This window comes from Colletotrichum fioriniae, assembly GCF_027942845.1.
Source record: "Colletotrichum fioriniae strain IMI 355084 chromosome Unknown scaffold_8, whole genome shotgun sequence".
NCBI lineage: Eukaryota > Fungi > Ascomycota > Sordariomycetes > Glomerellales > Glomerellaceae > Colletotrichum > Colletotrichum fioriniae.
The window spans coordinates 610,954-670,230 of record NW_027076844.1 but is presented as its reverse complement, the minus strand read 5'-3'; the positions used below and the strand labels follow the sequence as shown (position 1 = coordinate 670,230).

Sequence of the window (59,277 nt, the reverse complement as noted above, 5' to 3'; positions counted from 1 at the left end):
CAATATTCTGCCTCCTTGCCCGGGTGGCGCATCTTGACTGATGTTTCGAGATTACCATGGTACCAAAGGTTAGAACTTAGAAGCTTGCCCGCCACCCCTGCAGCTCCGGTTGTTTGGATGCATGCGACCATTGCTTCGAGCGTTGCCGAATGGGGGTTAAAAGCTCTCCAACATGCCCACGGTAATGGATTCACCTGGTTCCTCTACACCATGTTGGTGCTGGTAGAAGCCGGGATAATGAGCATTTCGTCCGGTGTTCCTTTCTTTGCGACAGACGATAGCTTCGATTTACCGTGCAGGGGATGTAATGAAGACCAGGATGACAAGCGTGTATGTCCAAGGCAAAATAACTCGGAGGGTGACAGTGGCAAACACACACACACTACTCAAAAAGCGGCCCAAGAGCTAAAGCAGCATAACCAAGTCGGTAAAGTACTGCCGCTTGTGTTTGGCGTCGGTGCTCCTGCCCTGGGAAGGGGGAGGCTCGACGATGCTCACAAATCAAAATCAATGACTCCCAACGAGCAAAAGGGGGACATACCCCTTTGCAGCAAGAGGATAAGGTACGGTAGTCAGGGAGAGCGTTGAGGGTGTAACCTGATGCGGCGGCTCAAGCCATGAGGGGGGCACGGGGGATTGCAACGGGGGCTTTTCCCATAGTAGCGGCAACGCTAATACGCATTTCGTCGTGGTACTATGCTGTTATCGGCGCGCCAGGCGAGTACGTGTATGGTGAATTTGAACGGGTGTATTTGGTGGGTGTGAGTGCGGGTGAGAACGTGGGACAGGAATAATTCCATGACGAGAATCAACGAAGGATGCGATCCGGCTGCTGGGCTGGCTGCCTTTGCAGATGAATGTGGCCTGGTATCTGGTAAGATGAATCATGGACGTGAGCCGAGAGAACCGGGCAGAATGAAGTGTAATGGTCCAGAAATGACTCGGCGTGCCAGTGGGCTCTGGCCTCCGGGTAACCCGCTCCGGGACCGTACTTGTCTATCAGCGCCAGCCCGTAGGGGCGGGCAACGACACCAAGCGAGAGATACGAAAAAAACAAGCCGGAAAGTGGTGTGAGTACGAAGGTATGTATTCGAAGTCTGGGATAAGATGAGAGCGTTCGCTGACAGCCTGGCAGCAATGAGACCTCCAGGCGCCATGTCAACGGCCAAGTGAAGTAAAGTATCATATAGCAGACATGTTATTAATGCCGTTTGCGCCCCCGAAATAACCGGCGGCCCCGGCCATGGTGTTCCTGACCTCGTATAGAGTGACTCCATGACTGCAAACAATATGGTTGGGGAATAGCCTGTGAAAGGTGACTGAGAGCCAACACGTAACCAGAGAACGAGCAGGACTTCAGTGCCGGATGAGGATAAGACGAGGAGACGGTAGCAACCGGCCTGAAGGATGTGAGAAGAACCAAATGCTGATGAGGTAGACCTGTTGTCACTACCTCAGTAGGAGAGCGAGCGAGTACGGGCGACTTGAAGTATTCTCAGCACAGCAACAGGTGCTCCAAAGACCGAGAAGCAGGATGAGACAGACGAAACGTGGCCGACCTGCACACAAGAACAAGCAAAGGTGGAATATCCGCAAAACAAATGTCAATGTGGAGTTTAGTGTCTGATGGTGGATGCATTCACGACTCAGACATTTCATGGGAACAATCAACAGAGTGGGCGGAATAAGATAAGCAACAAGATTGAAGGGGTTGATTTAAACGTCGAAATGTCCAACCACGTTGAGGCTTTTGGATTCCCCGGAGTCGCGGGAATTGGACTGCAATCAAGGCTCAAACATGACGCTGCAGCGCGCATCTCCGACATCGTATTCACCATGGCATGGTGTGTGTGTGTTGTTCTGTGAGTGTGTTGCCTCACTCGAGGCGCATCGATTAGGTATCCATCTATCCATCCATCCCTCACCGATGGAATGAGCGAATGAGTGAGAGCGAGGGCGGGCGGTAAAGCAAAATAGCATGTTCCAAAGTTGGCAGTGTAAATTGGATCCGTGGAGGCGCCCACCCTTGCTTGTGTCTGGTGTTTTAGCGACGAGATCATCGCTGTGGGGGAGAACTTTGTCGCTGTTCCAGCGCTTGGCTTCAGCTGGTGTTGCGCCGGGGGGTTTTGGGGGTACATATCGGAGTTGGGGGGGCTCTTGGGGCAAAGCCTGGAGGTTCTGGATGAGGGGGAGAGGCAGAGATTTTGAGTGAGAGACAGAGACAACTGCTGAAGGCAGCTGAGAGGGTGTCGGGCTACGGCAAGGAATGCAAGCATCATGCCTCTTGGGTAAACATGTCTAGTTTGTGTTGCCAGAGACGGCACAAGCGGCCAGAGAGACCATGTATCCCTCCGTATCACTGTTTTTTATGTTGTTTTTGTGCCATGCCAGATCCACCTATCAGCGAGCATAGAGACGAAAGGAGTCAAGCGCTTGCTGGCCAGTGCTTTCTGGAGCTTGATAGTGGAGAGTGACGACATTCAACATGGGCTCAGGGGATCAGGGGTGTGAAAGGAGCAGGGATAGAGGGGCAGGGGTTTCTTGAAGGTGCATCTTGGGAGTGACAGATCATCCATCACCCATTCGAGTCTCTCTCACTCAAGTCCAAGACCCATATTGCGTAGATGGAGAATAAAAATGAGAGAGTGACTGTGGTCATGGACAAGAAGAAGGATGGAGTTGGCGGCGGTAATAAACATTTGGCTGCCGCCGCGATGCCTGCCGCTTAGACAGCATTGATGGGATTGACAGACTCTCAGTCATCTCGACACGGCGGCGGGAGGAACGCAAGATTGAGATTGACGGACGCCGCGTCTGCTCATCCACTCACACAGCCGCATTGTTGGTTCGTTCTCGGGCACTTCTGTCGGTCCGTCCGCATGCTGCGTTTGATTTGGATGTTCGTCGAGACCCCTGCAAGCTCGATTAACTGCGCGCTGCCCACGACGCCACAACTAGTCTAAGCTACATCAGGCCGAGCTCGGGATGGATGCGCCGGGCGCGCGCGAAGCGGGACTCCTTGGGCTATTCTGTTGTGACCAGGATATCGTGTCGACTTCAGTGCCATTGGTGGGGGGTTCGTGGTTTTGGCACCTCTCTCGCTGATTGCACGTTGGATGGGGATAATTAATCCCCCTGCCGTAGGGCAGTTTGGAGAGTCAGGGAAACCAGGTCCAACATGGCGAGGACGGCGAAGGGTCGGCGAGCATCATATAAGCAGGGCAAAAAGACCCTTTGTCTTTTGGTGCTGACTGCTGAGTACGAAGAATTGGCTTCCGCTTGCACCTAGTTGTCGTTGTGCAAATTGTGTCGTCGTGAGAAAAGGCTTGTTATGCAGTTGGACACAAGTGGCATAGTCGGTATATCTATATCGCTCTCTGTACCTATCTATGTTAGCTCGCGGCCTTCACAAGACAGGCAGGAGGCGCACTTGCTCCTATCCCAATCACAGGGCTCATGGCCGGCCGGCCGACCACTGATCCGGATTGGATGCGAATGCAACGGTAAAGTTGCAACGTCGTTACACACATGCTTGGGTACCATGTGCGTGGTGATGGTCTTTAATATTTCTTCTGGCGTCTCTTATTAGGACAGTGCTCCGTAGAGTATTCGTAGCTTGAGGTGCTATGGGCGGCACGCATCCACGTATCGAGAGGGTTGTGGTTTGTCACTGAGCATGTTCCATCGACCGCCACCAGCATCGAGTTTGTCTCTGGCGGGCCATTCGCAAGCTCGCACGCGGACCGCAACGCACAACATGCGTGAGGATGATCCACTGGGTCATGCTGTTGGGATTCTCAGCTGTCGTGTTCCACTCTGATACTTGGAGAGAAGAGCATTGGCATTGGCACGTCCAATCGGATGAAGGATGGGATGGCCTCTCTTTTTTTTTCTTTTCTTGGATGTAATTGGGATGGAAAACGGTGCGGAAGTAATACGGATGAGTATTGTAAGAGAAACACACAGAGAAAAGAGAGCGCTCAGAGAGCGCCCAGAGAACGTGATCGAGGTGAGCTGAGGTGAGGAGAGATGTATGGACTGTGGACTGTGGACTGTGGAAGCAAGAACCACCCACCCCCGTCCTGGTTCCTTCCTGGTCCTGGTCACAATCAAATGGGGTCGTGTCCTTCCTGCCTGGTCCTGGTTTGACGGCCCCACTCCAGTCACGTCAAATCCACTTTTTCTTTATTTTTCTCTCCTTCCAACTGCAAGTTCCAACCACCCGCCCATTAGATTACTGCGTAGGCTTTCCTTCCCTTTCCAATGTTGCAACTTTCCTGGTGCTGCTGGCAGGTGCTGCCAGTGACTGTTGCTGCTGCCGCTGCTGCTGCGTGCGTCGTTCTTGGCTTTGGGTGGTCGTTGCTCGGCTCGTGCTCGCCTCATTCGTCTTCCACACGGACAGTTGCCATCCCATCATCCCAAGAAATCCACTCCATCACCGTCTTGTCTCTAGCGTCTAATCCTCCTGGCCCCCGCCCCCCCTCGTCCTCCTCGGATTTCCCAATTGTGCCATTCTAAGTTTCTACTGATACTCCCAATTCATGATCTTCCACGGTATCCGTAGCCACCGTGACACGCCCCCCTCCCCCATACCCAATCCCTACCTTTTCTCGCTCTCAGAAAACAACCTGCAGCCGTGACCTGGCTTCTGCCTCTTTACCTGTAACTCCTCTTCCTCGATCCACCGTCTTCTTCGATGTTGGAATCTTCTCTCCTTCTCTCTTCTTCCTTGCCCGTTCTTCTTCAGCCTACGGTGTGCCTGCCTGGCTAGACTCCATTCGTTTCCCTCATCCTTTTTTTTCGTCACTATCGTCAACTTTTTTCTCTCTCTACACTAAGGTATTCCTAGTGTTCCCACCCGTTCTTTGTCCCTGTTGGTGAACTTGGTGAAGCAAGCATCCCCCGGCAAAAGCGCGCGAGAGAGAGAGAGAGAGAAACTCACAAATCTCTGTGTTCGTACAGAGAGGGAACACACCACCACGATCGCTCCACTGCAGCTCTTACCTGCACCCAGTCTCTCGTTTCCCTTCCCGGCCCTTGCTTGCTTGGGTCTTGGGTCTTATTCCTCCAGCTAAAGTACTGTCGCTGCTAGCCTGCTGCATTTGCCCTGCTGCCGATGCCGTTGTAGCTGCAGATACCGGTTAATACCTTACGAATTGCATTCTGCTGCTTCTGCTGCTCGGCACCAACCACCAATTCCACCTCGCTCGCTCGCTTGTTCCACTTTCTTCCCTGCTCTTGCGGCTTGCCTCCTTCCCTTCGCTTCCCTCCTCTTGGCGCCTGCTTCTTTTCTACCCGGGGCTGCCTGACCATCACCACTTCTCCAACATCACCCTCACTTCACCTCTTTCCTCCACACCTTCTCCTCCTTCCCTCCTCCTCACTCTCCTCCCCTCCCCTCCACCATTCGGACCACGAGCACATCACAGCAAGGTCGACAACCTCCTGGACGACAAAGACAGCATCAGCCCCGACTGATTGACAGACCCTGCGCATCCCTTACCCTCAGGCCACACCTTAATCGAGGAAACAAGGACGCTGTTCATTATTAAAAGAGGGAGGACCATAATTATACTCGGACTCTTGCGCACCCGGTCGTCTTGTTGCTCTTGTCTCAAAAGGTCCCCAATTCTTATCCTCAATCGTCGCGCTAGTTGTCTCTAGGGGCAATCATCTCAGTCACTGGTCCATCGGTGCTCGGCTAGGTGCTCTCGGCTGCCAGTAATTATTCGCTGCGTTCACTCTTGGGTTTTCACATCCGAACCCTCTCGCCCTCTTTCCCCATCCACACCTGGCGCCAACAAATCTTGTACCAAACGCCACGGTCCGGCCTACTTGCCTTCCCATTCTCTTCCTCCCACCTCCCGGCCTCAACCTCGTTCGAGTCGGCACCTATTTTGCGGCCTTCACCCTTCCAGTTCCAAGCAACGACAATCGATTCTCGAGATTCGGACCAGCTGCGGACGACAGTCAAGGTTCTTGTTAACGACTCCTGCGGTCTCCCGCTTGCCTGCGTGGTCGTGTAGGACAGGCACAGCATCTTACCTTTGGGAGCACCTTTTAACCTTTCCTCCCACCGCCCACCGATCGATCCAGACGTCAGATGTCAGCCCCGTGACCGTCTGACTCCAGCAAGTGTAAGTCCAGAATCCTAAGAAGCCCAGCCATTGGTCCCGAGGTTATTTTGTGAACCTAAAACCACTTCTTTCCCCTCAATCCCGAACGTCTATACTGACTGAAAATCACTCAGTACAATTGTCTATCGAGACGGATCTATCATGACTTTCACCGAACGAACGACGAGATGCTTGGGCATCTTTGCCTTGGCGCTATCATCATGGGCGACAATGGCACAGGCTGCGCCAGAACCCGAAATTCTTATGCCTCGACAATTGACGCAGAACCTCTGCTCTAGTACGAACACGGCATCCATGAGCGCAAGTACGTAGGAACATCCCCGTGGAGACATGATACGGCAAAGCTACTTGATTTGAGACTTTCAACATCCTCGGCCAGCTCTGCCTTTGCCTTCCCCTACCCTTGCATACAATGGCTAACTCATCTCTGTAATAGATCTCAGCACATGGCAGACGAACGGACTATGCACCGACTTCTGTCGAGACAAGAACTACGCCTTTGCCATTGTCCAGTGGCAGTCCTGCTGGTGCTCTGATGTCGCGCCGGCCGCGTCCAGCGAAGCCGAAGTGAGCGACAAATGCAACGATATCTGTCCCGGCTACGATATCGAGCACTGCGGCTCAAGACCCAACTACTACGGATACCTGACGCTGGCGAAGACTCCTACCAGCACCGCCGGCAGCGGAGGTGACAGCTCGTCGTCGTCCAAGGCAGCAGCCAGCACTACTACACAAGTGAGTACAATCCCCTCAGCCATGTATCGTGAATTGCGTGCGTGATTCTGCGTGATCTACATTCCCTACACGATCCCGAACCTCATCCCCAGACTCCATCGTCTCACCTCCACCACGTGTGATGCCTTGGCTTAATCGTCTGGAAACCAGGCCCCTCCGGCCCCGCCTGCAACAACCGTACAAGTCATCACAACAGTAAAAACTGAGACAATTCAGAACACAGTCACGCCCGATCCGGAAACGACGACTACGTCAACAACATCTGTATGCTCTAAAAAGTCCCAACAACATGCCGTGCCCGTAAACCTGCATTTGACAAATGAGGGGGTGTGTCACTGACACAAGCAAACGCTGACTGAGAATTTAGACCTCGAGTAGCAGCAAACCGAGATCGACAGTTCAAACGGTGACAGCCGACGGAACCGTGAGAACCATCTTCGTCACGCCGACTGCCACGGGCACCGAGGGAGCAACAGGTGCCTCCGAACTGACGCCCGGCAACCAATCATCGTCAAATGGACCTACCACCGGTGCTGTTGTTGGAATCGTGGTCGGTGTCATTGCCGCGGTCGTGGCCATCGCAGGACTGGGACTCTTCTTGTTCTTCAGACGTCGGAGACAACAACAGAACGAGAACGACAAGTACGACGAGCCCAGCCACCGTGGTAGTTCTGCTGGTATGACCGGCTCGCCACGAAACCCCGAAATGGTTGTCACTGTTGATGGAGGACGATGGGATCCCGATGCCTCAAGCGACCATCGCCGAAGCCGCCTTCTCGCTCACGACCCACGCCTAGACCCTCTCCCGAGAGGTCTCTATGTGCATAACAAGAGTGCAGAGAGTATTAACACCCTACGCGACGACCAAGATTACTCCCGCAAAGTTCACCAACCGGTCTTGCGGGCGACCAACCCGGATCCTGACACTTGAAAGTAGATGGAACGATCGGGCGGACCAAGACAACGAGATGCCATGCACTCGTTCACGACGTACACGAATTCGGTCCAGGTACCAATTTTCGGTCTTCGCATTGCGTTTTTGAGATACCAGGACGGCGTTTCCATTCATTTCACGACCCTGCATAGAAGGATTCCGGATAGGGGGGCCCTCGCGGCCACACCAGGCGTGATAAGGTTGATCAGCCAGGATCGACATCCGCCGCAGTACATTATGGGCATCAGGCCACTGAGCACGAACACGAACACATCACATGGGCAACACGAACGCAGAGGACGTTGGCTGCCATAATTTCAATTCTCTACCTCCCCTTTCGACTGGCGATTTGGGAATTGTCCACAGCCCAGAAGCGGACCTCAACATCGGCGGGTTTCGTTGCAAGGCCGAGCCAAGCGATCATAGACGAAGAGCCCTTCTTTCCCGGTACGAGAGTCGGGCTACGATTCTTATGGTATAACGACGGCGGCATTTGTACATACACGAGCGGGCCATGAGCCGGCAGCGAAACGATTTGGACAAGTCGACGACGGATGGACGATGAGATTGGTTACAAATGGTAGCAATTTTGGCACCGTTCCTCTTTCCAATGAGCACAAACTTGTGGGTGACGATGCATCCACGACACGTAATAGAATGTCCCGGGACTGCGGAGGTTGCACGAAGCTGGTCAAGCTGAGCCCAAGATGGAGGCCTCACGTCGAGGTTACAGGCTGTGTAGCCTGTCACTGGATGTCTTGGGCGACCGAACAGCAGACTGTGCACGATGGTCACTGGAGCGAAAGAAAAGTTCTATAGCTAGTTGCGACAATCATAATAACAATCGAACGCGTACAAATGATGCATGTCTTCGCCATATGATGTACAATGAGTATGTGATAATCACGACTGTCGCGTGGAATCAGACGCCGCTGTCTTGGGCGCCCTCCAAGAGTCCTTCTCGCTGGGTCGGACCGGGGCCGGCAAGGAAAAAGGCTCGGGGACTCGTGTGCGTATCGGATACGGGAGTACGGGGGTGGACGTTGCAACGGTGGATGAATCATTGATGGGCACGAATGGGCACAGGGCACAGGGATTCAGACTCTTTACTGCTAGTGATTGTTCGCGTAGAAAGCGTTGCTGTTGGAGGACAAGGTTGGTGGGAGGATTTCTGTTTGTGCGTTGTAAGGAAACCTGAAAACTTCGAGTTGTGTACTCCGTCGTTAGTGTGTTATAGAGAGGCAAGAAGATGGAGGGTCGGAAGAGGTACGGATAGGCCACGGCCGAGGGGGACGGACGGAAGCAGGGCGCTGTCGATCGCAACTTTTTGGATGTGGGGTGGGCTAGGTGCTCTGGAAATTCCATAGCCTTCATGAATAAAATCTCTTGCGTCAATTGTCATGTTGGGTTTTGTTTGTGCGTATGTGTGTTGATGTCATTGGTAATTTGGCGGCAATCAGATTTTGGGCACGATTGGTGTAGTGTAGGTGATTAGATGGTTTACCTAGGTGCTGTTTCATTAGATTTTAGGTGGGTGTTTTGCGGAAAAGCTTAGCGTCTTATTTGAACGCGAGGCGGAGCGGATTTTTCGGGGTGGATATGATCTGATTATCTGGATTCGGGATGTATGGTACCTTATAATGAATGGAGAATGGATGGGTTGTGATTGATTCGGAGATTGTGGGTATACATTTCACATGCCTGAGCTATGCTGACCCCCGACGGAATTGGTGATGGCAAAGTCCGTCCTTCGTCTGCTTTCTTCGTCACAAGCCGCAACTTGTAGAATGGGATGAGACTTGGGCAAGTTGAGTATCTCAATCATATCTGATTGATCCATGTGTTGTTTTTGTGTGGGTTTGCCTTGCTGTCAAGTTGTTAAAGCTTGGTTCCTCAGTACCGTAGATCTTCCCCCTTTTCCTAGTATTTCGGATCGGAGGTTTGAGATGAAGCTCAATCGAGTGCGGACGGACTGGCGTCATGCGCAAAATACATACATAGGTAGTAGCTATGCAGGATTTGGAGCGGATTGGCTGCACTAGGAGCTTTTAGTCTCCTACTGATCGGACGCGTTCCTTGGTGGGATGAGCTTCCAAGAAGAAGAGGCGTCGATAGTGGCACTATTCCTCCCCCTCACCTCCGTGACCCCCTATTTCACGATGAGAAATCGAGTACAATGTGTTTGGACTGCTCCGAGTATTTGATGGCGGCTTTGAGGCGTCCGTGTTTAAGTGGGATAAGCATACTTCCATCGAGCGACCATGGGAGCGAGGGATTGATTGATGGATCGATGGATTGATGGAAGGCTGCATGTTTCGAAACAAAACTACCTAGATGACGGGGGAACGGGGGGAAAGTCATTTGGGGCTGAACAGTAATGAGATTGTTGTTGGAGATGGGGGCGTTTTAGGTTGGTGGTACAAAGTCACCTGAAATTGAGTTTCGGGAGTGAGAGACATTGAAAATGGGCAAGGTAAGAGTGGAAGGGGGAATACATACCGAAGCAAACAAAGGATAATGAACAACAACACATGAATGATGAATGGCAGCCTGCGTTTGTTGTGTGTCTGCACGGATAGTTGGGTACCTCATGTTACCTATGAAGAAGAGACTGGGGAGGTTTGGTGACAGGAAATACGTGGTCGGTTCTCTGTATACGAGTAATACGAACAGATAAAGTTGGTTTGACTCGTAATTTTGATAGAAAGGAGAGCCAATGCCAAAACGAGATAAGCCTGGGACTGAGAACCACGGTAATGTCGACCAGGGCTGTATGGTATACGACGACCACGCCTCAATTGTGGCTGACGAGGTGGGAATAGCCTCTTTCTGATAGGCAAGAACAGAGAGCTTTTTTGAGATGGTAACTTGTATCGGGTTATCCGTACGGCGGATGTGCGGAAAGTGGGATGTCGTCGCGTCTCCAGGAACGAAAAAATGGAACATTGGGGGGGGCGGGCTTGGCACAATGGCATTGACTTTTTCTGCCTCGTCGTCGTGGTCCCGGAGCCGCGGTAATTAATACATAGTATGGAGTGAGGCAGAATTCGCGATGATGATTTTACGTAGCCTGTAAACACGGAGTAGTGGAAAATATGAAGTCTCTTTTTTTCGTGCATCGGGTTTCCCCCCGTTTCTTTGGGAGGCCTGTGACGTCGCATCTGTCAGTCCGTCCGGTGTTCGTCTCATTGCGATGGGCCGTGTGTTTGATCAGCCGCCTGGCGGCGGCGAGAGGGACGGAGAGAGAGAGTTTTGCTGTGCAGGAGACGAGAAGCATTGCTGGGACGAAAAGAATGACGTTGAACGAGTGTGCTCGAGGTTGATCGAGTCCCTGCATCATCAGTGCATGGCGGGCGAAATCCATCGTGCCGCTGTGCGTGCGCACCCGCTGCACATCCCATCCCGCGGAGGTCATATCGGGAATTTAAAGAGCCAGTGAGAGTCGGTCTTGTTGTGCTATTCGCTCAAGCCTTCGAGTCTTAGGTCGCCTAATAAGTAGGGATTGAATCTTTTTTTTTTTTATTTTTTATTTTTTTTAATCTGCTCTCCTTCGTTTCCAAATTCTAAAACGCCGCGCGGGAGGGACAAGATTTGAGGAAGGGGCCCAGGGGAGGGAGCCCGGCTGTTTGGCATTGGATCCCTGTTCATAGCCCGTCGCAGTGCTCCGTACGGGGAGAGAGAAAAAAAAGATTGAAATAAGAGATGGTAATGAGATTGCCCCGTACGAGTGACGCGTTCACATTTGCCCATACGACGTACGGATGGATACTCTGAAAATGTTGAATTCGCTACGTCAAAAGTGTGGCGTAGATGTTACCTTAGGTAAGGCAAACGATGCCAAACGATGCTGCAAATAGATGTCTTCGGTAATCGGCACTGAGCACAGCAAGGCAGTGACGCTCTTTTGCATTGAGCATCCGATGTTGGACAATGGAGTTTTGGTGAGGTGGATTTGAACAATGATGCTGTTCCACACGCGCCACGGACTGCGTACTGCGTACTTGGTACGGCTGAGCAGCCCAAAAGTCGAGACGAAGAGGGCCATGTGAAGGGGAAACCCCTGAAGGGCGGCGCTGCGTTGTCCCGGAGGCGGGAGGGATCTCGCTGCTGACTGGATGCCGCCGTCGTCAGCGGCCCTGTAATCTTAGCGCGTCCGCTCCGTCGTCGACCCTTGGCACTCAGCCACTTGGCCAACGGCCCCGGACTCTTTCCATTGCCTTAGCACCCACACCTTACCTTAGGTAATGCACCTCGAGGTACCCGGAACCCCTGGTCCCTTACCAAGTTACGGAGTAGGTACCTCCCACAGCTGGAGGAAGGAAGCAGGTGCCCGTTGCTTGCTTACCTCCTGAGTCCTGAGTGACGGGTTTGTATGTCTCTCGCCAATTTCCCCCCCTCCTCCAAGTTTGCGCTTTCGTCATTCTTCTTCCCTCCTTCCAAACCCTTCACCACAACGGCCGTCTCCTTGGTGCGCGTCTGTCTACTCTTCTGATTCTACCTTGCTTTTTTTTTTTTCTGTTTCTTGGCCGCGGGAATCCTCCATCGATTGGCCCAACTACCTTCTTCATACCACACTGTATTTTATTCAACGTCACACTCCCGATAACGAAAACCGACACGATACCCCGAACCCAGACCATCGACGAAAAGGAAAACCCCCAGCTGTAATTGCGCGACGGATCGTTAATATTTTTGTGGAATCTGGCAAGAGGAGGATCGACGTGCGACTACATTACTGGGCGCGGACTGGGGAAAGACATCCCCTTTGAACCACTCGACCACGATCCTCTAGCACCCACAGAAACCCACAAACATACTCGTCTCAGAGGGAGAGACACGGCGCGAATTGAAGGGAGAAGGTCACTTTAAACCGGTAGAATTATAACGAGCAAGTTATCCCGGAATAAGACTCCGTCGTCTTAAATTCGAAAACCGACCTTTTTTTCTCTCCTCTTCGAACCCGTTTGCGACCACGCGACCCGCCCCGAACGCAGTCCAGAGCCACGAGGCGACCAAGCTCTGCCAAGACCGGCACCCGCTCTGTTCCTGCAGCGCACCAGTCTTGGCACAACCGTTAAACCCCAACCCACCGCCCTCATCCACACCGACATCGTCATCGTCTGCTCCGTTCCACGCCGCTTGTATTCTTCCCATACCGCGCTGCCGTACTCTCCGGGCCTTCCGTTCCGTACACGATACCCCGTACTCCGGAGGTCATCCTCGGCACGGTGCTGAGTTGTCGTCGCCATGAATTTAACGTGTAATTCAACGCTCGAGGAGCTGAGGAGTATGTCACTCGACCCTGAAAACCCCTAACCCAAATCTCGTGAGCCATTGGCATCGTGCAAGAAAGCTAACACGCCCTCTTCTCTCTCCTAAGTTCTCCCGGGCTCCGAAATCCTCATCGCTGGTCCCCTGACCTTCCACGACCTCGCCCTAATCATCGCCGGCTCCTGCACCATCATCGCAATATGCCTCTCCTTCTACCTCGTCTTCATGCACTCCATCAACTACACCAAGCCTCGCGAGCAGCGTCAGATCATCCGCATTCTCTTCATGGTCCCCGTCTACGCCGCCTCCTCCTTTCTTCAACTCTGGTACTACTGGCACGCGGTCTACTTCCAGCTCATGAGCGACTGCTACGAGGCTTTCGCCATCGCATCCTTCTTCTCGCTCATGTGCCACTACCTCGCCCCAGATGTCCATACCCAGAAGGACTACTTCCGCAATCTCTACCCCATCAAGCCTTGGGTCTGGCCTCTCGATTGGTTTGCAAAGTGCTGTGGAGGACAGCGGGGACCCTGGCGCACGCCCAAAAGCGGCTTGACATGGTTCAACGTCATCTGGATTGGTGTATATCACTACGTCTTTATCCGCGTCGCCATGACTGTCACGGCCGTCGTTACGCAATACTTCCACCGTTACTGCGAGAGCTCCAATAACCCAGTCTTTGCTCACATCTGGGTATGCTCTTCTTCGCCCCCTTAAGCCATGCGGATGCCTTGACTAACAGAAACAGGTCATCTCGATCAACTGTGTGGCTGTCACTATTGCCATGTACTCCGTCATTCAGTTTTACGTCCAGATGAGAGAACCCCTTAAGGAGCACTCACCCTTCCTCAAGGTCCTTGCCATTAAGCTTGTGGTCTTCTTCTCTTTCTGGCAGGTCACCTGCATTTCCCTCGCCACCTCAACGCTCGACCTTGTCCACCCGAACAAAGTCCTCGCCTACCCGGACATCAAAGTCGGCATTCCTGCTCTGCTGCTGTGTTTCGAAATGGCCCTGTTCGCCCTCCTCCATCTCTGGGCTTTCCCTTACGCCCCTTACGTTCCAGGCGCCAAAACCACATACTACCCGTCCGCAGACTCTCGAGATAGCCACGCTCCCCTCCGCGAAAACGTGCACACCGCCCCCGCTGGTGGATGGATGGGTCTCAAGGCTGTCGGAGACGCTCTCAACCTCTGGGATTTTGTCAAGGCCTTTGGTCGTGGTATGCGCTGGCTGCTCTGCGGTGTTAAGCGCCGCCACGAGGACCCCAGCTACAAGACCGCAGCCAGCCTTGATATGGACGACCTCGACAAGGGAGGAGACACGGCGTACCATCCCGCCGGTGTCAAGAGCACCGATCACCTTCCAATCGCAACCGAATTCCGCCGCAGCACATATCTGCAACCCTCCCGACCGCCTCCACGACCCCAGCGCCCTGGTAATGAGAGCGACAGCCTTATCGCCCACGCTCAACCGAACCCTTCGCAGATGTCTCCACCACGCCGTCCCGCGCGCCCGGTGTCCCCCTTGTCGCCCATGTCGCCAATCTCGCCGTACCAGGACCAGAGCTTCCAGCAGCAGACAGGCATGACGCCAGTGCACCCGGCACACTCAGGGCCTAGCAATGGCGAATGGGGGAGAACGGGGCCGGCAGCACCAGCAAATCTGGGTGTCGCAGGTCCCCGCGACTTGACGCAGCAAAGAGTCGGAGAAGCGCTCTGGGGACCACCACAAAGCCCAGCAGCCGCCTCCATCATGCCAGAGAGTCCCGTCCTTGGATCGCCGATGAACGGCGCCTACGGACATCCCGCCCTTCAGCAGCAGGCATACCAAAACCAGGCGTTTGGCAACCAACAACCACCGCATGCCAATCACCCGTACGGAAATCAGACTCACGAGCAACAGCCGGGGCCTGGTCAGGCCTTTTAGGCCGAGCCATGTATATAAGATTATTTTTTTCTTGAACAAAAGTCTACGGATGGCGACAGTTTACACTATATGTTGGATAATAGCCAGCGGTCTAAGAGAAACTGCTGAAACCCTTTCATGACTATGAGGTTGAAGGGTTCGTTTGGCCATTTTTGGGGGGAGGATTTCAAGGTGGCAAGCCATGCATAGGAAAAATCGGCGTTTTTTTTTTTTTGTTTTCCTTAACGAGATACCACATCATTTAGCTAGGTGGGAATGAACACACAGATTTACAAATGCTCTTGAATGGTCCTGACGCTATCAATTTGGTCATTATATCTCTGCCGTGATGCTCGTCGACTAAGGTACTCGTTGTATTGTAAACGTACATCACACGCTTGCCCAATTTTCTCCATGCAAGATCAAAAAGTCGATTTGGTTTGTGACAGAAGCGACAGGAGATACGCTTTCACATTCGCTGTTTGTAAACTAAACACAAGATACACAAAATTTGCCTCGCCTCCAATAAATTTCCCATGATTTGTGTGTCCCCCCCCTCAAGATCAAATCACCCGTCACGCCGAACGGGAAAAAAGGCCAAAGACTCCCAGATATTTCCATGTATACATACATTGTTGTTCCCCCCTTTTCCCATTTCACACATACGCACACATACACAGGTCCGATGACCGGGGGGCCCCCCTCTCTCTCTCTCCTAGATTCCTTGGAACGAACGGCGGGTTGATTGATATCCAGTAAAAAACCAAAACGCCTCGAAAAAAAACTCCAGATAACGCTTTAGACCAGGAGGGGGGAAACAGGCAAAGGCAACGACTGATTCAAGACCAACAGACCAAAACCCTTTTGGCGCCTCTAATCAGACACTGGAAGAACCAGACCTAGACTCCGCCAATGCAGCAGTAGCAGGTCCAACGGCAGAAAACGAGTCAAACAGGGAAAGATGCCCACGTCCTTTGATATCATCATCATCATCATCATCGCCCGGCACCTAGCCGAGCGACGGACTGGTCTCCCTGCTCCGCGACTCAAAGCTCTCCACCATCTTGAGCACCCTCGTCCGCGGCCGCGCCACGCTAACAACCTCGGCCGTGCGCAGCGTCAGCGACGGCCGGGGCTCCGCAGAGTCTTCCCGGCTCGGCAGCGGGTGATCGTGATCATGACCATCATGAGAAGAACCACCACCCCCAGAGTCATCCTTTGGCGGTGGCAGGTGTAATAACCTCCGTCCGCGCACCGGCGACCCCGTGCTCGGCGACTCGGGTCTCCGCGCAAACACGCCCCTACTACGGGATCCCAAGTCTTCTTCGTCATCGTGCTCAAGAGCAATCTCCTTGCCCTTGCCTTTATCCCTATATTCCTCCTCGAGGGCCCTCTTCTCCAGATCCGCATGCGACCCGTCGAGCCCCTCCATTTCGTCTTTGTCCGGGTCCACGAGGATCGCCTCCTCCTCCTTTTCAATCTCGGCGTTGACGACCCGCAGCCGCTCCTTGGGCACCGTGAACATGACCTGCACCAGCCGCTGCTCAATCGCCTTTTCGATATCCCACTCGTCGAGCGACTTCTGGTCAATGTCCCAGTCGTGCCGGCCCTGCTTCCTGCGCAGGAGCTCGGCGCCGCCGATCCCGGATAGGCCGACCAACCGCGGCTCGTAGTCCGAGCTGACTTGGTCGAGGGATAACCGCCGTGGGCTCTCGTGGTCGCTCGAGTCTGACGAGTTGTTGTTGACGCCGCTGCTGAAGACGCGCCGGAGGCTGCCGAGCCACCCGAGTGACCGGCGGGGCTTGTGCTTGCTGGGACTGCTGGGGATGTGTACAAAGTCTTCTTCGTCGTCGTCGTGCTCATTGCGCAGCCGCTGGCCCTGGAGAAGCAGTGAGGGGCCCTCAGCTTGTAAGGCGTTGAAGGTTGTCTTGGCGGTGGAGTATGTGTGTCCGCTACTGCTTGACGACGAAGAGGTGCCTACCCGGTTATCGGTAATGATGGTCAGGTTGTTCGGGCCTGTGCTATTTCGTCTCGCAGATGCTGAGCGCGTGGGAACGCTGATAGCGCTCCGCGCCGACTCGGAGACGTTGCTGGCCGTCCGCTCGTCATCAGCCATAGAACGCGCCGAACGCATCGACGCGCGCCGTGTCGGAGAGACGCGGCTGTTGCGGCGGGATGGCATCCGAGCCAAGAGGGCTTCCGTGGCGTCAATATCCGACTGCCAGTCTTGCACCTCCGTATTGCGCCGCAGGAGGGCCTCCGGACTGGGAGTCATGGAGTTGCGGTTGCCTGGGGTCAAGATCGGGACGGAACCCGTCGGCGTCATGAACGGGTCGGCGTGCCCCGGCGTGGTAGGCGTCGCGGGCTCCTGGTCCTTTCTTCTGTTGGCGTGCTCGGTGTCATCTTCATCTGCTTCGTAGATCGGGTGGATGTGACCTGGAGTAGTAAGGTTCGCCGCTGGTTGGTATGCGCCTCTTGCCGCGCGAGGTATCGGTTTGCGCGGAATGAGTAGACCGGGCGGTTGTTGATAAACACCTTGGTTATTGCCCGGGCCATGGCCTGTTCTTAGCGATTCGTAGCCGAGCGATCTGTCGATCGTCTCGTAAGGATCGTGACCTCCCGTATACCAAGAATGGCTCGTCCAGGGGTAGGCCGATCCGCCATCCCGCTCCATCATGTCGTCCTCTGGATGCAGGAATCGCGTCGCATCTTGCGCTAGAGAGCGCATCGTCTCCTCCCTCATCTCCTTCTTCTTCCTCAAATGTCTCTTATAACAATAGTAAACCAAAAAGGCGCCAAGAATAGCAGCAAGCCCGACGCCGAGGCCGACACCCAGTCCAATCTTCTTGATATTGTCGTTTCCGGTGGAGCTATCGGACCCACTCGACGAGGTCGCATGATTTGGGTTTGTGTAGCTCGAGCTCCATGCCATGGAAGTCATGTTCAGAAATCTGAGCCCGGTCCCGCTTGACTGTCTCTTCGCCTTGGATCCTGAAGTCGCGATTTCGTATCCTCCGTAAACCATCATGACATTGCCAGGCAAAATCGCTGCCCCATGGCCGTAAATTCCACCATCCGGTTGTTGGGATGGGATCGACCATGTCCAGTCTCCATACGTGTCACCCATCTTGAGAAGCGCAAGCTGCGGGGAAGCAGCTTGAGACACACTGCCAACCCAGCCGCCCAAGATGATGAGCGCGGTCCCATCTTCATTCAGCACCGCCGTGTGCCCGGACCGACTCTCCACCTCCGTCCCCGCGCGCTTCTCGACGTCCTTGACCGCGAGCTCGCTGCTTCCGACGCGCGTGGCGCTGACTGTCGCAAAGTTCCACGACTCCTCTGGTAGGTTCCAGATGGCGGCGGAGCTCATGTTGATAAAGGCCTGCTGGGTGTGGCCGCCGAGTAAGACGTAGCGGTTCTGTTGCGTGACGATGCCGGACCGGTTTGAGATTGACGGGCTCAGGGGCGTGAAGGAGAAGCCCGCCTCAGCGTAGGCGGGACCCTTGCCAGAGATGAAGCTGGCGGAGTACCCCGAAGCCACAGAGTCTGAAGGGGCCACTCTCAACATGGATTTCGTATATGTCCCATTTCCTTGCCACGTAGATTCGTCCGTCGTCGGCGCCAGACACATGCCGCCGAATGAATACAGCACGGGCTCGGACATGCTCGGCGCGAGGGTCGACGAGAAGCTGATACCTGCACCGAGAGCATACGGACCTGCGTCCGAGTCCGCGCTGCTAGGTAGTGCCGCCGCCGTCTTGTACCAGGATCCCGAAGACCCTGCCGCCGCTCCTGGAGTATATGTCCAGATATCGTAGCCCTCCGCCGTTTTGCAATCCCCCGCCTGAACCACAATGGTCCCATTGTCCGCCATCGTGGGGAGGAAAGCCGTCGTCTTGGTCGCATCGTCGAGGAACGGCAAGCTCGTCGATATCGTCTGCAGGCTTGCGGGGCCGTCAACGGTAGCCGAGGCGTTTACCGACAGGAGCTCGACGCCGGAACTACCCTGGTGGAAGATGTATGCGAGACCGTGGTTGCTGTTATTGCCTGATGATCCCGGCAAGGCGGAGGAGAGCAAGATTGTCGTCGGAACGTATGGGAACGTCTGTTGCGCGGAGACCAGGGAAGTAAAGAGCAGCACGGCGGCGGCAAAGGTCGTCGTCTTGCGGATAGCTGCTTCTGGCCCCGACGAGGCCCGCCGGCCGGCCACTGTGGTCATGATCGTTCCGTAAAGAATTGTCGTTTGCGGTCCGGTTTTTGTGTAAATGTATGCGCCAACCGCTGAGCGGTGGTCAATTCATGTTCTTTGGCCCCCTCTCTTCTGCGCAGTCTATTTGATCGTCGTTGTCCTTCTGGTGATGATGCGATGTGAAGTCGAGAAGAGGTCCAGGCTCTAGAACGAATTGTTTCTCAGTAGACTGGCATTCCCTCTTTTCTTCTTCGTTGGCCACTCCTGCTCGCTTCGACACTCTCAACTAGCTAGCCGGGTCGGAAAATGGGCCTTGAGGAATACGTCGACAAACGGAAAAAAAGTGATAGGCAAGGAAAGAATAGAGGAGGAAAAGCACGGGGCATGCGGGAAAGAGGAGGCCAGAGCTGGGTCAGGATGATCAGAGATGGAGAAAGACAAACACCCCGGACAAGGGCGATGGGAATTAATCTGGATGACGAGCAAATCGAGGGGTTGGGGGGTGGCCTGGTGCAGGTGTGCAGATGCAGTTTGACAAGGGTAGGTTTCTGTACACTAGGGAGAAGGGGAACCAAAAAGCAAGATGTCAACAAATCGAACGGGTTTCGATGTGCAGGGGGGCAACGGAGGAGGGGTCGTTTTGGCGGCGCACCGCGGCGGGTTCAACTGGCACCGGTTCACCGGTGGGAGGGAGACGAAGGCTGAAAGGCAGAGAGGCGAGTCGCCGAAAGTCTATCAAAGGGGCCGCGCGCACTTGGGAAATCCGAAAGCCAAGGATGATCGGGAGAAGAGGGGCTGGTCAGAAAGCCTAGAACCAAGTCTTCAATCTGCGCCGCAGGCTTAGCACCGATGGATGATAGGCAGATGGGCCAATTAGTGTCCGCGGTATGGCATCATGAGGAACCCGCGGGCAGGTCGGCCCCGATCGAGGATGCTAGACCGGTCAAGGGTTGCCTGCAAGTAGGAAGTGCGCTGGGTGCGTGGGTGAGTGCGAATGTGAGTGTTTCCAAGCTTTGGAGCGTTTTGTTTTGGCGGCGGCAGCGCAAACTGTCAGACTGTCGTCTGGGGCAACGCCCCGCTCGGTGGGATGGGTCTCGGCTACGGCGGACCCCTGCTGACTGATGTGCGCCATCCCTGATCAGTACTAGATGCATTGTACATCCCTGCTGCCGTTCTTTGTTCGACGGGGGGGCCATCGGTGATTCGCGAATGGCCGACGGACAGTTTTATCTCTCAAATGTGTGTTTGAACCTTTCCCTTGATGCTCGATGGAACTATTGTTACTTCCAGCATACGTACCTACTACCCAAAACAATGAGCGATATGGTCACTCGAGTCCGGGTGGAAAACCTTCATCAATCACATGTTCAACGTGACAATGCGAGATAGTGGTTGTATGAATCATGCAAGGGTCCCCTTACGTGCGACCATTTGTCTTACATTGCCTCATCAACCAGGCTAAGGTAACTCATTTGAAGCTACACCACCGCGGAAACAAAAGACATCTCCGTCCAACCTCCAGCCTCCAGACTGCGCGACTCTTACATCTCGGTTCTGACTCCGCGTCACCTAGACACCCAACTAGGTGAAATCATGATTTGCGTGTCATTATATCCAGAGATTTTATATCTAACTGTCTTCCTTTAATATCACCATCACCACTGATTCTCTTGAAGCTGAGCTTTCATGTCTAACCTATGTTCATTTGATAACATACTACAAGTAAGGTAGCCCAATGAGTCAATGATGAAGACAAGAAGGCAAGTAGTGATACAATGTGATTACATAGAAAGACACTCTCAAAGGGTGATCTTTTCCAAAATCCAATCTCCTATGGTCAGCTTGAGATGGATCAGACCTCAAGTATGATACCTTACCTACCTGATTCAAAAGAGGGTGTCTCAGTCGTGTAGTAAACGGCAGATTGTCTTGTCATATGAGTTACACCGTCCTCGGCCTTTGCATCACCACTAGCCCCCTCTGTCCAAGAAAAAATCATCTATCAAACCTCACACCTGTACAACCCCGTCCCTGAATCATCTACACACTCCGCCACCCAACCATCACTCAAACCTCATCCTCCTCAACCGCCTCACCACCCGCATCAGCCGTAACCCCCCTCTGCCTCCTCACTCAACTCCAACAACTCAGCAAACAACCCCGCATACTGATTCGGCAACTTATCCCTCACCTCCCTCACCATATTCAACAGTCCCTCAATCTCATCCGTCTTATCCTTGACGTCCCTCTGCAAAATAGACACCGCCCTCTCCAACAGCCTCGGCCCCTCCGCCACCTCAGACCGCCCATAATACTTTTCAAACTGCTCATTCATGAACCGCGCCTTATCGAGCTCCGTCGCCAGGAACTCGTTGTGCTCCTTCATCGCCTCGCCCGCATCCGTCAACCGGTGATTCTGAATCTCCATCCGCGTCGCCTCGTCCAGCTGGCTCTTGTACTTGCTCTCCCAGTCCGACACGCGCGCCGGCCACGTCGGCGTCACCACCGACACCACCGTCGGCGTCACCTCCAGCCGCCGTGTCTGCTGCACCGCAGGGTGCTCCCCGTGCGCCGGCAGGACAAAGATGGTGCTCTTGCTTCCCTTGCCCGCGAGCCTGTAATACCGTGTCGTGACGTCGTAAAACACCAGCCCGCGAGCGTAGAGATCCCCGCCGCGCTGCTCGTTCCACATGCGCTCGCCGTACGTCCCGTTCGCCGTCCAAACCTCCCTCTTCTGCTCAATCTGCGCCTCCTGCCTGTCCAACACGCGGTGCAAAAAGTCAAAGACGTCGTCGCCCGCGTTCGCGAGGATCCATTTGTCCTGCGGATACGCCACCTCGCGGCCCGAAGCGGCGTCCGGTCCCATCCTCGAGAGCATCTGCATCGGCACGGCGGCCTCGCCCGCGGTGACGTCGAGCGCGTTGGCGTAGCCGAGCTCGAGGTCGTGCATGCGCGCCACGAGGTGCTGAGTGTAGAGGAGCCACTGGCCCAGGAGGCTGTTGCGTACGGCGGCCATCTCGTCCGAGTCGCGGTCCTCGTTAGTCGGGAGGAGGGAGAGGAGGCCGCCCGTGGCGCCGTACTCGTGGTCCAGCATCTCGAGACACTCGTTTGCGTGGGAGGCCAGGGCGGTGTGCGTGGCGTAGGGGCGAGGCTTGGTTCGCTTCTCCTTATCTTCGTTGTATTCGTGGAGAGGGCAGTGGTGGACGATGCCCTGGGTGTCCGACTCGTGCTGGACCAGGTTCATGAGATCGGTCAGGGGCTTGTTGTGCCACTCATCGTTGTTTGTGTATCCTTTCTGTAAGTCGTTGAGCCAGTCAAAGGCCTCGTTGTCTCTAAACGACTTTTGGATGCGGCCCTCGTTGTTGTTATTTTCATTGTCAACTTCTGCGTACTGCGATGTCGGCGCAAGCTGGGCAATCAGGATAGTCAGCGCTTGCGCATGTTGCTTGAGGGCGAGCAGCGTAGGCGCGTGTCCATGTGTTGAAAGATAGCCGCAGTTGACGTGACGCAGAAGTTCGGTATCCAACCCGGCATATGCACCATGGGGAGCGTCTTCATTGCCACCGCCTAGGCATAAAATCTCCTCAATGTAACGCGACTGGTAGGCGTCGGCATATGGTGTCTTTGGTAGGCGAGCTTGAGGGGGTGTTCCGGTGGCTGGAAAGGAAGACATGCTGAGAAGTATGGGCGAGCGTAAATCCTAAAAGAATCTCCAGTACGCAGTAGGGAAGCCAGCAGGTGAGATTAAAGGTTGAACAAGACGACGATGCTGGCAAAGATCATCTTTGAGGCAAGGTCTGTTTATCATTGCTATTGATTTGAAGGGATGGGAATTTCATGGTGATGGCACCTGATGGCAATCCTAGAACAAAGAGATTATTACAAGGTCTCTAATGTCGACCTCAACATTGACCAGGCAAACAATAGATGCGCATGGCATTGAGGTTGATTTAAGTCGGGAACAATAACAGCTCCCATTCTTGGCATATGAATGCGACTTTCATTCATTGTCGAAGGATGGAAGTGATGTTTTGTCTGAGACGAAAGCCTTTATCTTCCTCCTTTCTAGGGGAAGGCGGCATCCTTCCTTTGTCACAAGATCGTCACTTGTCTACGATGTCTGTGCAAGGGTAAGCAATAAGAGTTGAAAAAGTGAACCATAAAGCCTTGACCGACTTAGGTGAAAATCCAGGCAACAACACCGGAACAATGCCATCTTGAAGCAACGTGGCCATCGTCTTGCGGATCGCGTTGCCCAGATGTTGGCACCCATAGGCACGTGCATACTTGACAATTCAGTAGCTAGGCATATATGCCTTTGCTCCAGGAAGACAAGCCTTGTCACTTAAGCAATATAGAGAAGCGTTTTCCATATCAGACCACACATCTGAAAGTGTCGATGGGATCGGGACTGAAAAGCCATGTGCAGTCCACGGCCTCTGAATAGCTTCTTTCAGTTGGCACTAGCTGGACCGGCTCTAAGCGTGGTCATGAGTCTAAAAACCAGGCTGAAGTTCGTCTCGTTCGGTCGTCGGCAAGTGTGCTTTGCTGCTGCTAAGCAGCATCACCAATCGCTGTTCAACGGGCATAGTCCCGAACGGAGCCTTCAAATAGAGTTTAGAACGGCCGCCTAGGTTCGCGTTTCTCATTTCTCAACGGAGAGGTCCGGAATTGAGGCGAAGTCGTCCGGGATGTTTGATGAAGGGGTCGAGTGCGGTATGGGGGCCTGGGCCGGTCGAAATGCGGCCGGTCAGCTTGCGGGTGCGCACGTGGGAAGCATAAGACGGCGAATCTGCAAGAGGTGCAGCAATGTCCAGCTATGCAGGCTGATGAGTTGTAAACATGCAGATGATGCTGAGGACTGCAGATTGCCCTGATCGGGCTGATCACTCTTCGGCCAGGGACGATGCCGCATTGCTGGTGACATTGCCTACCTGTCATCGGCTTCGTGTCATTCCAGGATGCGCGTCCTCAGCCGTTTGGCGCGCAACGCTGGAAACAAATAAAGATGTCTCGAAACGGTGTGACCGACGGTAGGCCGTGTTGGGAGGGCCACGGGCGGCTACTGTCGTCAAGTGTTGCACAGAGTATAGGTACTGTAATACGTAGATATAACAGCAGTGGCTGATGGATTGTCTTGATTCTCAGGCGGCGTGGCTTTGTCTCTGGTGCAGTCGTGGCTTACTGGCCATGGGCTCGGCTGGCCACTGGTCCACCGTGTGCGTTTCTCCCGGAGACACAATTTCCTTCGTCAGCCGAGCAGGGGTCCTAGAGAAGATGGTCTGTCAATGGTAGCATGGGTACGAGTGTCAAACTGTGGAGGATTTGAGATTTTCTGGTAGAGTAGCGCCGATGCAAGTTGATAGGACGTCCGGAAGTGGTTTGGGGTGGGCGACCATCGGCGCTAGGGTAGAAAACATGGGTGGGCATCCAGCGAAGCGTTCCAGAGCAGGAAATTGGCAGCATTCGTCGAGACTCGGGAGATGGTAAGTGGCACAGATCCCATCATTCATCCTTCGTCTCGCTGCCCCGACTTCCAAGACCACCGATGCGTTGGTTCCAGGGCTATAGCGATTTGGAGGTGCACGAATGCCAAAGTCCAAACGGGCATGGCATTTTCGATGACGCCTACGAAGGGCTGCCCAGCCAGCCGGTGTGTAAACCGCCTTCTCTGGGGTATCTTGAGGGTTGTCATGTTATCGACGTTTTCGAACGGGATGCGCAAGAGCCGCGCGGAAGTGGATGCTGGATTGTGCGTAGCTTGTCGATAGCATGGACAATCATGAGGGGGATTGCGTCAGTGGGCAGGTGGAATTGGGCTCACTCGGCCGAAGAAGCCAAGACAAGCACGTTGATGTCACTCGGTAGGTTTGGTGCCGGGTGGCTGCCGTTACTCGTGCCGCTCGCCGCGTCGCCGGGTAAAAAAGGCTTCAAACGTTGGAAGGGCCCAAGAACATTCGAGGCAGAATTGGCGGTGGTCGGGGAAGATGCCGTGGAGGATGATAGGATGGAGGTCCGAATATTCAAGAGTTGGCCGTCTGAAGGCCAGTTTGATGGGGTTTGATGTGGTACCGCCCACAGCGATTGACCGGAGACCCTGCAAAACTGCGACGAGCCCTGCAGCGGGAAGGATAAAAGTCGAGATTTTAAGTGGTGAAAACCGGGAATCTCAGCCAGCGCATTTTAGGTGTCTGCCGGGGGGGTTTCGTTTGTTGGCTGCAACGCTGCCGGCGGGTGGCAGGGCTGGTGGACTGTGGACCGTGGACCGCGGTGTTTCCGGGTAGTGAACCGCGTGAATCAGGGCAGGTCGGTTGACGAGAAAAAAGCAAATGCGACTTGTGAGAACTAGAGTGAAGACCATGCCATACCGGTAGGTAGTCGAAGAGATGAACGCATCTCAAGACAAGCGACGGATGTTTGGGTGCGTCAGAATGAACGGACCTTGATGGTGTCTGAGCCTCTGGAGGTCACCGAGGGAAAGTGCAGACAAGAGGGAGCCAAGACCAAAAACTATGTTCTCGCACTTCGTAGACTTTTGCTACTAGACGGCAATCTGGACCGACAAACCTTCCTCGAGATGGGTACAGATATCCGTAGAATACCCAAGATAGCCTAAGAAAAAAAAAAAAAAAAAAAGGATTTAATCCAAAAGGAAGCAAAAAAGATTCAGCAGTGCCCACAAACCGGCAACGGCATCGTTGAATCGTGAAGGAGGTTTCCAGTTAGAAACACGTCAGCCAATCAAGAAGCGTCGCATGCAGCGTTCAGCCGACCCACTTCACCTCGAGTGGCCAGGAATTGTCGATACGCTGTAAAGGGATCCACCTGGTGGTAGGTGCGCTGCCGTTCCCAGGATGGCAGGCGCATCGACACCAGGAAGTTGCCAGGGGATCCAACTTTCCATGTCCAACTTTGAGATACCTTTAGAAGTGGGGGCCCAGAACTTGGGAAGGTGCAGGTTTGCAGGTTGACTTGACCTCTTCCTGCCTCCAAAATGGCACATTCACATTGAGCTAGCCCCTGTTTGCATGAAGGGGCTTCCATGTTTCTTACCACACTTACGCAGCGGTGCAGTACTTTTCTTTACCTGCAGTCCTACACTCTCAGAAGACAATGCACTTGCAAGTTGCACGGGCTTGGTCGAGTTGGATTGGCGCTGCGTATCTGCGTCATAGTTGGCATTGGCTGGCATTTTGCTAGCTATCTTTACCTATGCCAACCCTGCGGCGCGTCCAGCGTCCATTGGGACGGTGGCTCTGCCGACAGCTTAACCTGGAACACACCACCTCCGCGCCTCGTTTCCCCTTGCCCGCGCCACCAACACGATCTGTTCCGGCACAGTGAGGTAGCAATCTTTGCATGTGAGGTGAGGCTTTACTCGATTGCATGAACAAGCAGTACCTAGTTGGTCTTCACTGCTGACTGTGGACAGGAGGAGGGGCCCAGCGGAGCTGTCTTCAGCTGGTGTGTGTCGTGCACCAGCGGCGCACCAGCGTGGAATGGGTGACAACCCGTTCTAGGCCACGCCGAACTGGGGGTCTCAATTTGAATCTATCGGTGGCCTCCCTCTCACTCTTCGTGTCTACACAGTACCGTATGTGCCTCCTTCCTGGTCGGCGAGAGGGCCTGTTTGAGAGGAGAGAGGACCCTTTGTAAAAAAGAATAAGGGACGACGAAGACCCCTCATCTGACCAAGGGTATTATTATTCATCCCAAGCTTCTTGATTGCATTGTCCAGATAGAGAGACATCGGACTGCAGACATTCGATAGTGAAGAGGCATTACGACTCGTGGATCCCTTCCTGCCACAGACTTTATCCTACGACTCCATCCATCTGTCGGTCTGCCCATCATTCTCCACCAAGATCTACTTGCTATTGCGTCGTGACCGACCTCCTTCCTGCCTGCAGCCCTTCATCGCTTCATCAAAGGTAAGCTCCCTCGGCTCGATCGACAATTCCTGCTCTCATCCCCCAGAAACTCTCCACGCCCTACCTACTCCCCCCATCTCCATCCCATCGTTCTAGCTACACTAGACTCGACTTAAGCTGGCGCAACAGTCGTGACAGCAACAATAGCAATCATAGGCAATAGAAGGGGGCACGAAAGAGAGACTAACTTTGCCCCTAGTGCTGTCTTGTGGCGTCACCTCCTTTCAGCGCAACGAACTGAGACATTGGGAGACGCGCCCAATTTCCCCCCCAGCTACCAACACTTTACCGACACCTCAGTCACGTCACTATTTGCTTCTTCTGCTTCTCTTACGGTTCGACGTACCCCCTTTGCAGCTTTTGCACCAAATATCCAAAGCAGCAGCAGGCCGCACCAAAAAGTCTAGACCAAAGCAAACCACCGCCCGCAAGCGCACCGCACTACCTCACCTCACCAGCGCGCAATCAGTTACCTCAGAGCTCTGGGCACCTCGTCGCTTGTGTAACTGATCGACGCTCGGCCTGGCCCATCCCAGCATCCTGACAAGCTACGAACCCATCGTCTCATTTCCCAACTCCCGGTTTTTCAACAACGCGCACCACACATATTATCCCCCACCCTTCCCCCTTCCACTGCTTCTTTTTAACCCCCTGTTCCTTGACCTTCTTTTCTCTTCCCGCCCACCGTTCAGGTTCAGACTCCAGTCCAGTGTCCACGGCCCTTCGTCTGTCTGAGTCTCCTCTCCACGACCGCACACGAGCCTCGATACCCTTTAGGTTCCCTGCTTAATACCCGACTTGGCCCCAGGGACCCCCACCGTATTCGACCTCGCGTCTTCTCTCTCGACTCAACTTTGTCCCAGCACACACTCAAACACCAACAACCGTACCGACCACCAGGCGTCTCAATTCGCCTAGACGCCATCATGTCAGGTCTTGGCGATGCCGAAGGTGGCCAGTCCAACCGCGGCGAGGCTCTCGACGATACCTCGGGCAGCACCATTTCTGGCCTCGTCAGTACTCTAGCCGTCTGCGCTCCCATTGCCGGCGTCTACCTCGTCATCTTCTTGATCCTCCGTCGCAGCCAAAGGCGATTCTATGCCCCGAGAACCTATCTTGGCAGCTTGCGTGAGAGGTATGTGGAATTTCTTGTGTCTTTCTGAGTCTCACATCCTAACTTTTCCACAGCGAGCGATCACCAAGCCTCCCTAGTGGCTTGTTCAACTGGTTTAGTCACTTTTGGAAGATTCCCGATGTCTACGCCCTCAAGCACCAGTCTCTCGATTCTTATCTCTTCCTTCGATTCCTTCGCATCTGTGCCACCATCTGCCTGGTCGGCCTTGTCATGACATGGCCAGTCCTCTTCCCCGTCAATGCCACCGGCGGAGGTTCCGCCAAGGAGCTCGATATCTTGACCTACAGCAACATCGACGTCGCTTCCTCCTCTGGACTCAATCGTCTGTACGCACATGCTCTGATTGGCTGGCTATTTTATGGCTTCGTCATGTACATGATCATGCGCGAGTGCATCTTCTACATCAACCTGCGTCAGGCTTTCCTGCTCTCGCCCACCTACTCTAAGCGCATCTCGTCTCGCACCGTCCTTTTTGTATCGGTCCCCGACGCGTATCTTGACGAAGCCAAGTTCAAGAAGCTCTTCAGCGATTCGATCAAGAGAGTTTGGATTACTGGCGATACTGAGAAGTTGGATGACCTCGTTGAGGAGCGCGACAAGGTCGCCATGAAGCTCGAAAAGGCCCAGGTGAAGCTCATCAAGTTGGCAAACGCCGCTCGTCTCAAGGCTGCCAAGAAGGGTGGTGCTCCCTGAGAAGACCCCCTCGGCTCAAGACACCGAGGCTGGTGCTTCCGATGCTGCTGCTCGTTGGATCCCCCAGAAGAAGCGCCCTACCCACCGCCTTGGCCTTTTGGGTCTCGTTGGAAAGAAGGTTGATACCATTGAATGGTGCCGTTCCGAACTTCAGCGTCTTATTCCCGCCGTCGATGCCACTCAAGCAGATTACCGTGCTGGAAAGGCCAAGAAGATCCCGGCTGTGTTCGCAGAGTTCTACACCCAATCCGACGCCCAGGCCGCTTACCAGGTTACCACTCATCACCAAGCTCTTCAGATGACGCCCAAGTACATCGGTATCCAGCCTACTGAGGTTATCTGGAAGTCTCTCAGAGTCTCTTGGTGGCAGCGCGTTGTCCGTCGCTATGCCGTCATTGCCTTCATCAGCGCACTCATCATCTTCTGGGCAATTCCCGTCACAGTGGTTGGAATTATCTCCCAAGTCTCGTACCTCAAGAAGGTTTCCTTCCTCACGTGGCTCGACAAGATTCCTGACGTCATCATGGGTGTCGTTTCTGGCCTTCTCCCCAGTGTGGCTTTGGCCGTCCTCATGTCGTTGGTGCCGGTTATTATGCGTCTTTGCGCTAAGCTCTCTGGCGAGCCTTCCAATTCCCGCGTCGAGTTGTTCACCCAGAACGCGTACTACTGGTTCCAGCTCATTCAGGTCTTTCTTATTACGACTGTCTCCTCATCTGCTGTGGCGACCATCCAGGCAATCTCCGAAAACCCGGGCTCCATTTTCAGCACCCTGTCCACGGCGATTCCCAAGTCCTCCAGCTTCTACGTCAGCTACTTCATTCTCCAAGGCATTACCCTCGCCACTGGCGTTCTGACTCAGGTGGTCGCGTTTGCCATCTTCGTGGCCATCCTGAAGTTCCTTACCAACACGCCCAGAGCTTTGTACAACAAGTGGTCCACTCTTGCCGCCATCTCGTGGGGAAGCGTGCTTCCTGTTTACACCACCATTGCCGTCATCAGTAAGCTCATCCATACAACTCAGTCCTGATTTCCTTGCTAACTTTAGCTAGGCATCACCTACGCTCTTATTGCCCCTCTGATGCTTTTCTTCTCTACCCTTGGCATCGGCTTGTTCTATCTTTCTTACCGTTACAACATTCTGTTCGTTACGGACACCAAGATTGACACTAAGGGTCTCCTGTATCCTCGCGCCCTCAAGCAGCTCTTTGCCGGTGTCTACTTGGCAGAGATCTGCCTTGTGGGTTTGTTTTCCGTGTCGAAGGCATTTGGACCCCTTGTCCTCATGATCGTCTTCTTTATCTTCTCCATTCTCTTCCACCTCACCCTGAACAGTGTCTTGGACCCTCTCTTGTACACTCTTCCCAGATCTCTGCAGGTCGAGGAAGAGTCACTGGCTGCCGACATTGAGGGTATCGACCGCAAGGATTCTGGCAGAGGCGTCTCAGAGGAGCAGAACGGCGATTCGAGCAACTTCATGAAGAAGATTCCTAACATCAAGAAGTTCGCCCCTGGAGGTGACGAGAACGTTGTTGAGAAGGGCGGCAACATTGTTACCCGATTCCTCAAGCCATGGATCTTTGCCGACTATCTCCACCTTCGCAACCTCGTGCCCCACGACTCCACACAAATTGACGAGATGTACCCTGGCAACATTCAGGATAACGCCTACTACCCACCTTCGGTCTCTAGCCTGCCTCCTCTTCTTTGGATTCCCGAGGATGCTGCCGGTGTTTCGAAGTACGAGATTGCGCAGACAAGCAAGATTATCCCCATCACCGATGAGGGCTGCACGTTGGATGAGAAGAACAAGCTTGTTTGGGATTCTGAGGGTGCGAGACCTCCCATCTGGGACGAGAAGATTTACTACTAAAGCTCATGCTTTACCTGTCACTTGTATACCATTGATACCCTCGGGAGTATGAGCTCTCTCTAATAATTCCGATGCCTATTCGGTATTGGCCTTTTTTATGTAGTCACAAATGAGAATTTTATTATCCCACTCGTCTTCCTCCGCCTACCTTGCGAGTGAACTTACGTACCATAATTGAGATTGGGGATATAAATACAGGTCACGGCTCTCATGTGAATGCGCCCATGGCCAAATCTGTCATATATCCTTGACAAGTCCCATGATCGCACGGCATTGACTAAGTAATGAGGCAATTAGATGCATGTAACAGAGACGAACAATATGTTCATGACAATATTTTTTGCCAGGAGGAGCATCTGTGCGTTGAACCGCTTCTTGCTCAGAAGAGCAGCCGCGTGTTAGCTCAGTCGTGGTTGCCTCGAGGAAGGAGCAGGGTGTGAATCATTGCCGCATCGAAGCCTCGCAGGCGAGGCTGCACGATCATTCAGGCAACCCAGAGGGATATCCTCCCGAATATTCTCAACTTCAACTTCTGAGAGCCAATCTGTCTGCCTACTTTACTTCACACCTTTGTTCTCGCATCACCAACGTGAAGCTTTCGCGCCTCAATATTCTCACGCATGACCTTTTCTTCACGGGTCACTTTTTCCTCGTCTGACAATCCTCGCTTTTTTGCATACTTTTAGCAAGAATATTTCGCAAACCACTTCACTTGCCATTGGCAGCAGCAGGACAACAATGGCGGCGGTATCAGGAAATAGCCCGTTGTTGGCAACTGCTATCGGAAATACTCACCACATGGAAGTCGACGAAGCGACTAGGGTTTGGATGGATACGGGAACCATGCCTTTGGCTTCGCCAATGTTAAGTAGTCAGTGGTCAAGTCCAAGCAGCGCTATGGCCACACCATGCCGTGTCCCAGTACCCGCAACCCCCCGCCAATCCTCCGAGGGACGCGGAACCGCGCCTTTGCGCACTCTGTGCCAGCCAACGACCCCAACCAAAGCGTCACTCGGCTCTCTCCAACATTGTTGCGTCACAACTCAACAATCGCCAACGGCGAAAACGCGACTTTGCGGTCTCGTCGCGTCGATTCATAGGGATCAAAGACGGGAGCCGCAGTCTACTATGGCTGAGGCCCTGTTGGGTCTCACGCCTTCGTACGGAAGCGCGTCAAGGAATAAGCCGTCAATTGCGCATCCCGATGACATACCCACCCAACTCCGTAGCGAACTCGATCGAAAGAAGACACCCACACGATGTGAACATCTCTCCGTCACACTCGAAGTGCCGCCCACCCTCGAATTCGCTATTCGCGATGGCGACGGCGATGCGCAGGAGAACATCGACCCAGCGCTGAGCGGTCTCCGAACCCAGGTCGTTGAAGGTCAAACCGTCAAGATTGTACGCGCCTACGACACCATTATCAGTCAGCCCCACGACAACCCCGTAATGCAGAGAGCTGTAGCGAAGCATATTGTTGGGCGTCTTTCTGTGGTGGATGAGAGCACATGGGTCGTTAGAGAGGTTTCGCGCGGCCAGTACGGGTGGTCTTTCACCTACAACTGCAAAGACTCTCTCGTCACTTGGAACCGGCAGCACCAAAAGACGCTCAATAAGACTATCATAGGAGAGTATAGTCAGAAGGAGCTTGAGCCAGCCATGCAAGGTAAGATATTGCGCTTGCAAGCGCGCTCGCAATGTTTGCTAATAGCCTCCTAGCCCGACCAGCTTTCGACTGTCGCGGGACTCTCACCGTTGCGTTTTCGAAGAATACTCGAACCATTAACGTCAAGTACGAACACACGCCTCTTCACAAGACTCTCGGCGAGATGATTGAGCACTTCAAACCCCTTCCTCCGGCAGCACCTCCAGCACCTCTGATTCCCGCTGGAGAAAAGTCCAAGAAGGCGAGAACGCCGCGAAAGCGGAAAAGCGAAGCTTTGAATGCGGACGGGACGCCCGTGGAGCCAAAGCTAAAGACGAAGAGGAAGAGCGAGGCCCTGAATCCAGATGGGACACCTGTTCAACCGAAGAAGAGGAAGAAGAAGTCGGAAGCCGCAAAGGACGCACAAGCAGCTGGCGATGCTACCAACGGCGAGGCAACAACCACTGTTCCGACCAAGGCGGATGCCGCTGTTCAAAGTGGAGTGCATTCACATGCGGTGCTGAATGTGCCCCCCGGCGAAGCAGCTAGGCGCCGAGAGGTCGCCATCAGACTCCTCAGCGACAGCGGCTTGGATCCCGAGAGTCTCTCCACGGAGCAGTTCGGTATCTTTGCAAATCAATCACCCGATCTTCAGAAAGAGTCTCTTGCCATGCTGGTCAAGTATGGTGCTGAGCGACTCCGCATTGTTCATCCCAACGATGCCGCTGCGTCCTCAACTAGCGCATCGCCGACTCCTCAGCAGGCAACAGCGCAAGCTGATGTCACGACAGCCACGTTGGAATCCCCGGCCTCAGGAAAGAAGAAGAAGCGGCCTCGAAAATCGAAGGCGGCTGAAGATGCGGAAGAAGTGGAGTTGATTCCGGCACCTCCAGGCACGCCGATGAAGCTGATTTCGAGAGGTGGATGCATTGCTTGCAGAAGAGCAAAGACCAAGGTATGTGAATGTGTTCCGTTGAGCTGCCTAGCTAGAGAGACTAACGTATTTCAGTGCGATCGCGTCAAACCTGAGTGCGCTTCCTGTGAAGAGCTGGGCGTGGAATGCCAATATCCCCTGATTAATAAAATGCCAGCAAAGAAGAAGGAAGAAAAGTCCGCAGCTGTAGTTGAGGACGATGACGACGATAACGACGCCGAGGCTGAAGTTGAAGCCGAGGCCGAGCTGGCGGAGCCTGAGGTGGAAGTTGAAGAACAAGAACCAGACGACATTGAGACGATCGACTACACTTCAAACATGCCAGTTGCCAACATGCTCACTCCTGCTGCGCAGGCTCCTAGTCAGGATTACTTTAATGACGGACCAAACGAACTCACTTATACAAATTCCGCCTCCCACGATATGAACATGTCACACGACGTCTCATCGTACCCCGAGCCTACTGCCACCACAAATTACGCGGAGCAGCAGGCAGTCTCCACGGGCTTTTCGCAGCCGTCTCTTACCGGCACGGCAACATACACTCAGCCGAGCACAGACGTGAACAGCTATACAACTGCCAACAATGATAACATGTCGAGTCTCAGTTACTCTCAACCCGCGACTAAGAGCCCGAGAGCGACGAGGACTTCTTCACGGCGCAGCTTGCCATCCGGAGCAGGACAGCCGCATCAGTCTACGGCTGAAAGCCCCGTCCCGCTTCCCAATTACGCACAAAACTGGCAGAGCATATCTCCTCCCAGGACAGCGAACACAGTCTCGCCTACCATGACGACCAAGCAACACAGGCCACGAAGGTCGACGCAGATGCCGGCTGCAACCACCGTCGCTCGTCAGGAGACATCCTATCGCAATACGCAACAGGCTGTGGCTCATGTCGCTGCACAGCAACAACGGCAGCATCGCCCTTCCCCGACACAGCAAGCAGCCCAAGTAGCGCAAACAGTTACCCCAGCCCAGGTCTCGCCGTTCCAGGCTCCTGTTCAGGCAGCCCGAACTAAGAGTCGAGCTGGGCAAAAAGCCTCCACTCGTACTCCCGTCAATGAACCCCGTGCAACACCCTCCCATCATACCGTCCAACCATCGACTTCAGCGACGATGGACTCAGCAACTGACAATGATACCCAATCCTTGAGCAACGTGTCCAACTACAACAACTACAATACGAAGTACTCCAGCCAGAGCAACAACTCGACAGAGTTGGACACCACAAGACTTGCCTACCAGCCTTACGCGGCGCAGAATACCTCTGCAATAGCATCTACTTACCCTTCGTATGACTACGACAGAACCAACACCGCTGTGCACACATCCAGCAGCAACGCGCGGTCCGGACAGTTGTACAACAACCAATCTCAATCATGCAACGCGCAATCATACAATAATGCCAATACCACGACGGCAGCTAATACCTACGCTCAACAGCCGTCGACGACTCAGCAGCAGTCGTCCTCTCTGCAATCGTTTAACATGCGAAGTTCAGCAGCGAGCAGCACTCAACCAAGGTCGTCCTCTCGGAACGCAAATCAGCAGCCGCAACAGCAGCAGTCACAGGCGCAGCCGCAACAAACACAATCGTATGGATCTTACGCAAACCAGACCCAGCAGCAATCAACTCAACCGGACCAACACAATTGGTATGGGTTTGGCGCGGGATCTAACACTTCTTTCACGCCAGCCAATGTCTCTGGAGGCTATGCCACGAAAGGTACCACCTCCGCCAACTACGGCAGCGGGTCCGGCACCTCCAACCAAGCATACCAGCAGCAACATGGCTCCCTTAACATATCGGGCCATAGTTACTCTCCCGGCGACAATGAAATGTACGAGTTGTTGAAGAACTCACTTCACGGCCCAGGTCGCTAAACGAGGACGGGCGACGGACAACCTGCTTATTTGTGTTTTACTTGCACTGTCAAGTGTATATACCTATTCTACCACTTTTAGCGACTTGCCCCTAGCAGCGGACATGGGCGTGGACCGGGAAAGCCTGAAAGGACAGGCGGTCGGGTTTCATCTTCAGGGGAAAGGACTTGATTTTTGGTGGCACATCGCCCACAGGTGGCCCATGGTCACCTTATTTGTTACTTATAGTTTATTCTCTGGCCATCAGTCAGGGTCTCGGGATGAGATCGACTGGTGGAGTTGCACTAGGATCATTGAATGAACATATGCTTTCTCATAGAACCGACTTCTCGTGATGTTACGTACCTGGTATGTAAGGCAGCGTTGCAGACTTGCCCTCGGTCGAGACCGCTGCCATGCCACCTGAATTTCAAATCTTTCATCCGATCCCGCCAGTCGGATTACTGGTCGTCTGGTCTGACCTTACGATGGAGATGCCTCGACAGACCTATCAGTCTTGAAGGACGGGAGGGGGGTGGGGGGGAATACAGCATGCTTCATCTGATTATGGATGCTAGCTTCCAGTTGCAAATCTATCCCGCCTTGCTAGGTCCGTAAGCCGTGGCTATGCATGAATCTGTTGTGCCACCTCTCGCTCAGACGGGCTTCAACGAAGTGTCACAGATCAACTCAATAAGTTCAAATTGACAGGTTGCTATTGTATTTCTGAATTTTCGGCAAACCCAAGTCAGCGCTCACTGCTTTTCTACCGGTTCTAGATCTTCCCAGTAAGCTTCAATGTCCGGTGTGACATTTCTCTGCACCCTCCCAGCTTCCAGTGTAAAGTGTGTCGTCCCCAACATGTCCAGCCAGCTTTTCATACTCTTTGCGCGGTCATCCTCGCCGAACCCGGCAAAATGGATCAAAAAGTCGCCGCGTCTCGTCTGCCAATCCGAGAGCCCCTTTTCGTCATCTCCCTCGAGATACGTGGACGCCTTGAGGCTGCCAGGATACGAGTTGAACCAGGTCTGATGCACCATCCGTACCCCCTTTTTGAATCTCTTCTCCTCTATCAAGATCTCCATGGCGCTCTGCTCCGTGAACCGCAGCTCCGTGCCGGGCCTGAAGTGCCGGAAGGCCATGATGGCGCTGAAGAGCTCAATGGCCCATTGCCCGACGCGGAGAAGGAAGACGCCATTGTTGAGACCGTTCCAGTCGTCCGCCGCTACGAGGTGTACATCTTCGTCTCTGGGGGCTTCTCCGTGGGCCTTTGTGCTGGCAGCAACTCGGTTACGTACTCGGGGTGGGAGGAAGCTCGATATCGGACGGCATTGGTCTAGGATGATCGTGTCGCGGTCGACCCAGAAGAGCCATTCCGTCCGTTCGTTTTGTGGCTTAAGCATCTCATCAAGTAGGAGAGACAGTATATAGGCTGGCTTGTTCCACAGGTCGTCAACGACAGGTGTACACATGACTTCGAGCCCGTTGCCATGAAGCGTGGTATGTAGGACGTGAGACTGTAAGGCGTTCTGGTAGTGTTCTCGGATATTTCCAAATTGTGCCGTCACGGTGGTGATTCGGATGTGGGATTTCGGGTCGTACAGGGAAGATCGACATGATGACTGTAGAAGTTGAAGGGTTTCTGCAAGGTCTGGGGACAGCTGCGGGAGACACTTGGTCTCTTTTGGAGGTCGGAGAGGTGAGGCGGTGGCGGCGTGTTCGAGTGCCGTGGTTATAGATACTTCGTAGTAAAGAAAGACCGTACGAATAGAAGTAAGAATGATGACGGTGGCAAGAAGAGTCTTGATGAAGAGGGGTGACAGTACAAAGGAAAGAATTTTCGGCTGATACATGGCGAGAAAGGAGCGCATTGTGGATTTGATTCTTGTCGATACTCTGGAAACTGTTGACTTTGCATTTTTCTCTACTTTTATATATCACATCGTCAGCCAAAGACTTCATCACGATGGGTCCCCCCAGCCTCCATGATGCCGATCCATTCTCTTGACATTGATACATGTCATATTCGTCCATGCCTGAATTAGAACTCGTGTTCTTGACCTCCGCGCGGCCATCTGCCGGGCGTTTCTCCACGACAACGCCCTTCGAGGCTTTGTAGCGGCTCTGGGTGGGATAGCTCAGCGGCCTCAGGACCCGTGATATTCCGCCAATGTTAGCGACAGGCACTGTGGAGGCTGGATCTTTGGCCGAATTCGAAGGTTCATCCCTATCGCCGGCCTGTTGAAACTCTACATCAAAGATTTACGCCTATCTTTTGAGTCGCAAATAACCGTAAATCCCCTTCCGGATCCTCTTTGTATGCCACCTTTCGGGTCTTTGTCCCGTGGAGACAGATGTGGCAAGGGTCCAGTGGAGGGTGCAACAACGTTACAAGGCTTTTTGCTTCGGATCGCTCCGAGTTGAGGTTTGGGCCAGGTATTCACACGAGCTTTTCTTCCCTATTCGGGGAATTCTTCGCTCGACGTGGGGTCTATCGCCAACCATGTAATACGGAACCGAAGAAAAAGGCGGAGTAGAAATCACATCAATAATAGACCACGGACCTCGTCCGTCAAATCAGGAAGAGTCCCAGTTCTGAATAGAAATGTGCGCCATTCGAATTATGGATTAGATTGGTAGCATAACACGAAGCGTACCCAACCCTGTCCACGCGGCTTGTGTGGCTTAGCCCGGGGTTGCGAAAGCCCACAGTTAATGGTCGTAACACGAACAACAAGTCTCATTGATTTTGTTACTTGCACTTGGATCATTTCATCTTGACTTATGAGATTATGATAAAACAGCGTAACTTTTTTTTTTTCAGAAGAATGTTGTCAGTGAGACGGAAGAAAAGACTGTTTAAGATGGGAAACACCAAATAATCAAAATCATCGCGAGACTATCCGAGCAACTCGCATCGCATATCCCCACATCAATGGTAACTAAAGATTAAAGATTGATAAGATGAAGATGTTAAACTGCTGCCTAAAGTACGAGAAGAGTTATATTACAATTAGTTATCCGGATGGGGCAGTTGATGTGGTAAACCCGCAGTGTACTGGGTTAATTGTTGTAAAGACTTCCCTTCTCGGGAACCGAAATCCGAGCCGCAAAGGTGGAGAGACGGGAGGAGATGTGGACAGGCTCTAGGACAAAGACAGTTATCACAAGCGATAAGCGACAGCCCCCAGCTCGGCACGCCTAGCACATGTAGCGATGAAGAGTTGGTGTCGCTACATACGCTTGAGATGAAGACAAGCTACTCATCACAGGCTTGAAATGTGAAGTTTGATAATGCAGTTGCCAATATGATCCGATTCGACATTGAAACCTTGCGTTACGATCAGATGAAACCCGCTGGGTTGCTATTATTGGATAGAATCCAGATAGAAGCATTGACCAATGCGCTGATCTCACCAGTCGAGAAGTTTAGCTGAGGAGTCGGGAACCTGGAAAGGCGACGAAGGCTCGCCATCTGCTGCGGAGACATGCCCCGGAACTCACGTCAACACGAGTTAACCCAGTTCTCCTGTGGCAATCTCCACTCTCGTCCTCAAGTACTTTCGGTGGTCCCCAAGTTTCTAGTCTTGGCAGTCTTTACTCTTTCCTCAGAAGAATAAACCCAGTTGATAATCTGTTTCGAAGAGTTGAGAGTATAGGATATATACTGTAGGCCTCAAAGTATGGCATAGTGGAGTGACTGCGGACATTGGTCCACTGCCTTCCATTTTACTACTGGGCACTCAAGTTGCTGTTCAAAGGTGGCTGTGAGGTCATTAACCACAGTCCGCATCAATGCCAGCTCACTCATGAACTCATGAACGCACACCCCAGTGGCCTGAGAATTATATCTATCAGAGATTAATTAATGTTTTGGGAAATACCAAGATGTATAGGGTGTCTGATATCCCAAGATGCAGCAAAAACAAAAATTCCATCCTGATCGCCATTCACGGCAGACCATGCAATATGTTGTATCAGCCCCTCAAGCAGACTCAATCCAAATACTTTCCGTGTTTCCAATGAACACCTTTATTAGCCGCATGAACTTCTCATCCAACTGTCTGATCTCATTCGTATTTCATCCCCTCAATGGGGGCCTCGATCTCTCTGCTTGAGAAAGAGCAGTGCGGAGATTCAGAATCAGGTTCAGACACAACACCCCAGCGCAATGCCCTTTTCCACATTTGTGGCTCTTCATCCGGTGCTGGGTGGCAAGCCGCAGATATTGCAGCGCTGCAACTGACGGCTACAGGAATCCCACCATAACGAAAATGCCGAAATCCTGTTGCGAGAAGAAACACGACCATGATCGTACCGGTCACAACCACACATATGATGCCTAGTGGTGACCACCCACAGGACGTAACACTGTCGATTTTCGTATCGTGAGAATTCCAGATCTCTATATTCACCAGAAACAGGCTCTGAGAGATAAGCCAATGCATGGCACCAGAGAATACAGCGAGTGGAAGGGAGTATCGATAAGGAAGTTGTAGGAAGTATGCCTGCCGCTGGTCACCTTGCCGGTTAGAAGATACTCTCAGACCCTTTTGCTCTTTCCCAAACCTGTCCCACTCGGTAATCAGCGATATGCTTGTAAAAAGAGCGTTGAAGTTGAAATAGACCAGCGACATGACGGTTTGTGGCGTGTTTGCAAGTAGGACATTGGCGAAGAGGGTGTCGCTAGTCTTGCTGTTCCTGTCCAGAATTGTGTCAGTATGGACTTTCCCGAGCCCATACTGAGCGATTTTGCTGAGGCTGCACATCGACCATAATACCCAAAAGAGGTGGCCGTCGAGGAGAAAAAGATATCTGGCTCTTATCAGCGACCCGGTGTCATATGCGAGGGTGTCTGGAGGGGAAAAGTCTTACACTGCTGTAGATACTACCCATCGATAATAGCCCGCAGCAGCGAATTTACGTTTTCGTTTGAAGCGAAACTTTGTTCGGCTTGGAAACCCTTCTTGGTCTTTCATAGCACGAATTTTCCCTTGATCTTCCATACTCGCCATAGATATGAGACCCACTGCCCTCGTAGAATGATCTTCTTCCATAAGAAAGGACTCTATAGCGTCGCCTATAGTCAAAATGGGTGTTTCGCTGCTTCCATATGCGACAAAAAGCATCATGATAGCTTTGATCAGGTTGAGAATAGTCACAGTCCAACAGAGGCTACGACTGAAAGTAGCTTGCAATGCTCTTTCGCTTGCTGGTTGTAGCAACCGCGAATATCATACTGCAGTAACCTGTCGCCATAGTCGTCGAAACCCGGAAGTTGCTCTTCGCACTCATTCGTTGCGTATTGCAAGCACACCCAGTCAAATGGATTCGTTTTTTCGGTGATGGATTCCGCACTGTCTGTAGCAATAGGGGCTGTCTCGCTGGTTGTAAATACCACGAGGTCACCTCGCAAAGACTGAAACGTAGGTTCGTACTCATCGCGGCAAGTGCGGTAATCGAGGTAATAAACCGCCCCTCGTTATGTTCTGGTTCTAAAAGAAATTCTTTCGGAAGTTCTTTTGGAAAGACACGAGGGATTGCAGTTAGATTTTGCCGGATGAAAGTGTCTTGACTTTTCACCCAAATGCGGTAGGAATTTGTGGAAGTTGAGGTGAATATGATCGAGTTGAAGCTGCAGAGTAATTAGATTAACATGGTTACATCATTGGATCGAAGATAATATACCCTAAATGCAGTGGAAACGAGGACGTTGCCAAAAGAAGCCACAATATTTTTCTCTTCGTAGCAATACTCGAGAAGTTCCGAATGCTTGGGATACCGATATCCAGCCATGTCCGTCTCGCGTGCGCGCTGTCTATCTCGGACCGAGTTGGTGCGATCAAAGCCTGCATGCAGTAGTTGCTTCCCGCCAGCAAGATGGTACTGACGACGTTAATAACGACATGAATTCCAGTATTGAAGCTCTTAATGCTCTGGCAACTGCCGTTTGCTATGACTCCAATATCGGGTGGCATAGTCTCACTCGTATGATTTATGGCCCAGAAGACGAAGGAAAGATTGATGATGAAAGTGACGAAGGCAGCGGCGGCAAAGGCGAGGGCGCTTCTCCTCCAGCGGCATTGAGGAATGGTTCCTCTCGCCCAGGTCGCGAAGCGCATGGCGACCAATTCAGAGACTTCAACGAAGTTGCGGAAGATTCGAGACATGGTTGAGAGAAAGAAAACCTTCCAGCGAAGCTTGAAGGGGCGCGGCCGGAAGATAGATACCTCTCAACTACCGACACCAAATGCGGGTACAAAGAGGAATACGATGTATTTATTTTCCGTTTTGGAGCGATTCCCTCCGCTTCGAGAATCAGGCTGTGATGTCCAAGCCCCCTTAACGCTACCAAGGCACTCTAGGCTATGGTCACTGCAACCACAACATCTCGCATCGACGATCCCCAGCCACGTTACAAATGACTGCTTTGGAAGGGCAAGGTGGCTTCTCTCCTGCAATAGCCAATGGTAAAAGTTCCATGCAGCACAACAGGTTCGTTCAAGTCTTGGCTCCATTCTGCACTGCAGCTCGCCGTCTCATTCGGCATTCAAAGTGTCTGCGCCCCCCAACAGTCAGGCACTTTTGTCATTATAGTCTGAGATTTTATGTTCGTAAACGAGCCAGCCTTACCCAAATCTGAGGAAGATAGCTGTCACGACGCGATCTGGACAGACGCGTATGTGCCAGATACTCACGAGCCTCCAAGTGGCGTGTGGCCCCTCGATCCGAGTTCTCATAAGGGATTCATCTCTATTTCTAGGCCATTCATTTTTCATCCATGTTGATATTGATCAGTCTTATTGATCTAGTCTACTTCCATCGCATCTATTTCGTGGATTAGAGTCGAGGCCTCGCAGCACGAAAGCCCCCACCGAACAATCTGACCATTCTGATGTTGGCATGGTCTTTGGAAACTCGGTCCCCAAGAGAGTGGCAATGGCAAGCTATTGAGACAAAACGATGCTGCATGCAGGCAGAGCTGGAAAGAGAGTCGCCCGGTCAAAACCATATTTCAATTTCGTCTCACAACGGCAGGTAGGTAGGATGCCGTAGCTGACGTGAGAAGCCCCTCTAAGCCAATGGCTCAACATATTCCATTCCGAATTGCGACACATCACTTTGGGCCTGCAGCATGTTTGACCATTGCTGTCTTCAGGTGCATATGTAGGATTTTCTCCGATCCTTTTTGCCACTTTGGAGGGATAGGAACGCATACATCATGATAGACTTGGCATCGCGGCATACCGAGACAGACATATGTTGGATACGCTCATCTAAGTAAGTAATCTAATTTGAAAAAGCCCAACGGCTGCAAGGCAGACCAACTTTGAAACCCTCGTCACATATTCACATCTGAACATCCTCCCCGCGTGAGGTGACGAGCCTAAACAAAGACATCAATGACGCCCGTCTCTAAGACGAGGCCAAGGACAGCCATCGAATGCGACACACGAGTGCCCGTTGCAGCGTATGAGATGTGTCCGCGTCCGTAAATACGGGCCGAGCCCCGAGTCCCAACACTTCACCACATATTCTTGATGTCAGCTCACCGAGCCATCGCCATCAGCCTTCTCACGTGATAATTTTCCCCTTTGCGTACCTAAGCGCACTCGGCCTCTTCCTTCTCCGCTTCCAGATACCTCCACAGCTTCTCACAGCATCATATGTAAGTCCAACGCCCCTTTTCATGTTTCTGTTGAGCGATGACCTGCATTTGTATTTGAGTTAATCAGTTAGTCGAGATTATATGCACGAACGCTGCAACGGGCTTGCCCTTTCTACGTCTTCAGCGTGATCAGCGTGATCAGCGTGGGAGTGGCACGTGCTTTGAGGCTCACAAGGTGTGGCCTGGTAGGCAAGTATTGGATACAGATCGGTCACTTAAGTTAGGTAGGCTCAATCCACGGGAAGTACTGAGTTGGAGTCATGGTATTTAAACGCATTAATTCAACGCTATCCTGACTCCAAAATTTATACTAAAGGTGTCGAAGACCGAAATCCGAGTGTCTAAGGGTATTTCTCAGCTAGTCGCCGCGCCCCGATCCCCGCTTAAGCAGAGCAAGTCCACTTGAGGGGGTCGTTGAGGTTGACCGCCTTGGTCTTCTGCTCAGGGCAGATCTCACGGTCCAAACCGCAGTTGGTGGTGCCGCACCAGTTGTTGTTGTTGCACAGCCAGACGCTGTAGCTCCAGACGTGGCGGTCAAAGTCCTTCTTGCAGCGGTTGACCTTGACGTTGTACTTCTGGTCGGGGCCGAACTTGTCCAGGGGGACGTAGGCCCAGTTCTCGGTGTTTTGCGCCCACACTATTAGAGAATTCTGTTAGAGACTTTGGTTCATTGCCGAGTTGCATCCGGCCCAGGGGGGGCTGGGTAAAGATGTAGGACGAGAATCAAAACTTACTTCCAAAGGGACCACCGTTGGAGTTGCAGTGCTGACGGACACCAATCTTGGTAAGACCGGCCTGCGCGGCGGCGGCCTTGACGCCGGCGTCGATGGTGAAGGTGTAGTAGGAGAAGTCCTTGTCGGCGCTCAGAGGGGCCTTGATGCAGGCGGCGCCGGAGGTCTTGGGCACGCGGCGCTCCAGGCCGGTTCCGTGGGCCTCGAGCATCGGGGTGGGGTTGGCGACAACGGCGGAAGCCATGAGCACAGCGGCGGAGAAGATCTGAGTGATTTGCATGATTGCGATGTGTTTTACGTTAAAGAGAGTGGTGGTTTTTGGAGTTGAAGGTAAGGACTGGAAAGCCGTTTGGGAAAGACTGGACTGTGGTTTGGATAGTGAGACTATTCAAGTTTTCATTCACATACTGGCAGGCTTTCCTTTATAATAATACAACATGTCTGCAGTGTTGAGCCAAAGGAACTTCGCTCGGAGTAAACCGAGAGATGAAGAGTGTAGTCGCTTGGCGCCAAGACTCACGGACGCTGAAGAAAAGTGTAGATCAATCTGTAAATTACACCGATCATGGCGGCGAGGCGGTGCGGGTGCACGCACCAAAGCCTGCCATAACACCTCGTGTCAGTACTCTACTCATGGAAAAAGCAGTAAAGACATCAATTACTCTCAAAAGGCACGTCAACCGTTCGTACTCAGAAAGGAACGTTTACAGACATCCATTCAAGTAGCAGAACTCCGATGTCAACTACTAGCTGCCACCTGGGCAATAACCCTCAGTGTCGAGCAAACTCCATTGCAATCGCTTCTCAAGTTCTATGCTCCATACCTTATCCACAGCACGATAAACTCAAAGATTAAGTAGGTCATGAGGCACGTGCAGTGTGGACTCTAGAGGACATAGAGGTAAGGCTTCAGACGAACGCATGAATGATTGTCAGTGGTGAAATTTGGTCCTACTATATTACAGTTGTTCGGCGTCCCCAGAGCTTTCCAGAACTATGGGCAGTATGTTTGCTAATCCAGCCAATCAGACACTAGAGACTCATACAAACTCGCGCTTGCACCACTCAGTACCAGTCAGCCTCAATCAGCTAAACTCGCCGGTTTTATTTTTGACCACAGGGTGATCGACGGCTGTCAGTGTCATGTCAAGCAAAAACCTGACTCAAGGGTTAGAAGCTCAAGCCCCCAAGCAACCCTCCCCAATCTCCGGGGTGGGCAGCTCAAGCTTCTCGAACAAGTGAATCTCTTCGGTTGATCTGACGAACGATTTCCCCCAACGTTGACACAACCCTTGTTCCTGGAAACAGGGCTTAGAACTCTACTAAGAGACTCTGTCAGCCCTTTTTGCCGCTCCAGAATCTTATATCCGGAGGCGGAACCAGTTAAACCTCCTTTTGGGTATGCGCTCATTTGTATTGTACCATTCCATTCACCTTGGCGCCCACTCGCCCCAGTCAGCCCTCCCACAAACTGTGGGGTGATCGACAGCTTGGAATCTGGACTGATTAAGCTGCGCCTTTCTTTTGGAGCCTTGATAGACACGATCCAGCGTGGCCCCTTATACGAAGGGTGATCTTCAATGTGTGCAAAGTCTGATAGTCAAGAACTGGTGTCAGCCTCAACTTTCAAGTTTCTCATAGTGCAGAGAGGGAAGGGACGGCAGGGACACGTCTCCCTCTAACGCCATTGCACAAGGCGGTTGAAAGACTATGCTATCCTCAAACGACAGCCGATTGCTACATCATTCACAGTAGCAAATTGAGTTGATTCCGAATGAGACGATCAAATTAGAGCAAATCTATCAAAGGTCTTGAGCCCCTAATCCGCGCTCATCCTGAGCCCAGCCCGACTGAGTCCATAAATATGCTAAAGCCTTGTTACCACCCTGAACGCGGCCAACGGCCCTAATGTGAAAGACGCTACGATCCGCTCTGATTTTACAAATCATACAGCCATGAATTATTTCCCCTTCCCTTTCCACAGAACCTTTTTTTTACCAATGCTCGGAAAGGCTGATGTACACTTTTCCCCGCGCGTACGCGGCGGGAATTTCACGGTTTGCCGTCTATTGCCGGCGTCAGGCCCACCATCGTCTACTTGGAGGGCCCTGTAACATATAGGAAAGAGACGTTGGGGGTATCATAGAAAAGCAGACGCTTCGGTGTCGAAGGTGTAATCATAATGTGTGCTGGCTCTGTGCCGCTTCATGTCTAAAGTGCCGCCGCGGCAGGCTCATCCGACCGAGACTGGCGTAGCCATCCGGTGGTTCGCCTTGGTACAGTGCCGATGGTGTTCCTTTTCTTCTGAACGATGTTGTGTTTGGTTTGATACAGAGTGGATTGTTTTGTGTGTGTGTATCTGATATTGACTTTGGTCTCCCTTTCCTTTGGACCACTGCGGTCGTGCAACCGGAACCCTCCAATGCAGTACTTGAAAATAATAGAAGCAATTGTAAAATAGTGGTAATGAATGTTTCTTCTTTCGTCGGGGGATGCGGTTCTTCTCTTGTCCATTCTATGCGAATTGTCGTGTGTAGTCCAATGGCATCTTCCGCACAACATAATTTTCTCTCGTCGCTTCCCCTAGTGTTGACTTCGCTTGCCTTCATTCCTTCAGAAGATCAGCTCCCGCTCCTAGCGTCTCTGCCTCTTTTCTCGGTCGTTCGGGAAGCCTGCTGCATCCTCGCTCCGACGCTTTCGGCCCCGATCCTCGCGTCGGTCATCATTCGGTCTTAGACCTCCCTCACGAGGCCCTCCTCTGGGCGCGCCCCGCGGGTTCCCAGCCCACTCTTCGTTCCTTGGCCCCGTAGCTGTATCTCCACGTCCGCCATCTCCACGATCGGTCCGATGGCGAGTCTCGCGAGTACCTCCTGTGTTCTCCCGGCTACTGCCGTGGGTAGGGTTCGTATGCGACTCCCTAGTGCTGCCAGACGGCTCTCGACCAGAACGTCGGGGTTCACGTTCGTCTCGACCAGTGGATGACTGATTTTGAGCTCCGGACCTTCTCTCCCTGTGCTCACGGGGTTCCTTGCCCTCTCTTTCGCGACCAGGACTGCGTTCTCGTTCGCGACTGCTGCGCCTTGAGTGCCGGCCACGCTCTGAACGATGCTCGCGACGGCTGCGATCATGCTCGGTTTGTGAATGGTCCTCGCCGTTTGTCTGGGCCCTTTCTTGTCCCACAGGGTTTGGACGTTCTTGGACTGGCGTAGACACCGGTGATGCACCTGTCAGAACTTGAGCATCGGAGCCAGCGATACTACCTCTGGCAACCCCACGCCCGCGGATACTAGTGCCTCTGTTGGTTTCAGGCATGTTTGCCTGTGCTTGCTGTAAAGTGCTATTGATACCCGCAAGCTGTCTACGACTGCCGCCGCTGCGACCTCGATCATTCGATGACGGCCCTGACGGTACACCGTCAGTAGGTGCCGGAAAATTGCCTGTCGGTGTTCGGCTGTTGCCACCTTGACCTCCTGACGGGCGGTCTGGTGTGTTGATAGGGGGCAGAGGCGGCCGAGAGTGACCATGGCTCGGTGGCTGTCCAGGAGGGGGAGGTGGTGGTGGAGCAATCTGTGCCAGTCGATCAGGGTGAATACCAGGAGCCAAGGTAGGACCTCCCGAGGCTGGAGTGGGTGAGCCCGCCGGGCCCGAGTTGATAGCACGTGCGCGATCGGGGTGTGCTGCTGGAGTTGGTGTCATCGCAGACGGAGAGTTGACGGGCGGATTAGGCTCGTACTGATTACGACGTCCCCTGCCGGAGGCCGGACCTGTGGGTGGATGCCGTTCTTCAGGCGCTGCCGGGCTGTCTGCATTCGGGAAGCGACCATCAGATCGTGAGTTCGGGGTGCCTGCAGATCCACCTCGGGCAGCAGCTCGGCCACGACCACGGGGTCCTAGTGGCACCTCGTTCGGGGCAACTACCGACTGAATTGGGTTCAGACGACCGTAATTTTGGTCCTGGTGAGCAGTGCGGTTGTGGTCAGGTTCGGAATTTCGGCCAGGACCCAAGAAAGCGTCTCTGCCCTTGTCTTGGCCAGACCGGTCACCGTCCCTGTCGCCTATGCGTTCTGTTCTGGGGTTATAGGCAGGGGGCTCTGCATGTGTTTCTCTCCCAGAGGATCGATGATCCGAGTGATGGGAACGGCCGTGTCTGTCATCCCGCGCAGGCTCTGCTGGTGCCTCTGGATTGAATCTTCCGCTTCTCCGGGGCGAATGACCTCGTTGAGCATTTCGGTCTCTAGGCTCATCTCTTGTCGGCCTGGCTGGCGCTTCGGTTCGTGGCTCACCGATCAGGGCAGCACGTTCAGGGTTAATCAATTCGGCACGGTCAGGCTCCGGAGCACGCTGGTCAGGAGTCCGCTGCTCGTGGCTTTGAGCCTCCTGGGTACGCGGCCCCCGGCCGCTCCGCCGGTCTGTCTCCGATGATCGGGGCGGGCGGTCTGAGCGGTTAGACCTACCAGGTTGGTCTCCTTGAATCAAGGCCAGGCGAGCAGGGTTGACAGGAGGATCCTCGGCTGGCTTCTGAGTAGGTTGAGATGGCGGGGTGGCCACAGCAGGTTCTCTAGACAGTCTTCCCGATTCAGACACGCGTCCATTTGTCGGAGGCACTCTATCTCGGGAGGGACGACCTTCGCGCTCATGGGGCCCGTGATCGCGACGAGGGGGTAGCGAGTCCGGTCTCGAAGGCCAATCTTTCTCGGAAAGGCGACCAGGTTCTCTAGGGGGAGCATCGGGTCCTCTCCTGTCTTGTCCAGAAAAGTCTCGACTGCGGTCGGGACGTGATGGCTCGGCGAATCTGGGTTCTCTTGAGGGCTCGCGAGGATCCCTGTGATCTCTGGTGTCTCGAGGCTCTCTTGTATCCCTGGGGCCGCGAGGCTCTCGTGCATCTCTCGGTTCTCGGACCCGGTCTGGCAAAGCGTCAGGAGTGAAATGAGTACGACCGTAATGGCCAGGGATAGGGACGTCTGGTCGCTTGGGCAGGTTGTGCGCACTTCTGTCTGGTCCCGTGGGTGTAGGAGTCGATCTAGGCACATCACGGTGGTTCATATTGTTCGGTAAGGGCGTTGCATTCGCCGGCTTTGGTGTTGGCGGCTTGCTCGAAGTGGTGGACCCGATGTCGCCACGCGGGAAGCCTCCCTTTGCTGTGTCTGCCTGGGAGGCGGAGGGCTTGGGAGGCAAGTTGGGATCCTTTTGAGCAAGCGTGGCTGGCGCCGAGGGTGCTGCTGATCGGGATCCAGCATCTTTGCCCTCTTTGACCTCGCCGTCCTTGACTTCGCCATCTTCCTGCTCTGCCGCGGTCCTACAAACAGATGTTAGTTTAACCCCTGAAATGCGTCCTCTAGGCAAACCTACCTGGCCGATCTGGGCTGGAATTCAGTCGCGGTCGGGCGCAAACTGGTTGATGTTGACTCATCCTTGGCCTTTCCGCCGTTCTTCACATGGGTTAGCAAGATCCTAAATCCCCGCTTGTCTTGTTGCCTTACCATGTTCGGGCGGAAGCCGGCGGGTATAATCCACTTGTCTTTTCTCCTCTGCAATTCCGACAAAGCACCTTGGGCCGCGACCGAAAGATCCACGCGATGTCCCTCCTCGCCAGCAGACGCAGTCTTCGAAGCTGCCTCACGGTCTGTGATTGTCTTGAGTTGGTCGATAAACTGTGTGCCCATGAAGGTGATTGCGGGGAAGTGGTCGAGAACCGCCTTGAGAATTGTCATTGCGTTACGGATATGCATCCATTCCATGCCGGCAAGGCATGACTTCAATGCCAAATTGAGCTTGCTGTGCCACCCGTACAAGATGTCGCGGAATTGCGCATGATCATAATAAGATGATGGCAGTCCCTTGTCATCGAACTCGGTAGCAAACCCGAGGAAGAAGCTGCGCTTGCCGACAGCTTCTCTGTCGTAAGCGTTCGTGTCACGATGCCACCTAGCCAAGTCTTTGAGGATGCAGTTGAGGAACCTGCCCAGGTGCTCTGCCTCGCGGACTGTGCAAGTGAAGATCATGGCCCGCAGCCTGTTGACACAGAAAAGCCGATCATATAATGCCTTCAGACGGAATGTGGGCGCGCCGAGCATGTGGAGCTTCTTGATAAACACATAGCAGTACTCAGCGTCGCTAGCGGAGAGCACCAGCCGGGGAAGTAAGCATTGCTCGAGGATCGCATCAGACAGACCGTTCAACTTCTCCGTTGAACCCGTGAACCAGGTTCCCATGTGATCCGTCATGTAATCTCGGACGACTCGCGCTCGCTTCATCTGAAGATCCGCCTCCTTCGGCAGTTCGTTGCTGATCTTGAGCAGCTCCGCCTTCTTGGCTTCCTTCTTGTTGATACCGCTGCGACTCATGTCAGAGCGATCTCTGTCGAGCTCTTTCTTCAGATTCGAGAGTCGCTTGTGAGCATTGTTGTAGCTAGCAGCTGGGACCTCGATGTCACCGAGCTGTAGAGCCCAGAAGAGGACATAGAACTCTGGGCTGAGCTTGGTCCATGAGGTACCTGGAGTTATGGACTTCATCGACGTAACAATAGGGTCAAGCGCCTCATGGATCTGGCGGCCGGCATCTTTCTTCGCTTTCTCCCGAACTTCTGCCGGCGTCGGTTTCTTGTCCTCCGCCTCAGTCGACTCTCCGGTGGCTTCTTTTGCCTCGGTTGCGTCTTGGCTCATTGACAAGTCGCCATCGGAGTCGATAGCGATGGCGGAGTCTTGCTTTTTGGTGAACATGTCGTAAGCAACGCCCTCACGACCGATGAGGAACGCCAGGCTCGCGTCAAGTCCAAATTCGTCCATGAGGATGGTGATCGCAGGCACCAATGCTTGGAACTCGTGAGGCTCAAGGTTAGTCCGTAGAAGGTCGAGATATTGAACTAGAATTTGATGGCTGTCATCGATGACCGAGCCGATGTACTTGATGTGCGCCTCGTCGTCAGGAAGCTTGTAAATAGCAGCTTGTCGGTATTGGGCAACGTTGATTAGCAGACGTCCAGCGAGTTTCGAGTCGACAAGGGACTGCATGAGGCGCTTGGCGCTGCGAGTCGACTCAAACCGCTTGTCTTGGAGACTGAGCAGTGTCTGGCGTCGCAGAACTTCTCCTCCAGACATGGCCAAAATTTGGTCGTCGGTAAAGTCAAGAACTTGCACAACACCTCCCATTGACGACACGAGCTCTTTGAGAATAATCAAGTCGGTCGAGTTGCCCTGGAAGAGTTGGTCGTTCACGTACTGGAGAATTGGTGTCGAGTCCAAAATGGAGTACCGCTTGAAGACTTTGCCGGCGAACTTGGAAAGCGCTTGAAGCCATTTGCTGGTCAGCAGGATGGAAGATTCCTGAGTACGGCTTCGCTTTCCGCCCATGGAGCTCACGAGAGACCAGATGAGGACATCGTAGGCCAAGTCAGTGAAGTACTTGGCGCACTCAACAAAGGCTTCGATGAGATTTGCGTAGGCCTCAATCTGGCCGAGAGCCTCCTTGAACACAATGCCTGGCGACGAGTAGCTGGTCTTAGCCAGCGACTTGGCCATCTCGCTGAGATTCGTGAGAGAAATGCGCTTCATCACACCTCTGGTCTCCACGCGAGTGCGAGTAAAGGCTGCCTTCATTGCCGGCAATCGGGAAATCTGGCCCTCGAACCACTCAGCGTAGATGGAGTACCGGGTTGTGACAGGATACAGCTTGAGCAGGTCCCATACGGAGTTGACAATAGCCGCATTGGCGTTGGTCATGCTGAGCGCAGGAACCAGAATGCGACGCAAGAGGTCCTGCCATCGATCCATGTTGTGCTGGGAGCGGTCCTCGGCCAAGCTCTTCGTTCCGATGCTGACAAATTTGGCCAGTAATGCAGGATCTTTGCCGATGCTTACGCCGGAAAGATTCAGGAATGTGTCGCACAACGTGAAGATGTCTTCGACAGTCTGGCACACGGGGACGTTGTCTGCCCATTCATCCCAGTAGAATTTGTAGTGCTGATCTCTGCCGTCGAATCCGTCGGGGAAGGGCCATCTCATAGACTTCTTGGGTGGCAGGGTGGAAAGCTTCACGGAACCCTTGGGTACACCGCTTTGATCAATGTCGGCAATTGGTTTCGAGGCAGGCTCAGCTGAGCCGACGGGAATCGGTCGACTTTCTTGGTATACCTTCTCCACACTGTAGTTGAGAATGCGATGAATTCTTTCAAGAACCTCGGGATAGGCTTCTGGTAGCCAGGGGAAGCGGCCAAGAATGAAAAGGGACTCAGGAATGGCACCAATGGTCAAAAGGCATATGAGTAGTGCTGCCTTCTGCTCCATGGGCTCTGGCAGCTTTTCTTTTTCGTCTGCGGCAGCGTCTGTCTTGGACTCTGCATCTGCTTTCCCTGCAACGGCACGAGTGCGAGTCGTAGGGGGCGGTGCGCTGTCGTCAGGCAAGGCACCCGCCATAAGTAGGGCGTTTTGTGCGGCACCAGGTCGGCTTTGTCTCTCCTTTTCGTCTAGCTCCTTCATCTTCTTTTCTCTCATGGTGTCCATCTCCTCGTCGAGAGGCCAGAGATGCGGATAGATGTCGACCAGTGACATGAAGCCAACCTTGACGAGAAGTGCGACAAGGTAAAGCAGGTTAGCTGGCAGGACATCATCGGGATCTCTGGCATCGGAGGCGTAGAATCTGAGCTTGAAACCAAGCAGCTGGGCCGCGGTACGGTTGCCCTGAGGCGGAAGGGTCTTTGTCAACTTCATCCATGCGGATGCAGCATTGACTTCAGCTTCGGATGCAGACTCTGATTCTTCAAGCAACTTGAGGTGGTTGCCTGTGACTTGTCTCCCTCCAAGCTGGAAGAATGCATCGAGGTGAACCTCACGAGCACGGTCCCAGAACTCGATATCGCGCTGGCGCCTTAGCTCGGCACTCTCAAGTTCAACTTCTTGGCTGGTCATCCAGTGCGACGACTCGGGAAGAGCCCAGGGAGGTAGGCCACCTGCATATGTGGATGAAGCAGGGTTTTGGTTGCTAGGCCACCAAGAGCTGACTCTGAGAAGCTTGATGAAGAATCGGAATTGCTTGATGAGGACCGCAGCAAAGACGTCGAGTGTGACATCGAGGACTCTTCCCACATCGAGATCGAAAGTTCCAATAAGGCCCTTGAGACGCTCAAAAGCTGCATGGGCCGTTTCGGCAGACGGGGGCTCCGAGCTACTAGTTGTAAAGAGCTCAGTCATGAGCTTGGAGTAACCTTCGCTCTCCTCGCGGAGTAGGTTGTAATTTGCCTGTCGGTATAAGAGATTTGTCGCACGCCTGATACCAAGCTTAACGAATGTCTCGCGGATCATGCCCAAATCTTGAAGAAGCTGAGCATCTAGAGTTTGGCGCACAAGCTCGGACGAGACACCTGTCGCTTGAATGAAGTCGCGGAGCTGAGGTCTGAATAGGCCACGATCATTGTCGAAGATGATGGACAAAGTATCGAGAAAGAGAGTGTGAGGCTCGAACGAGAAAGACTCCTTAATCATTTCTTGCGATTCCGAGCCGAGGATCTCTTTCATGCAAGCGCCAGCGTCAACAGGTGACAACCGCCCCTCGATGACGGCATGGATAAACTCTTGATAGATGGCGGCCAGCTCCTCGATGTCCACATCCGACCGTGAATCAACTCCATGTGCGACTAGCTTTTGCCTGCTGCCGGTTTCCCATGAGGTAATCGCCTCGTCGGTGAGATGCTCATAGCAGTAGCTTGTCGGTACTGGGGAGGGCGGATGCGAGATTGGTGCCGAAGGCGGTCCTGTTGCAATCGGTGCAGGATGTTGCGGCTGCGACGGGGTAGAGGGCGGGCGAGGAACAGTCGGGGACGTGACGCGAGAAGCGCTTGCCGACTGGGTACCAGGCTGTGATGATTGTCCTTGGGCGGAATCTCGGCGATCGTTTCTTCTGGTATTTCTGCCGCCGCGGCCACCTCTGCCTCCTCCCTCTGAGAAATCTCGTTCGCGCTGACCCAGCGGCATGTCTCCGGGTCGATGGGGTGAGGGTCTGCCGCCTTCGCCTGCAGGGCCACCACGAGCCTTGCGTTTAGGAGGCATCGTGCTCTCGTCGCGGGTTTCCTCAAGGTATCATTTGGGTATCGCACTGTCTCGTTGAAGCCAGTCTGTAGGTCGCCAGAGTCAGTAAAAGTGCAGAGGATCAATTTGCGCGCGCGTTTGGGGATGGAGGAGAGAGATGCCTTGCAGTTGAAAGGATTCGGAAGCTCGTCGCGTGTAGCTTGTTCAGAGAATACCGTGCACAAAGGAAAATTGAATAGATGGTACAATTGGTTGGGTCAAGCAATCGCTTCGACGGAAAGAAATAGAGCTGCTGCGATTGCGGGAAAAAGTCGCGCTCCAAAGTTGGAGCTTTTCGGGGTTGGCGACAGAAAGGTGACGATGAACGATTTCTCGCGTGAAGACGCAGTTGCAACTCCAGAGTCGAGCGAGCTTTAGATCCACTTCACTGAAAACGGGTAGCAGCCTCACGGAGGAAGGCTGTGAGGTGGAAGGTACCGGAGAAAAGTACTAAGTACCTGGGCAGCTTTTCTTTTATGGGGCATTCACCAACTGGGGGGTTTTGGATTGGCTACGCGTGAATGCACTGGGGGTGATTATAGCGTACCGACTGCCAGCTCTGTGACTCCCAATTGACCGGATCTCGGCTGACTCATCGATCCCCCGCGGCCAATGATTCGCCGTAGAAATAACGGCTGCGATTAAGATACCGGCAAAGCTGCCAGTCATTACGCCATTTTCGGCGCAAATCTTTGGCTGCCCTCGTTGAACGTTGACCAGTCATACAATCACATCGAGCGAGCGAAATCCCCAGATTCTTCATATATCTCGCATATCTCGCCATCGCGGAGGGGCTCTACTCCCAGCCACATTACCCTTGTTCTACCTTATTCAGAGCCTGTTTGTATCTTCAATTGAGGATATCCAGACCCCAGTTCGCATCATAGCCGCTGCACCTCGTTCATTCCGAGATCGGGATGGCTGCACAAAATTTACAGAACGGCGCTCAGCCGAAGTACGGTCAGTTCATTACCAGCCTAGGAGTGTCGTTGCCTCTGAATTTATGTTCATCACATCTTTTCTTTCTATCAATCAAGCCAAGTGGCTCCATTGCTCTGTAATCCCACCGTATATACCATGAGAATGCTCTTGCCAAGTAATAAGACCGGTTGCTGAATACCCGCAAGAAAGAACCCAAACGCAGCCTGAGAACCCGTTTGCTACCTTGATTCCGGAGCAACAGTTCGCCATCATCCCTGAATTCACCCTTGAATCAGGAGTCACTCTTCACAATGTGCCCGTCGCCTACACGACCAGAGGCAAGCTCTCGCCCAACGGCGACAACGCCATGGTCATCTGCCACGCCTTGACCGGCAGCGCCGACGTCAGCGATTGGTGGGGCCCTCTCCTCGGGGGACCTGGCAGAGCCTTTGACACGTCGCGGTTCTTCATCGTATGCATGAACGCCATGGGAAGCCCTTACGGCACGGCGAGTCCTGTCACGGCCAAGGACGGAGATCCCGAGAAGGGCATCTACGGACCCGAGTTTCCCTTGACCACGATCCGTGACGACGTCAAGTAAGTTACTCCCCTATCACCATCTCTGGATGCTCACGGCTCACATCATCACACAGCCTTCACAAGCTACTGCTGGACGACCTCGGCGTCAAACAGATCGCCGCAGTCATCGGCGGCTCACTAGGCGGCATGTTCGTCCTGGAATGGGCCTACCTCGGCAAGGACTACATCCGCTGCGTCGTCCCCATCGCGACCTCGAGCAGGCACAGCGCCTGGGGCATCAGCTGGGGCGAGGCCCAGCGCCAGAGCATCTACGCCGACCCCAAGTACGACGACGGCTACTACCCCTTTGACGACCCGCCCTCTACGGGCCTCGGCGCCGCCCGCATGTCGGCCCTCCTGACCTACCGCAGCCGCAACTCTTTCGAATCCCGCTTCGGACGCAACATCCCGGACCCCTCGAGGCGACAGATCATCCGCGAGCGGCCCAGACCCAGCACGCCGTCCGAGGCGCACTTCCACATCCACAACGACGGGCACAACGTCAAGCGCGTCGGCCTCTCGAGGCAGAATAGCCAGGGCGGAAGCAACAGCACGGCAGAGGGTACAACGCCTGTCAACGGCGCGGCAGCGGCGGAGGCAGCGGCGGAGGCAGCGGTTCCCGAGTCTCTAGACCCCCAATTCCACGGACCTCAAACGACGACGGCGACGACGACAGACAGCCTAACCGGAGGCGACAAGCTCCCCACATCAACCTACTTCTCAGCGCAATCCTACCTCCGCTACCAAGGCCAAAAGTTCGTCAAGCGCTTCGACAGCAACTGCTACATTGCCATGACCCGCAAGCTCGACACCCACGACGTCTCCCGCGACCGCGCGCCCACCATCGCCGAGGCCCTCGCCCTCATCGAGCAGCCCACCCTCGTCCTCGGCATCGAGTCCGACGGCCTCTTCACCTTCGCCGAGCAGGAAGAGATCGCCGAGCACGTCAAGAACGCCCGTCTCGAGCGCATCGACAGCCCCGAAGGCCACGACGCCTTCTTGCTCCAGTTTGAGCAGGTCAACCGCTACGTGCTGGATTTCCTCAAGCAGACGCTGCCGGACATCATGGAGAAGCAAGGCGAGGAGGTGGAGGAGGTCGGTGTCGGACAGCTGACTAAGAGCAGCACGTTTGGCGAGGCCGAGGTGGAGGATATTACCGCCTGGTAATGAAAAGGGGGTAAAAGAAAAATGGGTGGTGCAATATAGGTAGAGAGGGTCAAACGGGCGGACTCTCACAATTCTCTTTTCATGGGTTGTTTTGTTTCAACAGGTCTGGAGTCTTTTTCAACAACTCAGCGATCAAGGAAATAGATGGGGAAAATTTGGGTTTGGATCATGCATTGCCTTCAATTGTGCCTCTGACTGTTGACGTGATTGTGAAGTCTGGACTACTGGAGTGGACATGACTGTAATGAAGCTCATGCTGCCGATAATGCCGCATTACCTAATGTACCTTGGCCATACTCCGGAGACTTTGGTCCCTGCAGATGGGCCGGAACATCGTCCTCACGGATGATCTCAAAGCATAACGTCTTACTGGCAGCCACGTCCTATCCGCGTCTTTCATAACGTTATTGGGTGAGCCGGGCGCGTTGTCTTATGAGTTGTCTGTTCCCTTTCTCTGGAATGAACCGCGATGCGTCTTATGGGAATGCGGTTCCGCAGCTTGGCATTTTAGACTCCTTAAGCGGGCTGCTGGCCGGGCGCACGATCGATATACCTATCTCGTTCTCGGGGAGGCTCGCGGAAGATTTCGCAACCTTGCTCTCCGAGAACCTCAAATCCCAATCATTGCCGCTCCCCCCCTCCCGTACGTCGCCGGAGCAGTTCCCATGAACGGGAGTGCAGCAGCAAACTCTACGTAGCCTGAAAGCTAAGCAGGAGTTCCTATTTGTGGCGTACGGAGGGCTTGCAGAGGACGAATGACGGAGCGAATATCTGTAGGTTGAACGGCTATTGAGCAGATGTACGGATAGATGACTCGTCTATACTAGATACTTTAGCCGGCCGTAAGGGAAGAATAAAGGTACTGAAACCAAACTCTATCGCCATAACAAGAGACGATGAGCTTGTGTAGTGGTGGTGGTGTGCCAAGAATACGGATGTGAAGACGGATAGACCGTAGTCCGGATAAGCGGCATTTCAGGGGACAGTAGAAATCAGATGAGTGTGTACGGTGCGGTGCGGCAGCTTCGTCCAAAGGCTGACCGGCATATCGCCGAAAGAGGCGTTGGCCGCTCGGCGGTGATGAAATGCAGCCTTCTTCTCTCCCCCTCTTCTCCTACTGTGTAGACTCTGTCACAACTTCTCGAGACGTTCGACGTGGATAGAGGACTCGACAGAAGAGTCACTTCGGTGTCGCGGGGTCCACGTGCGATAGGGAATCCCTGGTATTGGCTCGGGGAATCCCTGCCTCATACCCTGCCCGGTGAGCCAAGCGAGTGCATTGGCAGATCTGGAGACCGTGGGGGGGCCATTAAGTAATTGAGTGTTGTGAGTGAGGCGTGCGGAGTACCGGTGAGAGAGGGATTATTAGGGGACAGAATTAGCAGAACGCAGTGTCAGTACATAACATCCAGATAGCCGTTGCTATACTGCGTTGGCGTCTGCCCGCTTGTCGAAGTTCGGTGTGCCAGTCAGGTGAGAGGTGGTCAATGGAGAGACAGAGTGCAGCATTTGGTTCGTTGATCTGGACCGAAAGAGACTGGACGTGTTTTCAACGTGTTTGATGCGACGTCGGAAATTCCTGTGCGGAAGAGATGCACAAAAAGGAATGGGACATTGGAGGTGCCGTCTGGGTGATTGCGTCAAAAGAGTTCCGTGTGGTTGGCGTTCCAGCGTCCTTCTAGAAGGAGCACCCCTGCTCTCCCGAGTTGAGGGTCTGGGAACCTGGAAGGATCGTGGTGGGGGCGACATTGACTCTTGGGAACTTGGCTTGGGAAAGAGCCACCCGCATAAAGAGCGCCTTCCCTGTCAGATCCGTGGCGCCCAGCGTCGGCCAGCGCATGCGGAAAGAGTCAGACTCATTCAGAACTTGGAAGGCGGAAGGTGGAAGGTGGAAGGCACCAGATTAACGCTGTTAAACGGTGGAGAATGAAAGTGGATACTCTGGGCTGCACCTGCCTTCCCAGGTTGCCTAGAAATGACCTGATAATGCGCCGTTCTGCGAGCCTGGCAAGAGCGCCCGTCTGACGTTTGGAGCCAACTTTCCTCATGGATGGACAAGGTAAGGTACCTTACGGTCCGTCATATCGCTCGCTCTGTCCTTCGTCCCAATTCATATTCATCGCTGTTTCCCAAAATTATCCTGGTAAACTTTTGCTGCCTCACCTTTTCCGTCTTCAACGCCAGCCGCATCCGCATATGCAAAAGCTTCACCAGTCAGGAAGGAAGATCCAGTCCAGAACACAGACCATAAGCAACTACACTAGCAAAATGATGTGCAAGTCTACCAACGGCTGGGAGCCTGTTTATTCTTCAACGTTCTCCACCGGCGCCCCACCGAGGCAGAAAACCGTACCGGACGGCTATCGACAGCACGTGGCATCGCTTCTCTGCCTGCAACTTGCATCCGTCGTCTGCTGCCTGACCATTGGCAACCGGCTCCCCCTTTTACAGGCTCACCAGGTATTGTAACCATGAATAATATAGCCCTGGTCTTGACTGTTTTTGATCATCTCGTCGCCTATTCCGACAGAGACAAAAAAGTATGTTCCCCCAATCCTGCTTCATTTGATGTTTCTTGTTAGCGCCATGAGTTGAGACATCGTTCTTCGGGGTCGGACTCTTGCCCTTGGCTTAAAACGCAGCCAAACTTTCTTCTGCCCGGCCACCCATTCACACTCTATCTTGTCTCTTCCTCCCAGTTTTCATACAGTACACACCCTCACTTTCTCTCTGGGACGATTAGCTTTAGGGCTCCCTTCCCTTAGACGGTGTTGGCTGCAGCCGGATCCGGGATCGGTTTGACAAACAGGACGTGACACGGTGACAGATGCGAACCATCACCTTGTTTAACATTACAATGGTTCCACCCATTCCGCCCCCATCATTGCATTCCCCAGCATCCA

The 59,277-nt window shown here is 53.5% G+C and overlaps 10 protein-coding genes across 10 annotated transcripts; 5 read left to right on the top strand and 5 right to left on the bottom strand.

The window, feature by feature from the left end:
- Positions 1-6,347: 6,347 nt before the first annotated feature.
- Positions 6,348-7,803, top strand: WSC4 (Cell wall integrity and stress response component 4; the record flags this gene model as incomplete). Its single annotated transcript, XM_065757880.1, has 3 exons — positions 6,348-6,441; positions 6,574-6,872; positions 7,240-7,803. 3 exons carry the CDS (start codon positions 6,348-6,350, stop codon positions 7,801-7,803), a joined length of 957 nt encoding a protein of 318 aa, XP_065613403.1.
- A 5,250-nt stretch (positions 7,804-13,053) lies between these two features.
- Positions 13,054-15,004, top strand: N0V96_006990 (uncharacterized protein; the record flags this gene model as incomplete). Its single annotated transcript, XM_053192459.2, has 3 exons — positions 13,054-13,093; positions 13,187-13,770; positions 13,826-15,004. 3 exons carry the CDS (start codon positions 13,054-13,056, stop codon positions 15,002-15,004), a joined length of 1,803 nt encoding a protein of 600 aa, XP_053050223.1.
- A 988-nt stretch (positions 15,005-15,992) lies between these two features.
- Positions 15,993-19,202, bottom strand: N0V96_006989 (uncharacterized protein; the record flags this gene model as incomplete). The annotated part of the gene is made up of 1 exon (XM_065757879.1): positions 15,993-19,202. One exon carries the CDS (start codon positions 19,200-19,202, stop codon positions 15,993-15,995), a length of 3,210 nt encoding a protein of 1,069 aa, XP_065613402.1.
- Positions 19,203-21,276: 2,074 nt separating this feature from the next.
- N0V96_006988 (uncharacterized protein) lies at positions 21,277-22,845 on the bottom strand (the record flags this gene model as incomplete). Its single annotated transcript, XM_053192457.2, has 1 exon — positions 21,277-22,845. One exon carries the CDS (start codon positions 22,843-22,845, stop codon positions 21,277-21,279), a length of 1,569 nt encoding a protein of 522 aa, XP_053050221.2.
- Positions 22,846-28,029: 5,184 nt separating this feature from the next.
- Positions 28,030-30,801, top strand: PHM7 (phosphate metabolism protein 7; the record flags this gene model as incomplete). The annotated part of the gene is made up of 4 exons (XM_065757878.1): positions 28,030-28,238; positions 28,292-28,917; positions 28,952-29,929; positions 29,981-30,801. The coding sequence occupies 4 exons, from the start codon at positions 28,030-28,032 to the stop codon at positions 30,799-30,801; spliced, it is 2,634 nt and encodes an 877-aa protein (XP_065613401.1).
- Positions 30,802-31,929: 1,128 nt separating this feature from the next.
- On the top strand, positions 31,930-35,270 carry N0V96_006986 (uncharacterized protein; the record flags this gene model as incomplete). Its single annotated transcript, XM_053192455.2, has 3 exons — positions 31,930-32,470; positions 32,524-33,404; positions 33,459-35,270. 3 exons carry the CDS (start codon positions 31,930-31,932, stop codon positions 35,268-35,270), a joined length of 3,234 nt encoding a protein of 1,077 aa, XP_053050219.2.
- Positions 35,271-36,004: 734 nt separating this feature from the next.
- On the bottom strand, positions 36,005-36,721 carry N0V96_006985 (uncharacterized protein; the record flags this gene model as incomplete). Its single annotated transcript, XM_053192454.2, has 1 exon — positions 36,005-36,721. One exon carries the CDS (start codon positions 36,719-36,721, stop codon positions 36,005-36,007), a length of 717 nt encoding a protein of 238 aa, XP_053050218.1.
- Positions 36,722-43,301: 6,580 nt separating this feature from the next.
- Positions 43,302-43,929, bottom strand: N0V96_006984 (uncharacterized protein; the record flags this gene model as incomplete). Its single annotated transcript, XM_053192453.1, has 2 exons — positions 43,302-43,555; positions 43,653-43,929. The coding sequence occupies 2 exons, from the start codon at positions 43,927-43,929 to the stop codon at positions 43,302-43,304; spliced, it is 531 nt and encodes a 176-aa protein (XP_053050217.1).
- Positions 43,930-46,283: 2,354 nt separating this feature from the next.
- Positions 46,284-53,689, bottom strand: RLR1 (THO2 plays a role in transcriptional elongation; the record flags this gene model as incomplete). The annotated part of the gene is made up of 3 exons (XM_053192452.2): positions 46,284-48,945; positions 48,999-49,078; positions 49,130-53,689. The coding sequence occupies 3 exons, from the start codon at positions 53,687-53,689 to the stop codon at positions 46,284-46,286; spliced, it is 7,302 nt and encodes a 2,433-aa protein (XP_053050216.2).
- Positions 53,690-54,624: 935 nt separating this feature from the next.
- Positions 54,625-56,374, top strand: N0V96_006982 (uncharacterized protein; the record flags this gene model as incomplete). Its single annotated transcript, XM_053192451.2, has 3 exons — positions 54,625-54,667; positions 54,835-55,225; positions 55,282-56,374. The coding sequence occupies 3 exons, from the start codon at positions 54,625-54,627 to the stop codon at positions 56,372-56,374; spliced, it is 1,527 nt and encodes a 508-aa protein (XP_053050215.1).
- Positions 56,375-59,277: the final 2,903 nt, after the last annotated feature.